This window comes from Culex quinquefasciatus, chromosome 1 (assembly GCF_015732765.1).
Source record: "Culex quinquefasciatus strain JHB chromosome 1, VPISU_Cqui_1.0_pri_paternal, whole genome shotgun sequence".
Classification (NCBI taxonomy): domain Eukaryota; kingdom Metazoa; phylum Arthropoda; class Insecta; order Diptera; family Culicidae; genus Culex; species Culex quinquefasciatus.
Genome location: NC_051861.1, coordinates 82166138 through 82237062, shown reverse-complemented (window position 1 = coordinate 82237062; position 70925 = coordinate 82166138). Strand labels below are relative to the sequence as shown.

At 41.2% G+C, this 70925-nt stretch overlaps 6 protein-coding genes across 9 annotated transcripts in view; 2 read left to right on the top strand and 4 right to left on the bottom strand.

The window, feature by feature from the left end:
• Window positions 1-6657, bottom strand: part of LOC6048961 (aminopeptidase N) — a 16873-nt gene extending 10216 nt beyond the window's left edge. Inside the window, exon 1 of the mRNA XM_038266914.1 lies at window positions 6348-6657. The gene's annotated coding sequence lies outside the window, so the exon portion shown is untranslated. The remainder of the gene's footprint in view (window positions 1-6347) is intronic.
• A 9657-nt stretch (window positions 6658-16314) lies between these two features.
• LOC6048960 (protein CutA homolog) lies at window positions 16315-18007 on the top strand. Of its 3 annotated transcripts, none has more exons than XM_038249120.1 (2): window positions 16315-16516; window positions 17282-18007. In XM_038249120.1, exons 1-2 carry the CDS (start codon window positions 16395-16397, stop codon window positions 17907-17909), a joined length of 750 nt encoding a protein of 249 aa, XP_038105048.1. In that variant the 5' UTR covers window positions 16315-16394; the 3' UTR covers window positions 17910-18007. The 3 variants fall into 3 exon arrangements, with proteins under 3 accessions (XP_038105048.1, XP_001865796.1, XP_038105049.1); XM_001865761.2 differs by having other exon boundaries at window positions 16319-16516; window positions 17486-18007; XM_038249121.1 differs by having other exon boundaries at window positions 16377-16516; window positions 17316-18007.
• Window positions 18008-26368: 8361 nt separating this feature from the next.
• On the bottom strand, window positions 26369-38435 carry LOC6048959 (palmitoyltransferase ZDHHC6). The gene is made up of 5 exons (XM_038266896.1): window positions 38145-38435; window positions 37885-37964; window positions 27526-28304; window positions 26915-27105; window positions 26369-26855 (listed from the first exon to the last, which is right to left on the bottom strand). The coding sequence occupies exons 2-5, from the start codon at window positions 37946-37948 to the stop codon at window positions 26573-26575; spliced, it is 1317 nt and encodes a 438-aa protein (XP_038122824.1). The 5' UTR covers window positions 37949-37964; window positions 38145-38435; the 3' UTR covers window positions 26369-26572.
• Window positions 38436-44403: 5968 nt separating this feature from the next.
• Window positions 44404-48826, top strand: LOC6048958 (kelch-like protein 32). Of its 2 annotated transcripts, XM_038261581.1 has the most exons (5): window positions 44488-44503; window positions 44614-44998; window positions 45463-45920; window positions 46690-47321; window positions 47379-48826. In XM_038261581.1, the coding sequence occupies exons 3-5, from the start codon at window positions 45738-45740 to the stop codon at window positions 48721-48723; spliced, it is 2160 nt and encodes a 719-aa protein (XP_038117509.1). In that variant the 5' UTR covers window positions 44488-44503; window positions 44614-44998; window positions 45463-45737; the 3' UTR covers window positions 48724-48826. The 2 variants fall into 2 exon arrangements, with proteins under 2 accessions (XP_038117502.1, XP_038117509.1); XM_038261574.1 differs by having other exon boundaries at window positions 44404-44998.
• Window positions 48827-49166: 340 nt separating this feature from the next.
• LOC6046979 (trypsin-5) lies at window positions 49167-54281 on the bottom strand. The gene is made up of 3 exons (XM_038261590.1): window positions 54086-54281; window positions 49832-50419; window positions 49167-49773 (listed from the first exon to the last, which is right to left on the bottom strand). The coding sequence occupies exons 2-3, from the start codon at window positions 50367-50369 to the stop codon at window positions 49457-49459; spliced, it is 855 nt and encodes a 284-aa protein (XP_038117518.1). The 5' UTR covers window positions 50370-50419; window positions 54086-54281; the 3' UTR covers window positions 49167-49456.
• Window positions 54282-64902: 10621 nt separating this feature from the next.
• On the bottom strand, window positions 64903-66993 carry LOC6048957 (venom protease). Its single transcript, XM_001865758.2, has 3 exons — window positions 66785-66993; window positions 65879-66499; window positions 64903-65824 (listed from the first exon to the last, which is right to left on the bottom strand). The coding sequence occupies exons 1-3, from the start codon at window positions 66855-66857 to the stop codon at window positions 65496-65498; spliced, it is 1023 nt and encodes a 340-aa protein (XP_001865793.1). The 5' UTR covers window positions 66858-66993; the 3' UTR covers window positions 64903-65495.
• Between the last annotated feature and the right edge of the window lie 3932 nt (window positions 66994-70925).

The following is a 70925-nucleotide window of genomic DNA, read 5'->3' as shown; positions in this document are numbered from 1 at the left end:
TTGGAATCCCGGGAATTCCCGGGATCCCGGGAAATTTTTGAATCAGTAATAAAATCTATGTTTCATTATATTTGTTATGTTTTCAAGCTTAAAATCATTGAATTAGCTTAATAATATCAAATGGTTATAATCCTCACTTCAATCTAAACAAAGACGACAGTTTTAAAATAGCCTAAAAGAATTTTTTTGTCTTTGTGGTGTTTAGAATTTTATATCAACTACTATTTTTAATTCCAGTATGATTAATCATTTTTTTATTTGCGAATCAAATTACATAATTCTTGAGTTTTTTTTTTTTTTTTTTTTAAAGAGGTCCAATAAGCTTTTGTTTTCCATATGTTTATAGGACCTATTAAAAAAAAACTTTGGAATTCTTTCATATTTTTTTTCTTTTATATATATTTTATATGACATGACTAAAACAGCTAGAAAACAAACAACGACAATAAATAAAATGATACCAGTCAATGTAAAATTTTAGATAAGTTTTGAATTCATTGTTTTATATAAAACATATTTTACAAATTATCTTCAAGTTACTACCGCCAACCGAGGGAAAATCAGAATTACAGTCTAAATAGGTACAGGAGATTTTAGAGCAATACATTTGGAAGTACAAATTGTTTTGTTCTGTTACTGTTTCAACCGAAGTAGTCCAAAACGTCATGCAAATATTTTTTGCTTTAATAGCTGTATTTATTCGTTACATTTGTACGTATTTGCCCTAGATGCCGGTGTTTGATTATAAATAATTTGATATGAGATTTATTTTTTTTATTTAAAATCGAAATATATCCAGTTTTTCAAAAAAATAAAATAATAGAGAAAAAATGTAAAGCACTAGGCATTTTGCGGACCTGGTAATTCAAATAATAATATTTTTTCCTTAAATGCCAATTTAATGCTGAGATTTGCTGAATACAAATTTTAATTCATTTTATTGTTCTACTATTTTCACAACCAAATCTGAATTTCCAGACCAAAATATGATTTTTTTTTCAATTTCGGGAATTCCCGGGACAAATTATAGAAAATCCCGGGATTCGGGAATTCCCGGTTTAGGAAAAATCCCGGGATTTTTGTCCCGGGAATTCCCGGGATGGACGCACTACCTTTCAACAAACACTATGATTTTGGGTCGCATCATCATCTTCTATGATGAATCCTGACCAAACACCCTATCCTTCTAAAAAAATTCAGGTTCCTGGCGCTCGTGGCACAGAGTATATCAGTTGCCCTAGTAGCAACCTGCGCTAACTAACATTCCCGCCCCTTAAAATCGAGACTGACATGGCGGGCGCCGTTGGTGGCCAATGACTGTTACCTATTTGCAACAGATCTTGTATTGGCAATCATGGTGTTTTGTCTTTTCAGCGCATTCATACATGCTGTTGATAAGGGAAACACCACTTGATAGTCGAAGCCTATGATCAGTAGTGCTGAAAGGATATTACGGTTCTGTTCAGCAACGGAGAAGGACAACCATGGGTGGTCTCTCATGCTCATCTTCACACTAAAAGAACTGGTGGAAGTGCATTGGAAGTTATTTTCGTGGAACATTAGAATTTCGACTTCCACGGCTAGGGATGCAAAAAAAGTCGAAAACAACAGTTGCGATGCGGTCATTAACTCAAGCGTTTTTTGATGTTTAAATTTAAAAAAAACCTTTCATCCACTCTAACATTCATACATTTTACTGAAGACAACTACGCCAACCATATTATATACGCGGTAGGGTGTTCCCTTGATCATTTGCTGTGAGTTGTGACCTTTCCAATGAGTCCAAAACATTGAAGATCTGGCAACCCTGTCTCGAGTTCTGACCACTTAAGTGATATTTATATACATTTTTGAAGCTGGATCTCGATTAAATGTATGCAAACGATGGCCGGATCCATCATCCGACCCATCGTTGGTTAGGTAATCAAGAGACCTTTCCAACAAACTTTTAACATTGAAGATTTGGCAACCCTGTCTCGAGTTATGACCACTTAAGTGATATTTATGTACTTTTTTGAAGCCGGATCTCAATTAAATGTATGCAAACGATGTTCGGATACAACATCTGACCCATCGTTGGTTAGGTAATCGAAAACCCTTTCCAACAAGCTTACAACATTGATAATCTGGCAAACCTGTCTCGAGCTATGACCACTTGAGTTATATCTGTGTACTTATTTTTCTGGATCTAAAAAAATAGCTGAAATATGTGTCCAAACCACTCATATTACCCATTGTTGGTAAAAAGTGAGGAAGGCATCAACCACATAGATGAATTAAGTTAGTTTTTCGAGAAATTCTAACACGTAGTCTTATGGGCGGGACAAATTTGACATGCGTTTTTTTTCTCGGCTTGCTGTTTTAACATATGGGACGGACCCGATTAGAGCGGCAGTACAATGCTTTAATATATCTGTAGCACAGCTTACTCTGTAGGTTGTCCATATCACCCCAAACTTCTCTAAACAATGCAGGGTGGAGCTTTGTCCATTTAGAATGTTATTCACATTAATTCACTGTATTAAATTTTTCAGTGAAACTTTTGTTTCCCCTCAAATTAGTGCAATAAAGAACACTTCAGCACTGTTATTTTTAATGATGATAAATTTGATTTGGCTTCGTATGCTTGATGTTCAAAAGTAGCTCAAAAAGTCGTAGACAATCATGGCAATCTGTCACCAGATTGAATCTAAATCTTGACCCCATGCCAAGATTTCATCGCTGTAATTCTAACTAATCGATCCAAAGCTCCACAACAAGATTTAGCGTACGTTCAACAACGAATCGAATAAATTAAGATAAAGTGAGCTGCTACTATCAGCATCCGCGCGAGAAGTCTCGCAAAGCAGCGACGACGAAGATTAACGCTGTCGAAGAATTTAAGTAAAACAAATTACCGACCTGGCGCTTGTGTTGTTGGAAATGGAAAAAAAGCAAGCAATATAAAGTTGAACTCAGCTCGCAACTTTCCGCAGTAGCCAGTTAGTGGTTGTTGGACTTATTCGCTATAGTAACGGTGTCAAGGCTGACTTTGATTTCGTATTAAAATGAAGATTAAGGGAGGCCGGGGTGGTGGGTTAAGGGTAAACTCGTATGCCCGTGGAGTTGGCTGAGTTCAGGCGCCAAGATGGGCCTGACGTTTGCGAAAAATCTATGCTGCCATGTCAACGGCCAGTACGACAGGTTTGACCATATCGGATTTCGCGCTGTCATCGCGATAAATCCATCGCAGGAGGCCTTATTGAGTCAAGCTGTGAGAATTGGGTAGTTTTATTAATTTGAATTAAGCTCATTTAACTTGTGCTGTGTTCTATGGACGAAATTTGTTTTTAAATTTACCTTTCATATTTTTCTTGAAAGAATAAACAAAAAAAACAATCAAGCCAGACCGGTTCCCAAAGTAAACAATCGCAGACGTCGATGAAATTAAGTACATGCTAATTAAATTTCACCACGCATCGAACCGCGGCGAAGGCGCTCAATGCCGTTACTTGGTCGCGCGTTGACAATGAACTCTGCTTGCTGCGGTTGCGATCGGGGTGATCTGAGCAGGCCAGAACGTGGTGGCGATTTGCCGATTCCGCAGTACGTGGTTGGGGAACGCAAGTAGGCCGTGATCGGCCCAAAGGTAAAGTAGGACTTTTGAAGGTATCTGAAGATAAATTTCCTATATAATATTTATTTAAGAATGATGTTTTGGTGATATTAATTATTTATTAACTATTCAAAAGTTGTTTGTTTCTGTTATTCGGTCACTAAATTGAATCTTGATCCCAAACAGAAAGAATTGATTACCACAGGTAATTCATGATGTGAGCTCACATAAACTTGTGGTTAATTTATATGCCAAACATCGTGTCAACCAAAATATGCACACAGTGTTTTTGGGTTAAGTTGTATGGATATTATGGGAATTTATTGCCATATCATGGTTTTGGAAACGGGATTGTCAAAAATAATCAAATGCAATTGCGTTTATGGTTTTATAGATGAAGCGGCGAAAATGATTTTTTCACGATTTTGATTTTTGCCTTTCTCACCTCAATGAGGAAAGCCTATAAAATTTGCTATAAAATCACTCCGAAAAACAACTTCTCAATTAAACTTCCTAGACCCACTTTCACGTATACATATCGATTCAGAATAAAATTTTGAGCAAATTTCTGTTTGTGTGGTGGGATGTTGATTCAATTTTGATCATTTTAATCTGTTTAGTTAAGTAGTTCAGAAGTTATACTGAAAAAAAAAAAACAATTTGAGCGAAGTCCCGAAGATTGTAAAAGGGGGGTTTTTGTAAGAAAACTCGTCAATTTGAGAAATTTATCAAAAATACCCTTCCAACGAGCACCAACCGCCTTAAGGTGAAATAAGTAACGTTGTTAGATTATTTTTATAAATATTATCAAATGTTACATTTCCTAGATGGTGTCATTCACTCAATGACTGTCGGTGATGGTACAGAGTCTAGAAATAGTAAATTGCAATTAAAAATTAATCACAACTTGTTGAATGCTTCTACAAATAAAATGGTAAAAAAGATTTTTTGATTGATGCATTCAATCAAGAATCAAGATGTTAATATAAAATATTTGTTTAAAAAACATTGGGTGAGTGGGTCATTTACATTTACATAAAAATATAAACAAATTTACAAAAAATCAACATTTCGGTAAGCAAATTTGAAGATATCCCGGGAAATTTTTGCAGCAGTCATAAGATCTATGTTTTTATTATATTTGTTACGTTTTTCTAGTTTAAATCATAGAATTAGCTCAAAACTGTTAATGGTGATAAGCTACACTTCAATCTGAACAAGGACAGCAGTCTTTAGATTGTTTAAAACACATTAAAAAAAAGTGTTCTTTGATGTGCTTTGGAATTTAATTGAACCAGAATTTTGAATATATTTCTTTTATTTTTTTATTTATATAATATAACATTTATATAATACTATCAGCTTTTTCATTGAAAGTATCTAAAACAACAAGAAATAAAATTATACCAGACAATGTAAGACTTTGGATAACTTTAGAATTTTATGTTGTATATTTAAAAACATATTTTAAAAAATATCTTTAAGTTACTACCAACCAACTACCAACTGGGGATAATCGAAACTGCAGTCTGAATAGGTACACGAGATTTTAGAGCAATAAATTTGGAAATCGGTGTACTAATTGTTTTGATCTGTTCCTGTTGTAATCGAAATCAATCAAAATCATCAGAACATTATTCAAAAACAAATTAGCTTAAACAGCTGTCTTTATTCGTTACTTTTGTCCTAATTTGCTCCAGATGCCGTTTTATGATGAAAATTTTAATAATTTTTTAAAATATTATGCTTTTTTCAAGTTTAAAAACATAAATATTCGTGAATATAATATTTAGTCTCTTTTTAAATGAATAAAATTTAGCAGAAAATATCTAAGGCGCAAAGCATTTTGCGGCTCTGTAAACAAAAGTTCGAACAATTTTCCCTGCCAAATTAATGCTGTTATATGCCGAATACAAATTTTATTGCTTTAAAATGCTTATCGATTACTAATTTCCACAACCAAATCTGAATTTCTAGACCAAAATTTGATATGTTTTCAATTTCGGGAATTCCCGGGACAGAATATGAAAAATCCCGGGATTCTAAAATTCCCGGGATTTTCGTCCAGGAATTTCCCGGGATGGACGCTCTAGTTTAATTCTTGGACGAGCACTTACTGAATGTTTTTTTTACATCAAAGTCAATCAAAACCTCAGGGTAAATTGAATATTTCTTGAGATATCACGTTTTTAAGGTGGATTGTCTGTATTGCTCCGCAAACTTATCCATTGATTTTCTACAATAGAATATATCTGGAATATAGGTGGTTTCAAAAACACCCAAAAAGCAAAAACTGCACATTGGTTTAGTTGTTTTTTTATCGATGTCGAACGCGGTGTCACTTGGGACTTTCAAATTTGAGGGTGAACGTGTTTTAATTATTAAAAGTTTGAAAACAGACTAAATTATAAAAATCTTAGAGCATTGGGATTGATAATCCATTAAATTATACATGTATATGATTTACTTTTTGATAACATGTTATTTGAACTTTTAACACCACACACATTGCCCCTAATAAGTTAACGATCGGTCTTTTAAAAAACACTTCAGCACCGATTCAGCTGACTATCACAAAACAACCGCAATTCTATTCATACTATTGGAATTCTGACGAACTTAACCTAACCGAACACAAATATTGCACCGTTAGCGATATAATTATTTGTTCACGTAAAAATCTGCACCAAAAACTATCGAAAATCTCCAAATTACTGTGTGTTTATATTAGTTCCTCATTTTATTTACCCACCTTGCTTCGGAACCAATTTCCGTCAACAACTCCAACACCGCTACTCAATTTTGCCGTACGCCGCCCGTGTAAACCATACAAAATTAAGCAATTTCACGATAACGACACACGCTGACCGGAACCAAGAGAAAAATAATTAAAAGTGCCGTCCACTACCGAAGCCTGCTCGCGCCGAAAAGCCACCGGCAGGAAGGAAACAAACTGCTTAAATACTAAAAAGCACAACACAAACACACACACACGACACGATTTTTGTTTTGGGGTGGCACGCGCAGCAGGCCACGAACCGAGCACGAACGCACGGTAAACAACACTGTCGCGGCCGACTGCGACAGGTGAGAAATTTATACACCACGAGCCGAGCCGAACCTCTTTCTCTCACTTACCTGGCCCCGTTTGCGAGAGTTGGGCTCGTGCCTTTCTCTCTGAGAGGAAAGTAATGCCGGTTAGGTGGTAAACATTGGCTTGAGGTAAGTGTTTTTGATTGGTTGTTTGGTTTACCTAAGGTTAATATTCAAATAATTTTGGATTGAAACTTTGTGTATAATTCGTACCATTCTAATCATCCTATTTAACCAAATTCTACCCGAAAAAGATTAAAGAAAAGCTATCATTGTAGCATTACAAAGATAAACAAAATGGAATGGTTCAAAATTGCTATCATAAGAATTGTTTTGAGGAACAGCTCAATCAAAAGCGTTTTCAACTGAAATCGAGCGATTAATAGTTCAATAGGAAGTGAGCAAGCAACTTTTGCACAGTTTTACAAAATAAGTTGATTGAATAGTGAAAATCAGCAAGTTGGATGGAGTTAAGAGCCAACGCTCAACCTGCCAAACATATGGTAATTCTCCTAAATTATGTTTGTTTGATTGTTTTCGATTCCTCAGAAGGGATCATTTCTAATGACAATGAAAAATAAAGACTGCAGATTTATTGTAATAGTCTGTTAGAATCGGGTTTTTTTGGAAAAACTAAATTTTAGTATATTTCAAAAAAAAAAACTACTTCAAAAATCAAACCATCAACATCAACGACTCCAGGGTCTTTTGTGGTCTCTATTGCAAGTTTCTGCTCGAACCAAGGAGTCCGCAGGCTTGAATGGGGAGAGAACCCAAACCTCTTTCTACTCCAAGGAACCTTCCACCCCAGTGTTTGAACTGACGACCTTTGGATTGCGAGTCCAACCGCCGCCAGCGATTCCACCGGAGTAGGATGCTTATAAATGCTATTAAAATTGATATGAGAAAAAGCCTGTTCTATTTTGAAGTCATGTCGAGGAATTTCAGGTGCTCACTTCTTAAGAGGCAGTATTTGTAAATATTGCTCGGTTTGTTCTAGAGGTCGTATCGAGGTGTTCCGATTTGGATGAAACTTTCAGCGTTTGTTTTTCTATACATGAGACTCATGCCAAATATGAGTTTTCTACGACAAAGGGAAGGTGGGTAAAATGGGCTTTGAAGTTTGAGGTCGAAAAAACATAAAAAAATCTCAAAATTGCTCGCATTTCCGTAAAACTTCTTCTATTCCAACTCTCTTAGATGCATTCGAAAGGTCTTTTGAAGCACTTCAAAATGTGCCATAGACATCCAGGATTAGTTTGATTTTTTCTCATAGCTTTTGCAAATTACTGTTAAAAATGGATTTTTTTAAACCCTAATTTTTTTTTGCAACAGTCTCCAACATCCATACTCCCATAAGTCAAAAGATAGGTAATTTCATGGACTATAAGCCTACGGTATTAACTATTTGGCCAATCGCCGTTTTTCTCATAGTTTTTCGATTTTTCTATAACAAACATTTTAAAACGTTAGTTTTTGCCCTGTAGGCTGCCCTAGCACCACTTTTTGGTCTCAATTTTGGCATATTCAGAATCCTCAGACAATTTCACGTAAGTTAGAAGTATTGGAGTTGTAAATTTGATTTTGAAAAATAACTAAACAAAACATTAAAAAAAAATAGTTTTGGTTTATTCTGTGATCAATACGTCAAATTCTGTATCAAGTAGGCGAATATTTGTAATCCGACAAAATGTTAAAAAATATTTTAATTCATTCTAAATGGTTTTTTTTTTTCAATGAAATTTACAACTCCAATACTTCTAACTTACGTGAAATTGTCCGAGGATTCCTAATATGACAAAATTGAGACCAAAAAGTGCCGCTATAACGGGCTACAGGGCAAAAACTAACGTTGTTAAATGTTTGTTATAGAAAAATCGAAAAACTATAAATATAAAATTACCTATCTTTTGACCTATGGAAGTATGGGTGTTCGAAGCTGTTGCAAAAAGATATTAAGGTTTTAAAAAATCCATTTTTAACAGTACTTTGCAGAAGCTATGGACCTCAAACTTCAATGCCCGTTTTACCCAACTTCTCTTTGTCGTAGAGGGATGAGCCCTTTGGCATGAGTTCATCTCATGTATAGACAAACAAACGCTGAAAGTTTCATCCAAATCGGAGCACCTCGATACGACCTGTTACACATTGGTGAAAAACTGATAGATTATGGTGTTAGAAACAATGCTTTCTTAGACAAGAAAAAATAATAAAATACTTTCTCGCACCCCCACTCGATTTACTGGAATGTTGTTTGCGTGTTTAAATCACTGCAATTTAAATTGCTTGCAAGTTCTGTCATACTTTTCTCGGTTAAAGCAAAGCATTATGTTCAATTTTCGATTTTCTATGATTTTTTTTTGAAAATTGGCCGATCTGTAAACTGTTCCGAATTTGAGGGACGACCTTTTATATTTACTTTCATTAAGCCGTGGATTTGCAGACATGCATAAATTATGCAGGTCAAAAATGTTTCATGTGTTAAAATCGAAACATTGAAAAAGTCAAAAATTTTGGGCATGAGATTTAAGCGGCCGTAATGAATTAGGACAGCTGTTTCAGCCATATTTATGCACAATATTCAGATATTTTTGATTGTTTCGGATAGAAAAGCCACATAACAACACAAAATACTTTAAAACTGCTGTCCCTGTTCAGACTGTTGTCCCAATTCGTCCCAGTTGACGGTATGCTTTTTATTCTAAGACTTTAAGCCACATAACAAATATTGGAAAAATTTTTGCTTCCTTTACACAGAAAAAAAAAATGATGGTAATATTCATCATTAAATGGTGACAGATTTTGCGTCAAAAAAAAAAAAAAAATGAAAAAAATTAATCATTTTTTTTTGCCACAAAATCTGTCACCATTTCATGATGAATATTACCATCATTTTTTTCTGTGTAGAGCAGCGATTCTCAAGCTTCTTCTAGGCTGATACCCCCTGCCATGTAAATCAAGTAGGCCCGGTACCTCCGTTGAGGGTCACTAGTTTAGAGGAAATTTTGTGAACCCAAAATTTTTAAGTATAAACCTTACAATATGAAACAGTTTTTGTAACCGTCATCAGGGGTCAAGTCTGAGGGTGGGATTGGGCTATAAAAAAAGGTTAAATTTGTATGTCTCAATTTCACCCCCAGACCCAACGTCACCTCTGATGACGGTATTAAGAGCGAGTCCACGAACAGGACATACCCCTTTGTATGGGACGTCGTTTGGATCTCACCAATCTGCCTGAAATTTTCAGGGGTTGTTTGTACATATAAAACTAGCATCTGGCAAAAATATGAGCACTCTAGGTCAACGGAAAGTGGGGCAAATCGGGACACAAAGTTTGAAGGTTCAAAAACGTCAAACATCAAAAAAACATATTAAATAGACACTTTTACTTTTAGTGATTTTTTTGGTTGTAAATTTTTGCTTGGGGGACCCCTTAGATCCCATTTTCTGATGATAATTTTATCATATTCGTGTTTCTGAGACAATTTCACTATAGAAACATGCATAAAAATGTCTATTTTCATCCATTTTAACCCTTTAAAAAATAAAAGTTAAAAAAAATTAGATGCTGCTTTTTTTTGGTGTCATCTAGTATCCTTGGAAACGAACTTGAATTTCAATAAATGTGAATCGAAAATTTTTTTAACTTTTATTTTTAAAGGGTTAAATGGATTAAAATAGACATTTTTATGCATGTTTCTATTGTGAAATTGTCTCAGGAACACGAATATGATAAAATTATCATCAGAAAATGGGATCTAAGGGGTCCCCGAGCAAAAATTTACAACCAAAAAATTCACTAAAAGTAAAAGTGTCTATTTAATATGTTAAACTGCCTTACCCAAAGCGTTCTTAGTCTCAGATGGTAGTCCCAGATGTCCCCTACAAGCTGCAGGTCAAACCGAGTTGATATCTGGATGGAACACTTTTTTATTTGAGTTTGAAAATTGTACTATTTTTTCACTAAAATGCCAATTACTCCCTTTAGATTCAACCAATTGGGATGTTCTACCCTGCATTTTGTTGCATTTTTTAAGCCCTTTCAGATGCATTTTGAATTTTGAAATTAAATTGAATTTTGCCCAAGTTACAGCCTTTTTACGATTTTTGACGTTTTTGAACCTTCAAACATTGTGTCCCGATTTGCCCCACTTCCCGTTGACCTAGAGTGCTCATATTTTGGCCAGATGCTAGTTTTATATGTACAAACAACCCCTGAAAATTTCAGGCAGATTGGTGAGGTCGATGCGAGATGGGTATGCTTTGCTCGACTCGCTCTTAATTTTCGTCTGCAAATTTACTAGGGATTCACACCTAATTTTTTTTTCTCCTATAAAACGTAAGGGTAATTTGCAATTGCATCCATTTTCAACTAATTTAAAATATGTATAAAAAAATGGTTTTATATTGATCATAGAATTCTCTAAACCCCTGTTTACCGTTGAAGATCCGTAAATGTCTTCTAATATAGTCAGTCTTTGGGACTTTGAATGAAACTTTTGAATCCATTTTGCGTCATTGGTTCGTCACTAAAAATCTGCATATTTTTTGGCTGCTTCCCAAAACAAAAATCGTCCCGTTTCACCTTTTACATGTAAATCAAACTATTTATCACGTGGTCATGGTTATCATTTTAGAAGCGAATTTTAGAGTCCAACATCAAAGTGCTGATGGGTGCCTAAAAAGTTGAAAATTCAGGCAACCCAAATTTGTCATTCAAACACAACCGAAGACACACTGAAAGAAGAGCATATATTACCCATTCAGGGACCCATTCATGCTTTTCGATCAGTACAGATCCTTACCTACTAACAAACAAACAACAATCTGCTTGCCAGCCGAGGCGAGACGCGACGCACCCATTGATCATTTCTTTCATCATCTCGTGGGCCCAACCAGATGCTGCAACTTCACGATCGGGTATGCTAATTTGTTTGATTCTATGCTGTCAACTCACGGAAAGATTTCGGTGAGATAAAGCAAACTATATTTTAGAATTTTGTAATTTTATGTAAAGTGTAAAAGGCATGTTTATTCTATTTACAGTTTTAAAGAAAAATGAAAAATCTGTATTTTCATTTACAGAACATACATTTTCAGTGCACTTTTCGGGATTTTTTTTTTCTTGCAAAATATCGTGCTCGATTCCCGTTATGCTTACACACGCCCATCACCACTCTCCGGCGTTAACCGGTGTCAACCAGCTGACGCGAATCAATTCTGAAAACGATGGCTCTGAGCCTCGTCGCTTTGATTGGGGTTTTTTATTCTGCGTTGGATTTTTTATTTCGAGCGAACAAAAAGAAAGCACGAAAGACACCACCCACGCAAACGAACCTTGTGACTTGAGAACGCAAATTTTGGAACGTGTTTCGGAGTCTTCTTGACAGTCATTTTCAGTTCAAATAATTTTGAATGACAATCAAAACAATAGTTAAAATAAGATTAGTTTAAAAAAACATTTTCGGGAAAAATAACTGATGGAAATGAGGATTTGGTAAGAGACTTCAACGCACGATCAAGAAACGAACCGCGTTTATTTCGCACAGCACGAACTTTTCTTTTAATTTTGCTCGTTCTCCTCAATCAACCAAATTTAAGCAGACTCAATAACCTTGAGCTTTAGTTCAATTGAACCGATTGGAAGAAAGTATAAATTAATTGCCGTTTAGTTCGAACCAATTGTTCTGGGCAAGTCAGCTTGCAACAAGATCGTGGGAAATCGGCACGCGCCACCGCTCTCTAAGTAAGTCACTTAATTTAATTAGGTGGCGTTAATTGGCTACAAAAAGGGTTTCGCACGAGATGTCTATGCAGTTGCAGTTTGCCCGGATACGTTTAGTGGATTTACCAGAATCACTGCAGCACTATGTGAGTGTAAATTGAGATTTAAAGATAGCATCAGCCAGATGCTTAAGCTAAACGCTTTTGTGATTTGATTTGAGTTAGCAGCACTGCACTAACGTGACAGGCATTCGTCAGTGGAATGATAGTTTTTCCTTGAGATTTTCGTTTTTGCTCCTAATAATTCATTCAATTGTGAAATGTGATAGCTTATGGAAACGGAACCGGCTGGAACGGTTCTGACGTGGAAGTGTTACATTGTTTTCGAGGTGGAAAAATACTAAAAAGATTTATTTTATTATAGCATGAATTTGTAGATTGACTAAACCTAATTATTGTGTCTGTTATTTTCTGAATCATCCGTTTTTAGTTGAGTTTTTCAGTTTGTGTTGGATTGAATTTTTTTTTGAATTCTTATTAAAACCTTGGTAGAAAATACCACTCAACGCACTCGGACTCGGATCTTCAACTCGCTAGACCACGTCATACTTCAAGCAATCGAGCCAATTACTTTTTCCAGGGATTTGTATTGTATGGATGTCTAGATGATTCTTGAATTTTGCAGAACTCGATTTGATCAAAACTGTAATTTCTGTGACCGAAAACATCGTTCCAACTTTTTTTTTGTAGCGATTGCTTCTGTGGTTTTTAACTTTTTTTTTATTAAATCGAGTTTTGCAAAATACTAGAACTATCTAGACCTTTCCCACATTTTTGGGGGCTGGGTGTTGAAAGGCTTAAAACAAAACAGCTGGAAAATGTGAAAATCATAATGACAAATTTATTGTAAAATTATTTTCTCACTTATTATTTTTTCCGTATATGATGAAGTTAAAACAGATAATTACATTAAAAATGGTAATGGTTAACCTTTATAAAAATAAATTAAATATAGAAACTGTTTAAAAAACAAATAGTTTTATTTTCATTTTAGCATAAACATCATTAGAATATTGAAAAAAAAGTTTCAATAAAATGAAAAGTTCAACTTTTCAACATTAAATTGAAACATTTTTTTAAATTTGGGCGATTGGATTGAGAAGTGTTTAACTCACAGTTCAACTAGATAGTTTTGTTTAAGTTGAGCTAAATTGTTAATTAACCCGGGCATGGTCTTCGGGTCTATAGGACCCAGTAGCACTATAAAAGTGATTGTAACTTTTGACCAAAACCACCTAGAGATCTGAAATTTTGTGACTTTGTGTAACTTATTAAGACACACATTCTGGCCAAAAATGAACTTCCGGTGGCCACCGGAAGTGCCCGCCAAAAAAAAACTGACACCAATGGTATTCCGGGTCTATAGGACCAGAATTGGCTGCCAAAATTCGAGATTGTAACCGATTTTGGATGTCTTGACCTCGAATGAAAGGCTAGGATGTCTACTTTCTGAATCCGACCGGCAGAACCAGTTTTGGACACCGTGGCCACCGGGAACCTGCTATAACCAAAGTCCTTTTGAGGCCCTACTTGAGGAACTGTATCTCGAAACGATTGCACAGCTTCCGGTTGCATTCGACAGATAATAACCTGAATTTTAAGCCCCTGAAAAAATAATTGGTCCATAGTGGCCACCGGTTCCGGTAACCCGGACTTCCGGAAAACTTGATTTTTGCAGTTTTTGACATAAAACCGTCACACGGACCAGTCATTTGAAACGGATTATTTTGCAAATCATTGCAGAAGGATACTACATACTACCCCTGATTGTTTGGTATCGGTTCTGGCCAACTGTGGCCAATCCGGAACCGGTTCCAGGGGTACCCTAAACGGTTCCAATAATAGTCACGCTAGAAATCCGTCATGTTGCATATCAAACTTCATGAAATTGATAGTTATGATCATCTGAGGTCATGCCGATGTCCTCTGACCCAACCTGGTCACTCCGGAACCGGTTAACGGTGGCCACTGAGGGACACTATCGGAATATGCAATGAACCCTATCATCCGACGTATCAAACTTCATGAAATTGAAAGTTATGACCATCTGAGGTCATGCTGATGTCCTCTGACCCAACCTGGTCACTCCGGAACCGGTTACCGGTGGCCACTGAGGGACACTATCGGAATATGCAATGAACCCTATCATCCGACGTATCAAACTTCATGAAATTGAAAGTTATGACCATCTGAGGTCATGCCGATGTCTCCTGACCCAACCTGGTCACTCCGGAACCGGTTACCGGTGGCCACTGAGGGACACTATCGAAATATGCAATGAACCCTATCATCCGACGTATCAAACTTCATGAAATTGAAAGTTATGACCATCTGAGGTCATGCCGATGTCTCCTGACCCAACCTGGTCACTCCGGAACCGGCTACCGGTGGCCACTGAGGGACACTATCGGAATATGTAATGAACTCTATCATCCTACAAATCAAACTTCATGAAATTGCAAGTTATGACCATCTGAGATCATGCCGACGTCATGACCTTGGCATGACCTCAGATGGTCATAACTTTCTATTTCATGAAGTTTGATACGTCGGATGATAGGGTTCATTGCATATTCCGATAGTTTCCCTCAGTGGCCACCGGTAACCGGTTTCGGAGTGACCAGGTTGGGTCAGAGGACATCGGCATGACCTCAGATGTTCATAACTTTCTATTTCATGAAATTTGATACGTCGGATGATAGGGTTCATTGCATATTCCGATAGTGTCCCTCAGTGGTCACCGGTAACCGGTTCCGGAGTGAACAAGTTGGGTCAGAGGACATCGGCATGACCTCAGATGTTCATAACTTTCAATTTCATGAAGTTTGATACGTCGGATGATAGGGTTCATTGCATATTCCGATAGTGTCTCTCAGTGGCCACCGGTAACCGATTCCGGAGTCACCAGGGTGGGTCAGAAGACATCGGCATGACCTCAGATGATCATAACTTTCAATTTCATGAAGTTTGATATGCAACATGACAGATTTCTAGCGTGACTATTATTGGAACCGTTTAGGGTACCCCTGGAACCGGTTCCGGATTGGCCACAGTTGGCCAGAACCGATACCAAACAGTCAGGGGTTGTATGTGGTATCCTTCTGCAATGATTTGCAAAATAATCCGTTTCAAATGACTGGTCCATGTGACGGTTTTATGTCAATAACTGCAAAAATCAAGTTTTCCGGAAGTTCCGGGTTACCGGAACCGGTGGCTACTATGGACCAATTATTTTATCTGGGGCTTAAAATTCAGGTTATTATCTGTCGAATGCAACCGGAAGCAACCTTCTATGTGCAATCGTTTCGGAGATACAGTTCCTCAAAGTAGGGGCCTCAAAAAGGACTTTTTTTGGTTATAGCAGGTTCCCGGTGGCCACGGTGTCCAAAACTGGTTCTGCCGGTCGGATTCAGAAAGTAGACATCCTAGCCTTTCATTCGAGGTCAAGACATCCAAAATCGGTTACAATCTCGAATTTTGGCAGCCGAAAACAATTCTGGGTCCTATAGACCCGGAATACCATTCGTGTATGTAGAAAACGAAGACCATGGCCAGGTTAATTCGTTTCTACAAAGTTATTTGTCATATTTGGCACACAGTGTTACTCACACAAAGACGCATGCTCTATCGCGTATTCTCTCAACTAGCTTGTGCTCTTCTTATCGACCGTATACATTAGAGTAAGTGGTGATAGTTTTGACTATTTTTTTTTTGCTAAATTGTTTCAAACTCATTCCTATATTTGAGGTTTCTAATTTTTTGAAATTTGCGTATGCTTTTTAAGACAAATAAAGCTTAAATTACCCTAAGTTCCAACTCTCACACAACCACAAACAGCTGACCCAAAGTGAATCCAATAAGCAAAAATAAACTCATCGCGCTGTCAGCAAGAACCGGCCGGCTGGTTTGCGAACCCGCGTGAATGTCCGCAGTGCCGCCGCCAACGTTGGCCATAATTTGCATCGTGACCATACTATCAGCAGTGCTCGTTGCCGTTCTTATCAAGAATCGCTCCAGCGACGTCGCCATCGTCATTGACGAAAGGTGAGTAAGTCAAGCTTGGAGCAGCACTTTTTCCCCCTCTATATTTTATTCCTTTCTCTCTGCGGGTGAACTTTGAGACAGAACCACAACAAAAACAGAAATAACACGGATGGAAAAAAAAATCTATAAGAAAAAGTGAAACTACTTTGAATCATTAGGGTACATTTTGAAAACCATTCAAATTCAACAAAAGGAATTTGGATTTCATCAAGTCTTATTAAAACGCTAGCAATTTTAATATTTTAGCTGTTTTTCTGAACTCAAATTTCAACATTGAATGTTATTTAAAAATCTCCTTTACATAAAATGCTGCCACTTTTTTACAATGATAATTTACAGTACATAAATTTTGGCATGTTTAAAAAGCTGTACAATCCAAATATTACACAGTCCAACAAGATTTTGTCTCTGAGACGAGTATATGTGTTCCTAGTAGAATTTTGCCTGCTGAATCCGAATCCGGGCCCAGAATTGCTCCAAATGGTCCCAATTTTGAGATACACCCGTTTGAAATGTTAGTTTAGGCCAAAATTAGCTACTTTGTTGACTATTTTACAAAAGAACTATTGAATAAACAACTAAACCAATACATGTATCTTAAAGTTCACGTTTTCCCCTTTCTGAAACACCCCTGGTTTTTAAAATGTGATTGTTTCTACGCATATTTATAGCCATTTCAAAATTATATTTTCAGTTGGTTCTCATTCAAGTTTTTCCAACTTGCATGCCAGTCATGTTTTCAATTTCGTCAACACGTGTTTACAGATTTCTCTCTGTGCGGCATCCCCTTTTCTTGCAGCAAATCCAACAAAAAAAAGTCAACAATCTCAAGCAGCTGTCGCGTGAGCTTCTCTCCGGTTCTAGTGTCTCATCCTCAGACAGTAGTCAGAACGGTTGTAATATGCTGATCGCACGCACCGGAGGTCTTTCACGGGTGCTAACCTCTAGCTTTCTCTTACCTCCGACCAGGAGTTCCGTTCCGGTGACCCTGCAACAGAACGAGGTAACAGCCAGTATGTCCACGACGTCTGCCGATCAAGCCGAGGTCGGCCCGTACGAGCCCGGCCAGCACTCGATCGCGTACGTAACGACACCGGACGAAAACTCGGCCAAGGCACTCGCCCGGAAGCTGGTGGAGCGCAAGTTGGCGGCCTGCGTGAACATCATCCCCGGACTGACCTCGGTGTACGAGTGGGAGGGCAAGCTGAACGAGGACCACGAAACGCTGCTGATGATCAAGACGCGGACGAGCCGCGTAGACGAGCTGGCCAAGTTTGTGCGGGAGAACCACCCGTACAGTGTGGCCGAGGTCATCTCGGTGCCGATCGAAAACGGCAATCCACCCTATCTGGAGTGGCTGAGCCGGAGTGTGCCGGAGGGGAAGAAGACTTGAGGGGCGCAGTGAGTTTGGGCTTTGATACGATTGTTTTGGTTTATTAAAAGGTTTTATAAATAAACGTGTTTTTTTGGTTCGGTTTGGTATTATCGTAACCGGTAGTTTGCATTCAGGGAAATCGAGAGCCTTATCGAAAGAGTTTGATTGGAATACTGGGAAACGATAAGATTGACCTTCTCAATATCACCGGCAGAGAATAAATTGTTGGTTTTGTAGTGCGACGGAAGCTTGTTCGAATACTCTGCAGTAGTTCTAGTGCGATTCAAGTATTTTTTGTAATGCTTGATTACACAGCTCAACAACGTTTCAAATGACTAAAATAAATTAGTGATCAATACCCGAGCAAGATCCAATTTCGAGTATAAATGCAATAAAATCGTTTTAAGAAACCATGCACCTCCATGGATTCTTTGTAAGATAAGTAGATTTAATGGAAGCGCTTTGTTTTTCAAAATTATTCCACAACAATTATATAAAAACAACAGCTAGTGGGTTTAAGCCAGAATTGGACATACATTTTTGTTGTGATTGAAACATACGAAGAAAGTTAAATCTGAATATTTTAGGTTTACTTAAACAAATCAGAAAGTAGATTCAGTGATCCTCGAAGCGTTAATGTTGGTGCACGGAATCTTTGTTTTATTAGTTGAGACCATATTTTGACTAAATACCGTGTTAACCCATCAGAGACAGAGACACTCACATAATGAGCTCAACAATATGCTTAAGCGGATTTTTTCTTTGATTTGCGGTAATAGTTTCTAAGTTTCAATCTGTTTAGTTTTCACCTGTTTTTACCAATATTGTCGAATATTTTAACATGATTCTAATAGAGCCGTCATTTTAGAATTCATTAAATTCAATTTGTATCGCAATATTTGGTTCCATTTTTGCTATTTGACCCAAGAAGGTGGATATAACTGGAAAAGTTCAAGTTTTTTTTTTATTGTCAGGAGTTCAGGCTGACACTAAAATTAGCTGTTATAAATAATAACACAAAAACAATAACAGCTAGATTTGCTCGAAAAACAACTAATTCTGTTACCAATAATTATTACAAGAAAATCCGATAGCAGAGAAAAAAAAAAGTTCCCGATAGCACAATTTGGTATTGGTGAGATATGTTTTTGCAATGGTGTTTAAATAACGATTTTTTTTATTGTTTGTTAATTATTAGCTTGTTCTAAAAAAATAATATTTGTTTGGTTACAATTAAATATTACATATTTTCGAATGCTGAATAAAACCAGAAAACATTGGCAGACGGCTAACAAACTTCAACATTTGAAAAAAATGTAAAAATTAACAGAAGCCAGACAAACTATCCAAGTGATCAAATAACTATCCAAGTGAAAGTACCCTAAGTTCTAGCAATTTAAAAAAATAATTATTAATTTCGATATGAACACTTTGAAAGTTTTCGAACGAATTATTGATTTCCTTCAAAAATAATAACTAAAAAATGTACTCTGAATTTTGAATTTCATTTAAAGTTTTAGTATCATGACCACATATAATGGTCTTAAAATAATGTCCTTGATCAAATTTGTCAAAATTTTCCCATGGTTCTGGCCATATAAAGCTAAATGTAAAAAATTATATTTGAGTTATGGAAATTGGTCACAATTTTCCCATAGTTAAGGTTAAATTCAACAAGAAAAATAAAATGGTTACGATTGCTGATTATTTTATCCAAGTTCGAATATCCTATAAATAACCCGATCAATGATTGAATGATTTTCCATGGGCTTTAACCCTCTACAACCCAACCCCGCCTTTAGACGGGGTTCGATTTAAAAAATCGCCAAAAATCCATATTTCAACCAATTTTTGATCTTTCAAAAGCATTGGAAAGAAAAACTCTTAAAATTTTATAAAATTTATGGGTTGGAAGTTTTACTTGTTTTATGTGACTTTGCCAATGTTTTTAAAAGTGTATTTTTCTTTTAGGGTTCAACTTTGCCTGTGTCTTTTACTAACATTTCTATATTTTAAGTAAAAAGAAGTATGCAGCAATTTTTCTAGTGTCCCAGACAATTCCTCTACGCATTTTTTACAATTTAAATGATACTGATTCTATTTTACAGCAGAAAATATGAAAAACAAGAAAAAATCGAAAAAGTTACTGTAAAAACATGTTAAAATAAGATAGGCAAAATGTAATGATAGGAGGTGGTAGAATAGGCCAAATATTACAAAAATAAACATAAACTAAACAAGATAAATGCAAATTAAAATACTAAAAATGAAGCAAGAAAAACATAAAACAAGAGAAGTAAAGTTTTTCGTAGTACAAAAGTAGCTCAAAGTGACCTACTAAACATGGGAAAAATAAAAATTTTCAAAAAAAAATTGGGCAGGCGAGGGTTAATGATTTCAAAACAACTGGACAGATGTATAATGCATTTAAAATCTCATTTTTTTTATTCAAATGTTGACACCGTGGCCTGTGATTTCAATTTTCAACTTTTTTTTGCCCCCAGGGTCGAAGGACATAAACTTCAAAAAACATTTGCAACGGCCTAAATGCAAGACAAACATTTGAAGAGGACCCGATGTTGCGTTACGTAGTTTGTGAACGACTAGAGTTAAGCCTTTTGTTGACGTTCCCTCCGAACGTCATTCATTGAAGCGCGCGTTCTCGCTCTTTCTCGACGATTCATTCATTCCGTTTCCGAGTGCGCAGCAATAAAGACGTTGTTGAATAAACGCTGTTTTGTGAAGTTAAGCAGAAGTATTTTATTTGACACAGAAATAAAACATGGTGTCAGAAGCACTCGTGGTGTTCCGGCGTCATTGAAAATCGCGGAAGTGTAGTGAGAAAAACTCATCCCAAGCGACGAAAAGATCATTTGCAACAGTAATTTTGAACAGTTTTGCAGTGAAACGTGTTTTATCCTGTTGGCAGCCATATTTTTTTTCGCTCTCGCGTTGGGTTGAGTGTTTTCCGGAAGTGAAAAGTGCAGAAAAATAGATGCAGATCAGTTCGCCCAGTTTATGGGCAAGTTCCAAGAGATGATCGGTTCTCTGAAGGATAAGCAGGCGAGCGCGCCGGCAGCAGCAGCGGCACGTGGGCCTGCGGCGAATTCGCTGGCCGGAAATTCGGCGGCGGCGTCCATTCCTCTTCCGCCCCCGCTGGAGTTGGAGGGCGATATGGAGGAGAATTACAACTTCTTCGAAGGAAACTGGAAGACCTATGCAAGTGCGATTGGCATGGACGGTTGGCCCGATACGCAGAACAAGCAAAAAGCCAGCATTCTGCTTTCGGTGGTGGGAAAAGACGCTCTGAAAAATATTTTAACTTTGAGCTGACCGCGGCCGAGCGAGCCGATCCAGCATTAGTGTTGACGGCAATCAAAGCAAAAGTGGTTCGTGAACGGAACAAGTTTGTGGACTGGTTCGATTTTTCTCGCTCAGTCAAGAACCAACGGAGAGCATTGACAACTACCTGTGTCGACTCAAATCGCTCGCGAAAGTGTGCAAGTTCAATGCGTTGGAGGACGAAATGGTGAAATACAAGTTGGCCACCTCGATCCGTTGGATGAAGCTCAGGTCGAAGTTGATCACCACCAAGAACTTGACGGAAGCAAATGCTATGGACTTGTGTCGGGCCGAAGAGATCGCCGAGCGGCATCCGGTTACTGCGGGTCAGCCGAGCGCGGAAGTGAATGTAGTGAAGAAGAGCAAAATGAAGTGCAGTTCTGCGGTGCCAAGCATGACTTCACCAAGGGTGCGTGCCCTGCGCTTGGCAAGAAGTGCAACCGGTGCGGTGGAAAGAACCACTTTGAGAAAGTGTGCAAAGCTGACCGAAGAAAGAAGCTGAAGAAGAAGAAGTTCCGAGTGAAGAAAGTGCAAGAAGAAACCAGCTCGGAGAGTGAATCGACGGAAGACAGTGGTGACGAAGAAGAGGAGTCTACTGAGAGTGAAAGTGTGTCCATCGGAAAAATCGTCGACAAGTCCGGCAGCGGCGGAAATGTCTCGGCGGAACTGGAGTTGCTCCTGGACCAAAAGTGGCGGCTGGTACAGTGTGAGCTAGACACCGGCGCCAATACCAGCCTTGTGGGACGAAATTGGTTGGAAGAGATGACCGAAAGTAGCAACGTCAACCTACAACCGTCATCGTACCGGCTGCAAGGATTCGGCGGAAGCAGCATTCCGGTGGTTGGCCAGGTGAAAATTCCGTGTCGCAGAAAAGGCCGTAAGTACAACCTTGTTTTACAAGTCGTTGATGTCCCACACGGCCCGCTCCTCTCGGCAAACGTGTGCCGTCTCCTGGGTTTCGTCAAATTCTGCAACACGGTCAACTTTGTTGCGCCTAAAACCGACCAAGAACTCCTCAACATCTACCGTGTGAAAGCCCAGGACATTGTCCACCAGCATGAGGGCGTCTTCCAAGGTATTGGCAAGTTTGCTGGTGCTGTGTCGTTGGAAGTCCGCCCAGATGTACCACCGTGCATCCAACCTCCGCGACGGATTCCGATAGCGATGAGAGGTAAGCTGAAGGACGAGTTGAAAACTTGGAGCGGGAAGGCCTGATCGTGAAGGAGACTCAGCACACCGACTGGGTCAGCAACATCGTGCTGGTGAAGAGGAAGGAGCAGAAATCCGAATCCATCCGCATCTGCCTCGACCCGATTCCGTTGAACAAAGCGCTGAAACGACCCCATCTTCAATTTACCACAATTGATGAAATCCTGCCAGAGCTGGGGAAGGCGAAAGTTTTTTCAACGGCAGATGCTCGGAAAGGGTACTGGCACGTGGTATTGACGACGAAAGCAGCCGGTTGACGACATTCTGGACACCGTTTGGTCGCTACCGGTGGATCCGCTTACCCTTCGGAATCGCTCCAGCCCCAGACATCTTCCAGATGAAGCTCCAAGGTGCGATTCAAGGACTGCGTGGCGTCGAATGTATCGCCGATGATTTGCTGATCTACGGAACTGGTGACACGTTGCTGGAAGCGCTGGAGGACCACAATCGCTGCTTGGAGAGTTTGTTGGTTCGTCTCGAGGAATGCAACGTGAAACTCAACCTGGAGAAGCTGAAGCTGGTCGAGAAGTCGGTGAAATTCTATGGACACGTGCTTACCGACAAAGGAATACATCCAGACGAGAGCAAAATCGCGGCAATCAAGAACTTCCCACAACCCACGGACCGAAAGCAACTGCAAAGATTCATCGGAATGGTGAACTACCTCAGTCGTTTCATACCCAATCTAAGCGCCAATTTTACCGTTCTACGACGACTGATTTCGGAAAAGGAGCCTTGGATCTGGTCGGAGCGTGAGGAAGAGGAGTTCAAGCGTGTCAAGCAGTTGGTTGCGGACACGCGTACCCTGCAGTACTACAACGTGAATGAGCCGATCGTAGTCGAGTGTGACGCTAGCTCTTTCGGTTTGGGCGCAGCAATCTTCCAGAGTCGAGGAGTCATCGGATACGCATCTCGTACACTCACGGCAACCGAAAAGAACTATGCGCAAATCGAGAAGGAGCTGCTCGCTATTCTTTTCGCGTGTGTCCGGTTCGATCAGCTTATTGTTGGGAATCCGAAAACGACGGTCAAAACCGACCACAAGCCGCTAGTCACCGTGTTCAAGAAGCCGTTACTCTCAGCACCCCGCCGTCTTCAACACATGTTGCTGAATCTACAGCGCTACCGTCCGTCTATCGAGTTTGTGACCGGCAAAGAGAACGTGGTGGCAGATGCGATTTCCCGAGCGCCGTTTGATGAACGCCAAGCTGACGACAGATTCGACAAGCGAGACATCTACAAGGTCTTCCGGGAGGTCGAGGAGGTGAAGCTCTCCAGTTTCCTGAAAGTCAAAGATGAGCAGTTGAACGAGATTATGGAAGAATCGGCGGCCGACGCATCAATGCAACTTATTGTGAAGTACACCCTGGAGGGATGGCCGACATCCGTGGACAAGGTGCCGGACAGCGCTAAGATGTTCTTCAAGTACAGGAATGAACTCAGCACTCAGGATGGTATCGTGTACCGCAACGACAGGATTGTTGTCCCTCACTCGCTTCGACGGAAGTTGACGGAAAAGGTCCATGTCAGCCACAACGGGATAGAAGCAACCCTCAAGCTGGCACGAGCAAACCTATTCTGGCCTGGAATGAGTGCTCAAATCAAGGAAGCCGTCGCACAGTGCGGCATTTGTGCCAAATTCTGTCCGTCTCAGCAGCATCCACCGATGCAGAGTCATCCGATACCTGTGTACCCGTTCCAGCTCGTGTCCATGGACGTGTTCTTCGCGGACTACCAAGGGAAGAGTTGCAGATTTCTCGTTACCGTCGACCACTTCTCAGACTTCTTTGAGGTGGATGTGCTGAAGGATTTGACACCAAAGTCAACGATTGCTGTGTGCAAATCAAATTTCTCACGACACGGAAAACCGCAGCGAGTCGTAACGGATAACGGCACAAATTTTGTCAACCGTGAATGGCAGCAGTTCGCACGTGAGTGGAGCTTCGAGCACACGACATCCGCACCGCATCACCAACAAGCTAACGGGAAGGCGGAGGCAGCGGTCAAAATTGCGAAGCGGTTGATGAAGAAGGCGGATGAAGCTGGAAGTGACTTTTGGTATGCCTTACTACACTGGAGGAATGTACCGAACAAGGTGGGCACCAGCCCCGCTGCACGCCTGTTTTCTCGTAACACACGGTGCGGCGTTCCAACCTCTGCCAACAATCTGAAGCCAAAGTTGGTATCGGGAGTACCGGAAGCCATTGAAGAAAGGAGGCAGAAGGCGAAGCAGCATTACGACCGGAAAGCAAGAAAGTTGCCTCAGTTGGAAATAGGATCTCCGGTGCTCGTGCAGCTGAACTCGGAGACAAACAAACGTTGGACACCGGGTACTGTAAGCAGCAAGCTGAACGATCGGTCGTACGTCGTGGAGGCAAACGGTACGCAATATCGACGAGATTTGGTGAACTTGAAACCACGTAAAGAACCTCAAACGCCAGAAGCCATTCCTGTTCAAGCAACTGTTCCCAACGTCGAAATGCCACCAATCGAAAGATCCAACAGAGAGCCTTCGTTCAGATCAGCGCCTACCGAAGCTTTGCCGGATCAAGAACTGAGCAACAGTGTTCCAGATGTAGGAGTACCAGAAGCGACCACGAAGCCGAAAGCAGGTAGAACTCCAAGAGCAGCGAAAACCCCGAAACCATCGAGATCACCCAGCGTTCCAGCAGGAGGAGAGAAGTTCAGCCGAACCAAGAGAGATGTAAAACTACCAGCCCGTTTCAAAGATTTCTATCTTGAGTAGCTTTATTTTTTTTTATATAAAACAGAGAGGATGTTGCGTTACGTAGTTTGTGAACGACTAGAGTTAAGCCTTTTGTTGACGTTCCCTCCGAACGTCATTCATTGAAGCGCGCGTTCTCGCTCTTTCTCGACGATTCATTCATTCCGTTTCCGAGTGCGCAGCAATAAAGACGTTGTTGAATAAACGCTGTTTTGTGAAGTTAAGCAGAAGTATTTTATTTGACACAGAAATAAAACACCCGAAATAAAGCTGTTCTTTTTTTTCAAATTAGTCGGTTTGACAGTTCTGCAAGTGATATTCAACTCAAACCTCTCATTTGGAACGTCTTTTCAATACCCATCTAAATACATTTGTGATACATTATGTTTTGAAGCAGAATAGTAAATTTATTCTGTTTTTGAATTGAGGACGTAAAAAATCGAATGAAATAAGAAAAAAAAACTATAAATTCTCGTATGTCTGGTAGGTTAAGCTTGCACAGCAACCAAGGAAATTGTTGTCTTCTTATTAGAAAATTGTCAAACTTACGGACCCAATCCTGCAAGAATCTGATTGCAAAAATTGTCAAACATTGTTGTAAATAACTACGAAGACAATTTAGGGAATGAATAAAAAATTTAGGGAATGAATAATAGTAGTTTATGCAACAAGTTGCAAAAAGATGATTTTTTCAGCACGAGTCGTACATTTATCCAACGAGGTTTACCGAGTTGGATAAATACGAAGAGTGCTGAAAAAATCAAGTTTTGCAACGAGTTCCATACAACATTTTTTGAAATTCCGAAAAACACCTATTGAGTGAAATTTTAAGTTAAATTTTCATGTATTTTGTCAATAAATCGTTTAAATCAAAAAAATGTTGAAAAAAGTTACTTTTCGAAACAAGTGCTGAAAAGTTTAACTGATATGTACCGTTAAGCACTCGCTCCTAACTCCATCCAATTTGCTGCTTTTCACTATTTAAACAACTAATTTTGCAAAACTTTTGACAGAAACTTGCTTGCTTATTGAGCTATTTATCACTCGAGTTCAGTTGAAAACGCTTTAATTAGCTTTAATTGAATGTCAAAGTTCTGACCTGCCAACATTAGAGGCACGCTGGAATGAGATGCTGTTTCCCTACTTAGTGATATAATTATGAGAAAATAAAGATTTCGAAGCAAATCAAAACAAATTGAACTATGCGATCCACATTTATTTGTGTCCCTATAAAGTCAGAAAAAGTTGCAAATTACAAAATATAAGCTTTTTATTAAGAGGAAAAAAATACTTTAGATTAAAAGTCACATCTATTCGCTCGTTAGTTCCGGCTCACCCCGCTTCGTTTAGCGGAGCCGAGCCAATAAAAATGGCCACCAATAAGCACGACAGAACACTCCTCCATCTACTTGTTCTTTTTCTTCTCGCTGAAGTGCTTCTGCTGTTCGGTGTCGTCGTCATCCTCGACCAACTCGACGGCACACTGCCGCGGGAACCAGCCCCGTATCCGGCGGTGTGGCGTCTTGCTACTGGGCGCTTCTTCTTCCTTTTCCTTTTCGGGCTCATCCACTTCCGGCTGATCAGACTTTTTCTTGTGCTGCTTGTGCTTCTTCTGTGCCTTCTGAACCGTTCCGTTACGCTCGGGTTCTTCCGTTTCCTCGAGGACCTTTTCACCAAACAGCCAGTGTCTAAAAAGAAACAGAAAGATTAGTTGGGGAAATTCAAAATGGCAACCAGCGCTGCTTACTTTCGCCATCTTGTAACGCGGACCACATCGCCAACGTCTAGCTTGATGCGGGGCTCGTCCGTCAGCGGTGGACTCAGGCAGACACGGCAGCCCTGGGACCACAGGGGAACCCAGCTGCCGGAAACGGACCGGTTGATGGAGTACGTTCGCGTCCGGGCTCGCTTCTCCGACTTTTGCTTCAGCTGCTCGCGCTGTTTTGGGAACGGTATAGGATTGTGGAGTAGTTCAACCATTTTTTAATGGACGAAGTGATTTATTAACACTTTTTCTACTCCCTTTGTAAACCATTGAAAATCGTTGCAAGACCTTTTCCGGAAAAAAGACCTGGCAATAAATTTATATGGTTTGACGTTTGCGGAGGGACCAAAAAGTGGGGTTATGACACTGTTTGCGTACAACAAGACATAAATTTGCTCATATTCACTGTAAACCAAATTGGTGACATTTCGAGCAAAACCGGAAACAACTGTTTCTGAAATGTCAGTTTTAAATGGCCAGTGTCAGCATCTTGACACAGAAATTCGAAGTCAAAGATGTCACAAGAATTGTGGAAATAAAACTGACAAACGTCAACGCCATCATGCAGACTAGGCGCTGTCACGAAAACTTACCGTCAAAGTAAACTGATCGCACCCTTCGGCAATGGCCCACTCGACGCCATTACCGATGGGAGAACACGTCAAGCTTGCCACCTGCATGATGTTCTTCCACTTGCCCAGATCGTACGGATACCGGAAGGTCTCCTCCGTTCCCTCTCGCCGATGTTTGGCCTTCTCCACGATCCAGTCCTCGATTCCGGTTCGGTTGTTCACGATGGCACGAACTTGGAAGAACAGTAGCATACCGACGGCGATGATCACTCCAATGGCCAATCCGATGTTGAACACGCCCAGAATCAAGCTCCACAGTCCCAAATGGACGGTTGCCTTGGAGTACTGGCCGTAGTACACGTACCAATCCCGGTGCAGTCCGGCGTACAGCGATCCAAACAGAATGACCGTTGCGTGCAGACATCCGGCCACGGCGAACGCCAGGAAGCTGGTGAAGTACGCATGGTTGCCCCATCCGACGCAGTGGTTAATCCAAGGACAATGATGATCCATTTTGATCACGCACCTGTCGCACTTCCGGCAGTGGTGCGACCGGGGTGCTTTGAAACCCTCACAGCTAGAGCAAAACTGCAGGAACTGTTCGTCTTTTGGGTTCTTGGGCCGCCAGCGCAGCGGCAGGAACTTGGGACCGATCAGCGAGGCCATCACAAAGTTGAAGCCCGTGCTGGCCGACAGTATCAGGAAGATGGTCTGGTTGACGAAGCCCCCGAGGGACCGGTTCGGGGGCCACCACATGGCGTTCATGTAGAGTGTCATGAACGTGATGGATTTGATGATGGCTGGAAGGAATGAAAATTCGGTCATTTAATTGGGTCTTGTTAAGGTGTTAGATGATGTCTTTCACTTTTAGGGCAATGACTGTCAATGATGGTTCAGAATTCAGGGTCCACAAATATTAAATTGAAATGAAAAAAATAATCACTATATGTAAAATGCTTCTACAAACAACACAAAGAAAACCCCTTTTTGATTGATACATTTTGAATCAAGATTTGAATGTTTTTCTAAAACAAACATGGCCGCCAAATGGCCGATCGGAAATGATGCCTTCCAGAGCCTTAATGTAGCCCCACTGAAAACAGTATGGCGAAAGTGGATTTTAGCTCTAAATGAGTATCTTCTTGTCAGAGTGTAGTGTAAACAAAGTGCTGTCAAATGCATTCTATCGCTGTGACAAAAACGCAAATTCAGTTAGCTTGACCAGGCTTGCCACACGTACAGATATTTTTGGCACAGACCAAACACTCAATCAAGTATAACCTTAAAGAAAAACATTTTTATCAAAAACTAAACAAGTAAAAAGATGCAAAAAATGTTTATCTTTTTAGTGCAGTTTACAAAAACTACTCAAGTGTATTTTAACTGTAAAAATAATTAGTTTGAGTGTTTGGCCTGTGCAAAAATATCTGTACATGTCGCAACGCTGAGCTTGACATTGAGCGAAAAATTAGTTTGAATCGAGCGCTTATCAACTTTTCGTAAGAGGAAATGCAGAATCACGAAGAAAACAAAGGGTAAATGAAAGCTCCATCCATCACATAACCTCCCCATGTAATCAACTATTTCCTGGAACCATCAATCATGATGTCAACTTTCAAATGAGTGTATTTAGTCCACCATGTGACCCAATTTCCCATCATCCAGTGCGCGCTCACCCACGAATAAAATCATGGAATTTAACACGAAAAACACCAGGGGGGCGACATCTGTATCTCAACACAGGCAATTGCAGCGCAGCCATCATCAATTATCAATTTCGGCTCCACAGCCGTCAACTTCGGCACCGAAACAAAAGACCTGTCATTAACGACACCAACACAAAGCCAATTTGGGAACCAAAACAAACGTGATTTGATTTCGCTCGAGGAAGGTTAAGTGTGATTATTTCTGCTAATGAAATAGTGTTTTAACAGTTTTAACTGATTTTTCTTTGAACTTTTCAATGTCTCACAAAAAGGCTGGCGGCGAAGCAAGCTGCGATGGAAAATGTACGTTGTGTTTGATTATTGCAACCATAGAAATGGTGCATTTATTTCCTGGTGTCTTATTCGGAATGTTCGTTTTTTTTTCTAGAGCTGCAAATTGAAGACGACCCGGAAAAGTTGCTACGCAGTTACTAAGAACGGAAAGCTCACGAAGTGGACAACAAACAGGAGGAACTTTCACCGGGATCTCTCGTGCGCCGGATTGAGCTGGCCAAAGTCACACACTAGGGCAATGTGCGTTAACCACGTCGATGGTACAAGAAACGTCCACTTCGGACGAAGACGACCTGGATCGAACCGGGAACTTTGAGAAGCGCCGCCCAATCAAACCGTTTTCCGCATGACGGGTTCATTCCGCTTCGAATCCGCTTCGAAAATTGTTTCGAAATTTTCTAAACGGAATCTCCGGTTGGACTCCGTTTAGATTCCGTTTGAGCAATTTTGGCACACTAGCGACACCTACTGGTGTACGGCCGAACCTTCGTGACACTTCGCTGCATTTCGCCGAAGCGGTTTTGTTGTCATTTTTTGCGTAAAACAGCCAACACTTTTTCAGTCAAACGTCAAACAAGATCAAACACGTGCGATTTGTTTTCGAAGATTTTTTCTGCTGTGGCCAATTTCCGGCCAATAGAATCGGTATGTCCTCGGGATTTGTGTTTTTTCTGGAGATGCACATTCGGTGCTCTCGTCAATTGCCAAGGGAGACAGCACCGGACGATTGTGTCGGGAAATAATCGAGTTCCGGTTTCCGTTGGTCAGGTATGTTTTTTGTTGCTTTTTTATCATCAAAACTAACTTTGAAATTATTTTAATATAGGTGGACAATCGCGAGGTGTTCCTTGATTTCACCGTTGACAAACGGCCAAGCTCGATGCGACCGCTGAGGGTTGTGTGTACTGGAACCAGCCAGGCAGTAAGACCAGAACCTGCGGAAAATCTTTGGTCATCAACGCCTACTTAGTCCAGCTGCGCAGTGTGTGAGCAGAAGGTTGGACCCGAGGATGGACATGTCCTGCGTACTGAGGGCAACACGATGCTGGCGCTCTAGCTGGTGGGACAGGTGGTTATTCTATGTGGTATGTCGTAAACAGCAAGTTCTAACGAGGGTCGTTTCTTGTGTGTCTCCTTTGCAGAAAAGTTCGCCGCTTCAACAATAACACCCGGAGTGACGCCGTCATGTCTAAATCGCCGAACCTGCTGGACGGCAAACTGCCGGTGCTCGTACTAAACGCGCTCGCCGGTTCCGGTGCCAGCAGTGACGCAACTTATCCGTTCGAAAGCTTGGCGCATGATTCAGCGGAGAGAGAACACTCGGTGTGAATCCTCCCAAACCCTTTGTCGCGCCGAACCCTCCGATAGCGACCACCAGCACCACCTCCTCCTCCGCCGGCCTACCAGGATAGCGGTTTCGGTGGTGAAGAGTGGACCTCCTTCGCAGTCGATGACCAGCTCGTTGCTGGGGAACCTGCTGTAGAACGACAAGTGCCCTTCGAACAGCTATCAGCAAATTACTCTCAGCAGCACCCGCATTAAATGAAAGTAAGGAGCAGCAACAACAACCCGGCACGATGGCGCCCGCCGACCTGTCTTAAAAGCCTCGGCTAGTTACCTAATTTCGGCAAGATCCAGATAGGCTCCTACCGACGGCACCGCTAGTGCCGGTAGGCCACAATTATTCGTGAGTTTACGACGGGCGCAGCTTCAAATGACCTCAACCATCCACCGGCCTATCTGGAATCGGCTCTTCGGATTACGCGGACGCCCAGCAGCAAGAAGCAGCAGCGGTTGACCGCGGATATGGCACGGCGATTGTCACCAGCATCACACTAAAGCCTATGTAATTTTGCGAAAATAAAGATCATTTAAAAGGTTTGGGGCAGGGATTGGTTTTTTATGAATAATTAATAAACATAATCTCAATGTTTAAAAAATGTCCTATCTGTTTTTTTTTCTGGTTGAATTTCAATTCAACCAAAACATAAAAGAAACCCACTGCATAAAAACAAGAAGAAGAAGAAGCTGTCAAAACTAACCCGTCCATTCCGTTTCGATTCCGTTTGAATTCCGCTTGAACCGATTTGGGGCGAAAACTCAAACGGAACCGGTTGTTGCGTTTGAAACGGAATGCGGTTTAGAATCTAAAACGAACACTGTTTAGAATTCGAATCGAACTTTTTTCGCTCAAGCGGAATTCTAAACGGAATTCAAACGGAACGCTTTGAGTGGGCGCCAGCGACAGCAAACCATCGGCATCGACAAGCATCGGCCAAAGTGCATAACTAATAAAATCTCATCCGGCATGATTCGGAGTTGCTTGAAAAGCAACGTTTTTTAAGTTAATTAATGACAGTAAAATAAGAAAACTAAGCATTTAATAGCTGGGTGTTTAATAACAAAGTTACAACGAAAATAAAACAGAACTTAATGTCTTTCGAAGCTGATCAGCTTGGTCAGTTGGGGTCGGTTGCTGGGCTTGAATTTGATCATTGCAGGGACGTAGCTGCCGATCCGTGTGTGCAAATATTCGGTAACGACAACGAGCACTGCATGGTCCCGGCAACTCTGATGTTCGGATAAATCATCGAAAGTCGAAGCTAGTAGAGTCGACTGCGACACCATTTCTTTGTACAACTCTTCGATATCAGCGTTGTGTTTGTGATTTGTCAACTCCTGGAAGAAAAGTTGTTTAAAGTTAGTTATTCGAACTTAGTTAGTTAGCTTCGAACAAATTCGATCACGCTTAAAGTTGACCGCTGATAGGACGTTTGGATGACAGTTTTCGGCCGCGAGGATAGCTTCAAACCACTGAGCTTGGCGAATTTCGTCAACAGGGAACCAATGTTGCGTGATTCCTACGGGAATTTGGTGAAAATCCGTGGTACAGAACGGTACGATGCACTTCATTGTAGCTAAAACGACCGAACAATCAATCTAAACAACGAGTCGAAAAAGCAAGGAAGATTTGTTTTTGTTTTCGAGCGCAACGTGTCTGCGTATGTGTGCGTGTGTGTGTTAACACAGTGTGCGTTGTCAAATCAATCTCTGCCTCCAAGATGGCCGCCGGTTAGCATCCCCCTGAAAAACACCAACACAATTCGTGCCTCGCCCTCATTATGTTCCGTGCGCCACAATGATGCTTGCACAGCCGTTAATAACTCCACGTGTCACCACGTGGCACCATCGTCGTGGTAGACAGAGCCGTCACAACAGGACACACCTAGACCACGCAGCGGTCCCTCAGCACGGGAGCAGAATCAATTAATTAGCATAAAACGGTCGGTGGAGTGTGTATACACAATGTTCTCGACATGCAATCATTTCGCTTCGTTTTCAACCTGGTCTCAAGAGTGTGGAAATTGGTAGAAACAATTACGGGAAAGAAAGGGTTATAAAATTGCGAGGATTACAAACCACCAAGAGGAAATGAGTTTTCTTTTACGGTCACAGCCTTTTCAAGTACCAGAGAAGGAAATGTTAGTGCGGACACAGACAACAGACGTTTTGGCTGGATCACCACCTTGTGTAAAAACATGCAACGGTTTTATCGAGAATGGCAAGCCGTTTGTAGCGCTGTCGTCACAGAGGAGATTTGACAACTTTCCCGCGCTGCTATCGAGTGTAAACAACAACATTGAAAAGCACGTGGTTGGGCGTATAGAGCTTTATGACGTTTCGCGTACACACACTAGCGCACCATTTGATATTGCTGGCCGGACAAAATTTAACCTCAATCTTTTTCGTGTACGTACACGCAATACTTGCGCACGTAGATAACTCTATTCTCATTCTCATCAAAAGTTGCATGCCTCTTTTAGTCGAGAAAATTGATGTGTAGATCAAAAATAGTTTTGGAATGTAGAAAGTATTTATTCTCAGCATCGCTTCGGATAACTTTAAGTTAATTTCAGAGCAAAAAAAAAATAGTTTATTAAAAATAACTAGCATCATCGAATCAAGTTGGTGAGAATAAGAATACGGCTCCTGCAAAAACTGTGGTGCACTGCAGTTTACATTCAGGCTTATTCTTGCAAGTGGCCATAGACTACGAGATGGCGTTAGTGAATCACCCGCCATGTTTTTACACACGATTTTCAAATTATTTTGTTCTAGCTGCTACGTCTGTTGTCTGTGGTGCGGAGAAGTATTACCTGATGATTTATGGCATTCAGGCTGTTCAAGGTGCTTGTAATGCGACTTTCATTGAAATGTTAAAATTCACCAATGCAGGGTTTTCCTTCGTCGAAAAATAATGACTTAATTTGTGTTGCCCAGTTTTTAAATCACCCTGAAATCCTATAAAATACCTATAGATAAAACGATGGATTAAATCCATTTTAATACCAAAAGCCTTACTGGATCCACCTGTCGATGTTTGGTGCCTTCCTCATATTTATATTGTACTTATATTCATAATCCAGCTACAAAAAAGTGGGTAATAAACAATTATGAGCTCATAATTTTTGATAGGGGTGTCAGATCCTTTTTAAATTTGCCTCAGTGATTGATGTCTTGTTGCTTCCTATTCTACTGAAGGATGAAAAAAAGGCTTTCAATAAAAGCCATGAACATAGATTTTCTAAATATTATCCGCGCACCACCAAACCGAAGTGCGCCTCTCTTCTGTTGCGCCGTACAAAAAAAGGTCCGAAGGTTTTGATTTAAGAGCCGGATCATAATCAAACTTTTCAATTTTCAACATGAAAATGTGGGACACGAAACTGCACCGAATCGAGAAATTAAAAGTGAGAGTGTGTGCGTGCAACATGGAGTTAAACTTTTTGAAAAGCCTTGGTAAGCTTCACAGCAACTGCACAGAAAGTTTAACTCCATGTTGCGATTTGACAGCTCGATAGAAAAATTCCAAACAAAATTCGTTCAGTCTAGTGGTGGGCAAAACCGCTCATTTCTGTGAGCCGCTCATTTTCGTTCGCTCATTTAAATGAGCGGCTCTTTTGAACGGCTCATCCGCTCATTTCGCTCAAAGTCAGAAAATAGACTGGAATGAACTGAAGCATCTGCTCAAGATATTTAGATTTTTTTTCAAACGACCAATGGAGTGTCCATGAGTGTCACACTTCGTATGATTTTTGTTGATTGATATTTCAAAAATATATGTTTTCATCGCACTTATTCAGAACAGATTGGAGATCGTCCATAAAACATAGAAAATCGTCGATTTGCTTTATCATTTTTTTGGAAAGCATTTCAAATATAAACATTGATCTCTGAAATCAACAAATATTGAAAACTTTTTTTCATAGAGAGGTAAACAAACTTGAGTTTTCTTCAGAAGTGTATTTTCAACCAAATTATTGCTTTCAATTGTTAAAAGTAACGAAAGTAAGCTGAATTATCGTTTTGATAATTATTTTCCCATATTTTGTGAAACAAAAGATTTAATTTGTTGTTCAGTAACAGGCATATTTGAGGTAGCGTTTTGCTGCACTTGATAAAATAGTCTGCAGTTTTTTGTTTAATAAGAACAACTTTTATTCATGACAGCAAATGAATGATCAAAACATTCGTCAAAAAAGAAGATCTGAAAAATGCCTTAAGAAAACTATTGATCAATTACCACAAAAGAGTACCAAGTTTGTGTGATGTGCTGTGGTAAATTACATTTAAAATCATAAACGGTTCAATACATGGATTAAAACCGCAAACTAGCATACGAACTATGTTCGAATGCGTGTAACAACTTTTGAGAAATCTATCGATATTTTCATAATGAGATCATGCAACATCTGGCGACAATCAGCTGATTCAAAATCACAGGCGCCCCGACAGGCTAGCAACAAGCATAAAGTGCGCCATGATGTTGGAAGTTGGAACATGAGGCGACCGGTGAGAACCTAGTTTCCCCTCTTTTCTACACAGCACCGTCACCACCAGCGCGTGGAAGAACGAACCGAACCAGAGCGAATGAGCGAGAGCGAAATAACGAAAGAGTGAGCGAAAACGACGCCGTTCGACGACGTCGACGACGGCGCGAGCGACGCTAATCAAGCGCTCCGTTCGTTCTTTCCGTTCATTCGCTCTCGCTCATTCGCTCTCGTTCGGTTCGTTCTTCGACTCGCTCTTTGATTTGACGGTTCTTTGAAAAGAACCGGTTCACAAAATGAACCGCCGCTCATTTTTTCTGAGCGGTCGCTCATTCGTTCTTTAGCTTGAGCCGGTTCATAAGAACGGTTCGCTCAAAAAAGCCCATCTCTAGTTCAGTCTAAGCCAGTGTTTTAAATGAGTGATAGAAAAACCTATCATTTGATGATATCTGCACCAAAACAACAAAGAGTGCAGCGACCGTCACTATAGCTTGTGGGTTCTCTTTGTTTACATCGTGATTGCCAGCAAGAGCATTCACTTTCTATCACTCCATCTCTTTTCCGCTTTTACGAACACTCGCCGAAGATCCTAACGTTTTCTCCGAAAACGCGTTGGTGGCTACACTTTGTTGCAGGTGGGATGGTTGTGATTGAGAGAATGAGATAGAAAAAGAGAAGGCCACACGGGAGACTGGCAATTCTAGGTGCTGAGAATCTCGCGACGGAAAGAAGGGCAGTGAAAGTTGGGAGATGAGATTTTGAGCATGATAATTGTAGTCGCTGAGAACTGAAAGTTTGGCAACACGGTGTGTTTTTCTGGGCAACTTTAAAAAGAAAAATAGTCATCGCTTCTTTCAAATGTATCTCAAAAGAAATTTTCTCAGCTTTCCACTGCCGTTCTACGCATAATTGTCCCATGTTCAAAAAAGTGCAACTGAGAAAAACGCTTTTGAAATTGTTCGACCGATTTTTGTGTTTCTACGCATAATTGTCCCGTGGGTTCCTATCCGTCCTATGTGTCCCTAATCGCCCCAGTTAATAGTTTATCACTCTTAAATACGATCCTCTTGCTATACAATAGATAAACAAGGCATAATGCTTCGTTAAACTGATCATTCTATGAGAGAAAATACATGGTGGGACAATTATGCGTAGAAGTGTAACGATGGGACAAACAGACTTGGTATTGTATTTGATGAGTTTCCGAACAAAGTACTAGATTTTATCTGTTTTTCTAAAAGTAACGACAAACTAAACATAAAAATGTCAAAAAGTCAAAATCGTCCAAAATGACATGGGACAATTATGCGTAGAACGGCAGTCCAGTGCGTCAAAGAGCGAAATGTTTCATCGAGAAATTTCAGATATATCTATTTTTTTTAGATTTTTGTTTTGAATTCCTTCATAATTAATTGGAAACTTTTCTGATCTTTTATGTTCAGGAAACTTGTCGAATAATGTGTTGTATGTATCAGTTACTCGCCAAAATGTGCAAAATACGACAAGAAAGAACTTTGTAGAAGGTTGCAAATCGCCAAACATTCAAAAAAAATTAATCTTGACTCAGTTTTGGAATATGTGTGATTTATAAGGAAGTTAAAATAATAAAACCGTATTTAAACATAATTTTAACAAGAAAATAAAAAAAATACACATGTTTTACGCACAAATATCACCAGTATGGTCTAATTTGGCTGATGCAATCGACAGTTTAGCAGGGTTTATATTGTTTAGGGTATTATTGGATTTTTATGAAAAAATATTTTTTTTTTAACCAAACATTAACAGGTGCATGCATACAAAACATGTTTTAAAATCGAAATTTAACTGCAAATAACTTCAGGAATAATATTCTTCATGAGTACGAGCTGATTTTTTTTTTGTTTTTGTGAATAAATAATAAAGAATCAGCAATGTTATAGCAGTCTTATGAATCTCATCTTTTTTTGAAAAAGGTGTTTCAAATACCTTGATTGTTGTTCAAATAGTTTGGAGTAGATGTTTTTGTGCAATTGTTTTGTTAAAATATTGATTTTTTTTATTAAACTTTAAAGAAGGCTTGTGACGGTGTTTTGAACATATTGAATTGAAAACACACGTATTTAAGTGATACTTTTGAATGCATTTTCAACAGTAAAACATTCAAAAAAAACTTTATCTTGTTTTTATTGTCATTAAAAATATGACTTATGAGCAAGCAACAGTAATTTTGAGTCCATTTTCGATTTTAAAACATGTTTTGTATCCATACACTTGGTAATTGCTTGCTTAAGGAATCATGATATTTATTCATTAAAATTTTGATGAGTAAATGACACATAAAACACATAATTTGACAAGTTTCCTTAACATTATTAAAAAGTTTCCAATTAACAATGACAGAATTAAAAAAATGAAAATAGATATCTCTAGTTCATATTTTTGGTTAAAATTTGTAAGTTCCAAAAATATTCAGTATTTATCTTGTTTTAATGATTATTAGCCCAAAATTCACTATAAAACATTTATGCAACTATCTCCTAACAACATATATCGATATCCTTACTTACTTATTGCGGTCAGTGGTCCCCAGTGAAAAAATCTCCAAAAAACTGTCAAAATTCCGCTCGTCATTGTGCTGCTGCCGTCCCTTCACGGTTGAATGAGTCACATAAGAAATAAGGGAGAATTAGGTAACATAAATTGCACGCGTTTATTGAAGTTATAAGGTGTGTGAGAGTAACATTTTTTATCTAATCTCTAAACGCATTATCGAAACTTCAAAGACGCAATGTTTGTTTAGGAGCCGAAAGTGACTCCCGTTTTTTACCTGATGATGTTTCGAAGCAACTTTCCCCAACACAAGTCACACGACCCGTTCGCGAATCGAAATCAAGTTGCCAAGACGTGCGGAAACACTTTCTTGTAGGCGCCCCGAGCCGCCTACTTCGATTCCCTGAAGGAGTTTTCTGCACGAGAACGCCGCCTACTCTGAAAGGTTGGCTCGCGGAGTCACGCAACAAACACTACGAACTGATGTTGGGGAGGGACACGGCCGGGATAGTTGGAGTGACGAGATCAAAACAAGCGACTTGACTGCGCGACTCGTTGACATCGTTGACGGCAAACGTCTACACGGTTACTGAAAATCGCACTTTTGGGAGTTCAGAAATCGCACTTTTGACAGTTCGCTTAAACGAACTCAAAAAAGTGTGATTTCGCGAACTCGAAAAATGGTAAAAATCGCCAAAAAACGAGTTCAGTTATGCAAACTCCCAAAAGTGCGATTTTGGACTTAGCGAAATTTTTGCAAACTTTTTGAAACCTTTCATCATTCCATTTTGACATTTCTGTTAAGTTTGCTGGTAGAGATAGATCGCGGAATGGAACAGGTAAGTGAATTCCGTTCGAAAGTGGATTATTTCGTCGGCAGAGGTGGCCAAGTTCAGTCGGTTCCCCGGATGACTGGTTTAGATTCCGGATTACAGATTTATTCAAAGAATCCATCCCCTGGAAGACGGATTTGTTGACAGTGTTTGTAAGAGAATCCGTCCACCGGTGGACGGAATTCCTGCCAAAGAAGGCAAGAGGAACTGGTCCACCGGTGGATGGATTTCTGGGCAATGTTTTGCAGGAGAAATCCGTCCACCGGAGGACGGAATTCCGGCCAAAGTTAGCAAGAGGAACTGGTCCACCGGTGAACGGATTTCTGGGCAATTTTTTGCAGGAGAAATTCGTCCACCGGTGGACGGAATTCCTGCCAAAGTTGGCAAGAGGAACTGGTCCACCGGTGGACGGATTTCTGGGCAATGTTTTGCAGGAGAAATTCGTCCACCGGTGGACGGAATTCCGGCCAAAGTTAGCAAGAGGAGCTGCAGATGTTAGGCGAAGAAGGACTTCCGGAATATGTGCTTACCCGGTCGACGAAGTACTGTCCAAGGCCAACAAGCTGTGCACGGGATTCGTCGGCAACGACTGCTCAGCGCCAAACAGGACAAAAATAAACACCGTAAGAAAACATCCACAAGCTCTTCGACACGGCGTCCTTTCGTATTATTTTTATCACCATTTGCGATGGATCCTCGTTCCTACCAAGTACGCGTTCTGGACTCGACCACCCTCAAACTGGTAAAACTTATTCTTGATTAAGCTTATCTGTAATTAATCTTCGTTTTTTTAGGCCAACTCGGACATTCCCGGAATCCCGGAAAAAAACATCTGGACGCTATCGACTGACGGGAATCCTCGATCCGGATCATCTGCTAGATGCGATCACGGAAAAGACGGCCTCGACGCATTGTCTTACCGTGGAGCGCTGTGGCCAGAGGAGAACGTCGCGTGCAACAAGTTCAACTCGAAGATCATCCAGGGTGAGATCTGAAGCTGGTGGGAAGTCAGACGAGTGCGCACCGGTTCCACAAGGTCGTGTGGAGTCCGCTGGATTTTGGTACGGCCACGAACCCGAACGGGGTCATCGTCGGTGGTTGCGAAGCTGGCATCATCCAGGTTTACAGTGCTTTGAAGCTGTTGGCCGGGGAGAACGCGCTGATGGCTCGGGAGCGTCGGAGTCGGAAATCTTCATCTGGGATCTGAACATCACGGCGGCGCCGATGAGCTTAGGAACGAAGGCGCAACCGTTTGAGGATGTTCAGGGTCTCACGTGGAACCGACGGGTCCAGCATATCCTGGCCTCCATCTCCAGCTCGTGTTGTGTCATCTCCGTTCAACTGTGGGATCTCCACTACGCGACTGCCCCCACCAAAACCTTCCACATCCACCAGCGGGGTGTCCTCGGTCTGACCTGGTGCCCGAAGGATTTCGAACTGGTCGCTTCCTGCGGCAAAGACAACAAAATCCACTGCTGGAACCAAAACTCCGAAGAGCAAAACGGGGAAATCCTCTCCGAGCTCGCGACCACCAACCAGTGGAACTTTGACGTGGCCTGGTGTCCGCGCAACCCGGCGCTCATCGCCGGTTCCAGCTTTGACGGCAACGTAACCGTTTATTCGATCAACGGGGAAGCGCACGCCTAGGTGCAGTCGGTGAACAAAATAGCCGATTCGTTCCCCGGAGTGGACAGCATCGAGCACAAGCCAGTTCACCCGTTCGAAGGACAGCCGCAGCTCACCTGCAACGATCTGAAGCGACCGGCGGGAGCGTGCTTTGGGGTGAGCCGCCATCATATACTTTTACAAAAAAAGTTCAAGATGGTATGTCAGAGACATAACCGAAAGACATAGGACCAAACAATTTGAATGTGTTTTTGGATTGCTAGTGAAATCTGAAATAAGATTATTTTATTTTGTTTCATAGATTTGTTGGCAAAATTGTCATAAATGTTCTCCCAAGGTGAACCTTCCATGAGGGCACCGGCAACTCCAGGTTGTGGCCACTACGGTCGAAATGTCAATTTTCATGTTCAGTATCAAAAACCATGAATTTTGATACCCATATTGCCACAACCCGTATGGTTCTGTTAAAGACCCTCCGGGCCCCGGGTAAACCTGCTTTGAGATCACCGGTCACTCAAGGTTGTGGCAACTACTGTCGGAATGTCAATTTTCATGTACAGTATCAAAAACCATGAATTTTGATACCAATATTGCCACAACTCGTATGGTTCTGTAAAAAAACCTCCGGGCCCCGGGGGAACCTTCTTTGAGGGCACCGGCCACTCCAGGTTGTGGCCACTACGGTCGAAATGTCAATTTTCATGTTCAGTATCAAAAACCATGAATTTTGATACCCATATTGCCACAACCCGTATGGTTCTGTTAAAGACCCTCCGGGCCCCGGGTAAACCTGCTTTGAGATCACCGGTCACTCAAGGTTGTGGCAACTACTGTCGGAATGTCAATTTTCATGTACAGTATCAAAAACCATGAATTTTGATACCAATATTGCCACAACTCGTATGGTTCTGTAAAAAAACCTCCGGGCCCCGGGGAACCTTCTTTGAGGGCACCGGCCACTCCAGGTTGTGGCCACTACTGTCGAAATGGCCATTATTATGTTCAGTATCAAAAACAATGAATTTTGATACCCATATTGCCACAGCTCGTATGTTTCTGTAAATGTCCCCCCAGGCCCCGGGGGAACCTTCTTTGAGGGCACCGGCAACTCCAGGTTGTGGCCACTACTGTCGAAATGGCCATTATTATGTTCAGTTTCAAAAACCATGAATTTTGATACCCATATTGCCACAGCTCGTATGTTTCTGTAAATGTCCCCCCAGGCCCCGGGGGAACCTTCTTTGAGGGCACCGGCAACTCCAGGTTGTGGCCACTACTGTCGAAATGGCCATTATTATGTTCAGTATCAAAAACCATGAATTTTGATACCCATATTGCCACAGCTCGTATGTTTCTGTAAATGTCCCCCCAGGCCCCGGGGGAACCTTCTTTGAGGGCACCGGCCACTCCAGGTTGTGGCCACTACTGTCGAAATGGCCATTATTATGTTCAGTATCAAAAACCATGAATTTTGATACCCATATTGCCACAACTCGTATGTTTCTGTAAATGTCCCCCCAGGCCCCGAGGGAACCTTCTTTGAGGGCACCGGCCACTCCAGATTGTGGCCACTACTGTCGAAATGGCCATTATTATGTTCAGTTTCAAAAACCATGAATTTTGATACCCATATTGCCACAGCTCGTATGTTTCTGTAAATGTCCCCCCAGGCCCCGAGGGAACCTTCTTTGAGGGCACCGGCCACTCCACGTTGTGGCCACTACTGTCGAAATGGCCATTATTATGTTCAGTATCAAAAACCATGAATTTTGATACCCATATTGCCACAGCTCGTATGTTTCTGTAAATGTCCCCCAGGCCCCGGGGGAACCTTCTTTGAGGGCACCGGCAACTCCAGGTTGTGGCCACTACTGTCGAAATGGCCATTATTATGTTCAGTTTCAAAAACCATGAATTTTGATACCCATATTGCCACAGCTCGTATGTTTCTGTAAATGTCCCCCCAGGCCCCGGGGGAACCTTCTTTGAGGGCACCGGCAACTCCAGGTTGTGGCCACTACTGTCGAAATGGCCATTATTATGTTCAGTATCAAAAACCATGAATTTTGATACCCATATTGCCACAGCTCGTATGTTTCTGTAAATGTCCCCCCAGGCCCCGGGGGAACCTTCTTTGAGGGCACCGGCCACTCCAGGTTGTGGCCACTACTGTTGAAATGGCCATTATTATGTTCAGTATCAAAAACCATGAATTTTGATACCCATATTGCCACAACTCGTATGTTTCTGTAAATGTCCCCCCAGGCCCCGAGGGAACCTTCTTTGAGGGCACCGGCCACTCCAGATTGTGGCCACTACTGTCGAAATGGCCATTATTATGTTCAGTATCAAAAACCATGAATTTTGATACCCATATTGCCACAACTCGTATGTTTCTGTAAATGTCCCCCCGCCCCGAGGGAACCTGCTTCGAGGGCACCGGCCACTCCAGGTTGTGGCCACTACTGTCGAAATGGCCATTATTATGTTCAGTATCAAAAACCATGAATTTTGATACCCATATTGCCACAGCTCGTATGTTTCTGTAAATGTCCCCCCAGGCCCCGAGGGAACCTTCTTTGAGGGCACCGGCCACTCCAGATTGTGGCCACTACTGTCGAAATGGCCATTATTATGTTCAGTATCAAAAACCATGAATTTTGATACCCATATTGCCACAACTCGTATGTTTCTGTAAATGTCCCCCCCCCCCCCGCCCCGAGGGAACCTGCTTCGAGGGCACCGGCCACTCCAGGTTTTTTCCACCACTGTCGAATTGGCCATTTTTCATGAGAACCGCCGCATCATAGCGACTTCCATCGGTCCGCTTCGCTCGAATTTCCTCCTTCTGCTGCTGGTGGTTCTTCCTTCTGGTTGCTGGTCCTCTTCTTCTATTGGCCGCTGCTGCTGCTGCTGCTCCGCGCTGGCCCGACGTGCACAGTTCGAGTGCTCGTTCCAAAGTGACTTGCTTTTGCGAAATTTTCTGCTTATATAGCGGCACAGCCGGAGAACGGTACAAAAGGGGCGCGGCCTCGAATGCATACGCTCGCTCTGATTGGTCATCTGTCCGATTTGTACTGAAAAATTACTCATTTTGATTGCATGTTTTAAGTGCTTTAACTATGTTTAGTCAGACTATCTATGTAGTTAAACAATAGCTGAAGTCTTCCTCTTTCGATTGGTGGTCCAACCGTCTGGATTGATTCACAGGGAAAAAAGATATAAGCGTTCAAAATGTCCCCTTTTTTAACGCTTAAAAGTGACGCTTTGGATCGAATTTCTGAACTGGTCCCCCAATATAGTAAGTAGAGACATAGTCCTATGTCAAAAAACCTAAAATTTTCAACCCCTCACAGTTCGGCAGCAAGTTGGACACGTTCTACGGAACGAGCCGCACCGTCATCGTGAACCAGATCGTAACGGATCGCGAGCTGATCGAACGCTCGAACCATCTCGAGGAAGTACTGGCCGAGGGCACTCGCTCCGACGCCTGCGTGAGAAGGAACTTGAAGGATTGCTGGGAGACTTCTCGGCTTGACTGCACGATCTACTGCGATGCCGGGGACATTTGAAGCGACCTAAATTTTCTCGAAGCACCATTTAATGGAAAAAAGGTTATTGTTTTTATTGTTGTACTATTTTATACATTAATAAATAATTGTACCGTTTTGATTTCATTTTAGTTTATAATTAAAATTATTTCAATTCCAATCCCTCAAGAAAAACCAGAAAGCGCCCGAAAATAGGCAACATCCGTACAGATTTGATCCAGTGAAATATTTCCCCACGCTCGAACTCGGCAAATCATGAAAATCATGATTTTGCCAGTTCGACCCACTTTACCAAAAAAAGTGTTATTCGAGTTGAACTCGAAAAATCATGATAATTACCATTTTTTTGGTTTTATTTGGTAAGCGTGTAGGGAAGCCGACCATAAAGGACGAAACACGCCAGAGTGGAAGCACAGCTCGGCAAACGGGACGGTTTCTATGGAGAACCGTCATACTCATGCAACTATTTGGTCGACTTTGTCGAGTTCTGCTTTACCGATATGGTTTTGGGTTGAAGTGACAGTTGTCTGAACACGGATACGTACGAATCCAGAACGCATTTCATACGCACGAACTTCAATGTTAAGTACCTCTGCTGCTCAGATATTCAACGCCATTCCGGTTATGTCTGTGACAAAACTACTTTGATTCCTGCAGTTGCTAACTTGTTGACGATTTAATTCACAAGTCGATTCAGCAAAGCACAACGGACTGAATACGCTACCTCTTGTTTCAGCGTTCCTTCGTCTTCATTGACGTTTTCCTGCCCAAAACAAGTCCCAACAAGTCGGTGCATTCATACGCCGCAAACGACAACAAACCACCAACACCAGCGCAGCGCCTACTTCGGTTCGTCTCCATGCATGGTATTGGTGCCTGCAAACTACTCCATCCACCAACTCCAACTCGTTCATCGTCGTCGTCTACTTCGTTCGTTCAGCAACTATCTGCAGCTCTATGCAATGTGAAAACAAAGGCTTCGCCTGCTGTGCTGTTCGAACCGCAGACTCAGTCGTGGCCCGATGATCGCACAAGTCCGAAGCTGGTGCTGAACCAAAGTTCTTGAGTTTGCACACACCTGTTGGATGCTGGTGCCTGGACCAGTAACCCAAAAGTTCAAGGTACAGTTTTAATTAGCCTTCTTGGTTGGTTCTTGCTTTTTTGGAGGGTCTGGAAACGTGCGGAATGCACGGGTTCGTGATCGATGCGTTGGCTGGAAGAGTCGTTGACCTACTTTGATTGGACGAAACTCGCGTCAAAGTCGCGTGAGGTTTCGCATAGCTCTTTTGCTGACGCTGTCTGCGTGCTGTAAAGAGCAAACAATTGGTGTTCTGAATCAGGAAGCGGACTAGGTCCATGACACGGAGATGATGCACGGACATCTCTGAGTCACAGCTGCTGACACCTTAAGTGCCCACGTGTGTGAGTGTGTGTGCGCGAACCCGTTCAAGGAGAAATCGGTTTGCACGGATCTTCAACTCTCAGAGTGTGGTGTGTCGTTTCGTACACATTCAATGCTAATCGTTAACCGTAGTTGTGCCCAGCTTCGGTCGTTTAAGTCTCCCCCGCTACTTGTTTCTTGCAGCACGCGCTCCACGGACGGTAGTCGGCGCCGCTACGGTGTACCGTGTTGTCGGCCTTAACGCTACATTTGACTGCCCCCGTACGGTCGTCGTCGCCCATAACAACCGAAACCACCGTCCCAAAACACCTGGCCTGCTGCGGCCCGCGTGTTGTGGCCGCGCGGTTGCACAATGTCGATCGGCTTCAGCGCACGCTGGCGTGGGAAGTTTGCAGTTTAAGGTGGAACTTGTCCCCGGACGGATTGGACTGTGGACACGCAATTGCAATTGCTACGCAATGTCTGCCGTGGAAGTGGTTCCGATTGCGGCTGCTGCTGTCGGCGATGAGGGCAAGGAGCTGAACGATATCGTGTTCGAGTCCTTCAGTCACACTGGAACGATTCTGAAGGGCTTGAACGAGCTGCGGCTCAAGGGAGTGCTGGTGGACGTGACGCTACGAACGGAAGGAAAGGTCTTTCGGGTAAGTTCAGAACTGTCAACAGAAATAATGTGACCCTAAAGAAATCTGAAAGAGGAAAGTAAGCCGAAACGTAAACAAATCAAGACTGATGTCAGTGGCATCAGATAAAGCCAATTCATCTCAAATGTTGCCCAATTCAACGGGAATGTTCCCACAGCCACTATTCCGACAATATCAATATCTCACCCAAATGTATCAAAAACGCATCTTTTTTCCCAGACCACTGAAACGAGAGACCCGAAAACTTCGTTTTCGAAACACTTGCATAATTGTGTCTGTTTATGGCCACTTTTTGTTACCTTCGACTTCCACCACCGCCGGAGTCTCTTTGATGCACGATGCGAATGATGCTTCTCGTTACCTTTCACGTCGGGTCATGGTGATGATGATGCATACCCCTTCTGTGTACTCTTATTTAGGCTGTTTTTTATGGGTAATTACCTACAACGCACAAGAAGTGCCTCTCTTTGTTCACGTGTGCGTACACTGTTCACACCGTTTGTCGAACAACTTCTGGTTCGGAAATTATTTCAGGGAAAATTGAAAAATTGGCTTGGGTTATCATTTAATTTTGCTTAGCTTAAAATCTAAAGCAATTTTTTATTTATCAAATTATTTAATTAAAAAAAAAATTAAACCATACTTCTTCAATTATTCACTTACTAAAAAAAGCATTGCATTTTTTTGCAAAGGAAAAAAATCATTCAATATTCAATTGTATAAAAATATCAAAGCGTTTATGTTTTCCCCCAATCCGAAACCCCCGCAGGCTCACCGTGCCGTCCTGTCCGCGTGCAGCGAGTACTTCCGGGCGATGTTCTCGGATCACACGCGCGAGTCCCGTCTTAGCGAGATAAACCTCCGGAACATTTCCCCGCTCGGCATCGAACTCCTGCTGGACTACATCTACACCGCCAAGTTGTCGCTCAATTTGGCAAATATTCAGGAAGTCCTGTCGGCGGCGAGCTACATCCAGCTGGAATCGGTGGTGGAGGCTTGCCTCAATTATTTGGACCAGCAGCTCGATCTGGACAACTACATCGACGTGCTGATCATCTCCGAAATGTACTCGCTGAAACGGCTCAACCACAAGGTTTACCGATTCATCTGCCATCATTTGAACGTGATCAGCAAGTCGCAGGAGTTCTTCCGGCTGAGCGAGCGCCAAATCGAGCTGATTTTGGCCGGGGACTATCCGGTGACCTGTACGGAGATCGAAGTGCTGGGAATTCTACTGCGCTGGATTCAGGCCAACTGTGACGAGCCACCGGTTACGGACAGCGGAGGACAGGCCAACTATCGGCAGTTGATTCGGAACAACATCCGGTTTATGGACATTTCGCTGCAAGAGCTGTACAATCTGCTCTGCTCGGAGGAGTTCCAATTTCGGTGGATCGATAGGTCAGTATGGTACGAGATCAATGTTGCTTGTAACTCAAACTCAAAACTTTCTTCCAGATACGAACTGTACGACTTTATCATGAAGATCGGCGACCAGCAATGCATCAAGTACAAGATATCCCCGCTGAATAAGATTCAGAACTATCGCGGGCTGGAGCTAGCGATCATCAAGATCGGTGGATTCGACCTGTCTGGAATTACAAATGAGATTACTTACTGCTTCCCTGGCGACGGAGTAGCGCAGCACCCGCCAGCGACATCGCTCGGAAAGGTGAAGCTTGTGCGCAACCAATCGGTTGGCGAAGGTTGCAGCGGCAAGATCAAGATCAGCTACGTAGATCGCCAGGTCAAGCCGAAGCGGAAGGACGTCAAGCTGAACGGCAAGTGGCGCTACCTGACGACGATTCCGCACATCAAGCAGAGCAACTTCGGAGTGGTCGTGCTGAACAATGCGCTGTACGTGATCGGCGGCTGTTACGACATCTCACTCGAGGAGTACATCCATCCGTTCGGCTTTCGGTACTGCCCGATCAAGAACAAGTGGGAGACGATCGCACCGCTGCAGCAGGACCGGTGTCGGTTCTCACTGAACGTCGTCGGTCACAGTCTGATCGCAGTCGGTGGCAACAGCGAGATGGACGACGACGGAGATCGGTCGGTGTCGACGTGTGAGCAGTACGATCCCATTGCGGACAAGTGGGTCTATATCGAGTCCCTGCCCGAGTACCGGACCCAGCATGCCGGCGCTGCCTTCGGTGCCACTCTGTACGTTTCCGGAGGGTTAGACTTGTACGGTGCGGTCCTTGGTTCGCTCTGGAGCTACTACAGTTTCAACGAAAAGTGGGAGAAACTCCCAAACATGCTGCACCCTCGCGCGGATCACGTAATGTTCACGATCAACCGGAAGCTGTACGTGTGCGGCGGTTGGTACGAAGTCAACGGCCAGCGCGTCCTCGCCGACAGCATCGACTGCTACGACCTGTTCAGCAAGTCCCCAACCTGGCACACCGTCGCCAAGATCCCGACTCCCAAATACCACGCCGGAATTGTAGCGGTTCAAGAGAAGATCTACATCATCGGTGGGTTCTGCTCGGATGACATCTTTCGCCATACGGCGGCCAGTGTGGAGTGTTACGACGTGGCCGAGGACCGGTGGCACAACCTGCGGAAGTACCCGAAGAACATCTGGGAGCACACGTGCGCGAATTTATACATTCCCAAGTATCGGGACGATATGGAGGTGATCGATGACGGGGGGAATGATGACGAAGGCGATGGTGGTGACGAGAGCAGTAAGGACGGAAATGGGTTTGATCGGGGTGGAAGTGATGAAGAAGAGGAGGAGGAAGAGGATGATGATGACGACGACGACAGTGATAATGCTAGCAGTACTGCCATTTAAATGCGATTTATTTCTAGAGATGCTCTCTGCACTTTTAGACTTTTTAGCTGTTAAGAAGTATTTATTTATTATATTAAATAACATTTTGTTAGATAGAATCTTAGTTGAGTTTAAAACCAAACGAGAAAGGCCCTAAATAATGTGATCACTGCACACTCAACCCCCGGTGGTTGGTCACTTTTTCGATTGACACTTTTTTAGTTTGTGCCCCGTTGGTTGGTCAAAGTCAAACTAAAAAGTGACAGTTCGTCAAAACAAAGGTTTGGTAGTGTGTGTGAACTCCGTGTAAAAGTGGTGTCAAACTAAAAAGTGACCCCGTTCGTTTGACAACAGTTGGTGTCAAACCATCGGGGTTTGAATGTAGCTGCATTTGTCCCGTCTGTATCAAACTAACTACGCGAGTAGAAGGATTTTCGGACGATACGTAGAGAGACGACTTGTTTACTTGGCGGTTGTTTCGAGAAAGTGGCTCAGCCTGAGTTTGTATTAATCTTCTTTGCTTTTTCATTCTCATCAAAATACATTTTTATTAGGTTGGTAGATAACACATGTCAAAGTGACAGTATTTATTTAAGTTTCTGTGACGAGTACACCACAACAATCACTAATTTATTTCCAGTTCAGGTTTTTTATTGAATCATGTGTTGTCATTGCGGGTAAAGATCCTAATTTAGGGTCTCTATTTGCGGGTACAAGTATTATGTATACTTGGAGTATTTCTCACTTATGGCATTCATAATTGTGCTATAATCCAGTCCAGATAGTTCGCCACACGGGTGTACACCCCAGGATAGTTTTTAAGTCCACAGTCGTGGCCAATCGATACAATGCCAAGCAGGTGATATTTGCTGTCCACAAGCTTCACCAGTGGTCCTCCGGAATCACCCTTACATGCATCTGTGTAGACACCGTTGGCATCTGCTTCTCCTTGAGCGCAAAGATGGTGGCTCGTGATGGACCGTTTAACTCCTTTGTAACTTGTTTGGCAACTGTTTAAGTTTGTTGTTCTCACCGTGCCTTTTTGCAGAATGTCGGAAACGTTATGCGTACCTTGAAAATAAAATTCTGTTCATCTGAGTTCGACAAAAGATAACTATGTTGAAAATACCTGTATTCGTCCATCCCCAGCCAACGACGGTTAAATTTTCATTCGACGGCAAGTCTTCCTCGGATCCGTACAAGCAAAGTGGATCAATTTCCTTTGTTGTGTCGTACTCTTCAGCCATTTCAACAATCGCTATGTCGTTGCTACTCTTCAACGAATTGTATTTCGGATGCATAACAATTCTCGCTATTCGGTATGGTTCAGCACCTGAATCATTTGCCGAATTGGTTCCCAACAGGACATGAGTCGGTTTCCCGTTCCGTATGCAATGTGCAGCGGTTAGCAAGTGTTTCTTGGTGATCAAAGCCGCGCCGCAGCGCTTCGTTCGATCTTTGTACTTCAACAGTCCCATGAAGGGAAAATCACCGACATTGGCGTTTTCGGTGTTGCCAACCACATGAGGACCCGCTCTTGAGATTCGATGAATTGGAACCTGTATGCACAAAGCTTGTGCGGTTATGGGACAGCAAACAACTCGAGCTTGTCCGGTAGATGTACAGCGCGCCGAAGCCGATCTATCTCCCTCAGGACATTCCAGCATTTTGCGACATATTCCGTGTTTCTCACCCGACAGCTGGCAGAAATCGTTTTCTGAAAATAAAAATACAAACGATACTTAATCCACCTTTAGGTGGTTGGTGCCTTTCTCTAATTGGGTACTAAAGCCCTATGTCAATTTTTATGTACAACGGTAAAAAACACGCTTAAAAACCATTTCTGATCATTTTTTTCATTTAAATGCAATTTATTTTTGACAAGACAACATTTTTTCGATGGATCAACTATGGTCCCAACTAGCGATAACTTTCAGTCAAAAACCGCGAGGTTAATTTTTCGAAACTGATTTAAAAATCCACTTTAAACTCTTTGTGGTCGTACAAAGGGTCATTTTACTCAGAAAAATAAGCTTTATCGCTGTAAACAATAATATCAGCAATCTGAGTTTCATTTTAGGACTCAATTATATATAACATCGTCGTGTGTGTACTTTCTTGTTAAACGTCCTATCTTTTTACAACAGACTTGTCACAAAATCGCACACTAGCGATAACATTCAGCCAAAACAACAATATTTAATAATGTCGGAAAAATCATTCAACTACCTTTCTTAAATGAAAAAAATGACGGATTTTCTTGAAGAATCCAAAAACAGTACCTGCTAAACTAGTATACATTGTGATCAGACTACAAATCGAATTGACTCTTAAAATTAAGACTTCAATGCTCTCAACTTTGAAAGGTCTTTCAATTATCTAACTGACGACGAGTCGCATGATCATCATTTTAATCAAAATATCTGAGATCCGGCCCCTAAAAAGTGCATGAATCACACTTTGCTCATAAATTTTGATAGCTTTGTAAGATCTTCAATGTTTTAGGCTCATTGGAAAGGTATTTTTAAATAAATTTCTAAAAATGTATAATATGACAGTCTTGTTAGAGTAACGAGAAACGCATTGGAATTATAAAACGTCCAATCGGTAGAAGTTTATTTGAACTAATAATCAAACCAAGCTGCCGGCACACAGTGCCTACTTGATTGCGCGCAGTCTTAACTCAACACTCCTCCTAGACTGCCTTGGCCAAGCCGATCATCACAGCCAGCTTCTCCGTCCTGATCCTGGCTAGTGGCTTCGTGAGAAGATCCGCCACCATGTCCTCCGTTGGACAGTAAACGCAGCTTACCTCCCCCTTCTCGATCTGGTCCTTCGTGAAGTGGAATCGCGTGGCAATGTGCTTCGTCCTGTTGCTGAACTTTTCGGCAGACAACATCTTCAGGCAGCTTTGGTTGTCTTCCTGGATAAGGACTTGCTGCTCATCGTTCAGCTCTCGCAGAAGCACCTTCAGCCACAGCGCCTCCTGCACCGCTTCGGGAAGCGATACAAACTCGGCCTCAGCGGTTGATAGCGACACACAGCTCTGCTTCCTGCATGCCCAGTTCACCGTTCCGCCGTTGACCTTGAACACGAACCCGCTGTTGGTTTTTCTGTTCTCACGGTTCTCCGCCCAGTCGGCGTCGCAGAATCCAACGATCCCGCTGGCAGTTCCGTTCTGGCTCTGGTCCGCAAGACCGCTCGACTCGACGACCTCTCCGATGTACTTCCGTTGGCTCAGGAAGTAATCACCTTGTGCGTTCTTCTCGATCTCCATGCCGAGGTAGAACCGGATGTCCTGAGGAACACGCTCATCTCGAAGTTTTGCTGCACCAGCCAAGGCCTCGATCATCTTCGGATCTTCGCTCGCAACAACCTAGTCGTCCACGTACACAAGAACATAGCACCAACGTCCAGCTCGTGAAGCTTCTGATTCCAGAACCGCGCCGCCTGCTTCAGTCCGTACAGGCTCTTCTTCAGCTTGCACACCTTGCCTTTGGCGCCTTCGAATCCGCGTGGCTGACGCATGTAAATCTCCTCCTCAAGATCGCCGAACAGGAAAGCGGTCTTGATGTCGTACTGTTTCACGGTCATGCGTTTCTTCGCAGCAACAGCCATCAGCGCGCGAAAGGTCGTTTGTCGCACCACTGGCGCGAACACCTCGTCGTAGTCGGTCCCGTATTGTTGGCTGAATCCTTGCGCAACCAACCGTGCCTTGAACCAAGAGGCTGCTCCTCCTCAACGGCATCCGGTTCCGGCGGAACCAGTCCAGGCTGCTGAGCGGCATCAACCTTCGGAGTTGTACCGAAATCAAGGGAAATTACACAAACGCTCGTCGGGACTTGTCGTCGATAAATGAAACGTAGTAGCGACAACCGCCGAGGGACGGCAGAGATGGAGACATGGGACCAGCGATATCGGAATGAATTACCACTCTTGCTGAACGTCAGTCGAGCTTGTTTCCCCATCGGGCAAATCTGGCAATCGTCCATGCCGTCTCCGTTGATCTGCACACCGCTGGCAACACCGTTGGCCAGTTTCTTGATGCTGCTTACGTTCAGGTGACCCAGGCGCTTGTGCCAAGTCTCAAGGGTCTCAACGCGCGAGCACGCCAACGCCTTGTTCTTACGCTGGTCCACCTAGAACAGGCCAACCTCGATAACACCGGTCGCAACGACGCCGCCATCAACGTTCCGGATGATGCAGCGGTCCGCGTTGAACAGCACCGTATTGCCCTTCCGTACGATTTGTGCGATCGACAGCAACAGATCTGGGACAAAGTGCCTTGAACGTTGACAGCACCGTACACAACGCTTGCTTCCCGCGCACGGCATCCTTCTCGGGGCAGTGATTCGCAATGTGGCCAATTTTGTTGCACTTTCAGCACCGTGGGCCGCGTTCCTCCGGCTGACTTTTTCGCGATCCGTGGTTGCTACGAGAGCCGCTCGCTGTTTGGTCGTCGTCATCGAAACCGCCCACTGTTTGGGTGTTGCGTCGGTAACCACCTGGCTTGTTGACTCGCCGCTTAGCAACGACAGTTTTTTCACCTGGCAACAGCTCGTCCTCCTCCCCCGTGATCGCCATTCCGGAGTTCTTGAGCGCCATCACCATGGGCTTGAACCGGTCCAGCAGCCCCGCCAAAAGCAACGCACCTACGAACCTGTCTGGAATCGGGAATCCGATGCTCTTCAGCTGGTGGCACACCGAAATGATCTGGTTCGCGTAGATTTCCATCGTTCCGCAGCTGTCCAGATCGGTCCTGATGAGCTTATGCAGCAATCCGACCTCCCGCGTGAGTCCGCTTTCCTCGAACGCGTCGACCAAATTCTTCCGCCGTCTTCGCTTCGCGAACGTGGTAATAGTTTACCGGTTCCAGGAACTGGATGATCTTCCCTCGCGCAAGCTTGCTCTTGGCCGGGTCGACCGCTTCCACCGTTCCATCCGCCTTCCCCTTCGGTTCGACGGCATCCCACAGGTCTTCAACTTCGAGGTGGGTTTGGACCGCAAACTTCCAGTCGGCCCAGTTCTCCCGACCGACCCGCCGCTCGATCCCGTGAATCCGATCGGACATCTTTGCTAGTCTTCGCGCACGTCCGGGCTCATAACCTCTTGTTAGAGTAATGAGAAACGCTAGTGAGAAGGCTAATTTTTTCATCAAATATTGCTACCCTACAAGAACTTCAACGAATGATCAACAAACACCGTGTTTTGCACAGCTGAGAAACGCCGCACAAAAATACAACAAGCTTATCGCTGCTCTAGAAATTTTGCTCAATTTTCTGGAGGGAAACCCCACACGAGACGTTCTTGAACCGATTTCTTCATCTTTTCAAGGATTTTACATGGAAACTAGAAATTGAACCGCAATTGTTGGAAGACTTACCTCTGAAGTTATTGTTATTTATCCCAAATACACTGGTTAGACTGATCAGGTAAAACCAAGAGCTAAAATCATTTTGTTTAGAATCGATTTAGCCGCAAACGGTTCCAATTCAAACGAGATGATTACTATACAGCAAGTGCAACTGAATCACGCTGAGAGCGTCCAGATTTGCGACCGAAGCGGTAAGCGTTTTTAGCATAACTGAGCGTCAATTTGCAAATGCTATGGGCATGGCCCCAGTATGCACGCATAACGCTTGTAGTGGTGGACAAAAAAAGAGCGAGTCGCTCAAAGAGCCGGTTCACTGAAAATAGCGAACGAACCAGGGCTCACTGAAAAAGAGTCGCGATTCTTTTTGAATTCCGATCTTTTGAAAGAACCGTTCTAAGATGGCATGAGTTCTAAGTTAATTTAGAAAAAAAAAACGAAATTTTAGAATGAAAAACTTTGTTCTAAATGAAAAACTGACCCTTCTGGGCCGATGTAGATTCGAAAAGTACATTAAATTTCCCTTAAAATGACATGTTCCAAAAAAAAAAATTACAGTCAAGTAACGGAAAATGGCAGAGTTTTAATTTTTTTTTCTATGAAATATACGTTTTTTGGAATTCTGAGTACGCCATCAACAGTCTGAATAGGCAGTAGCACTTAAAGCTTTTAAATTTAAATGGATGTACACATTTCTTTTCTACGCCAAAAATCAATATTTGCTCCATTTCCTTTCATGTTTAGTTTACGATGCATTTTTTTACAAAAAGTCAGGTCTTTTTCGCATGTTAAAAAATGGAAGGGGTCGTATCGCCCCTCCGTCACGAGATATCAAAATCGGATCTCGGATTCGTGATCAGGGACAAAAGTTACCCTTCAGGATAAAGTTTCACGAAAATCGAAGAGGGGTCGGGGCAACTTGTCCCGATTTCGTGTGAGTTGGTAAAGAATTGCGCATAGGGCAGATTCACGTGTGAAACATGTGATATTGCTATGTGCTTTTCTTTCAAGGTGGCCGAAATAATTAGACCCGTGTTTTTTGCCGTAATAGGGTGCCATGTTAGGATGGTCTAAATTGTCATTTGCGTCGATTTGCGCAAAAACCACTTTTTTTCAAAAAATAATGACTCATCGTCATTTCAACTGATTTTGACTGACTTATAAACTAATGAAAGATGATTAGTTTGCCTTTCAAAAAAAATATATAATTTGAGATCCGAAAAAACAGCCAAACATTTGAAAAAGTCGTATGAAAACCTAAAATGGCGTTTTGACCGTTGGTGGACCAGAGAGCCTATGTCTGAAATATTTTTATCGGATTCTTTGGAAAATTTCAGCCAATTTGGCCATCTCGAGATATCGTGGCACCCGTAAATCAACTCGGTGTTTAGATAAAAACTAACTTAATCCACCTATGTGGTTGGAGCCTTCCTCACTTATTATATGAGGGAATTGTACAAAAATTTCATCTATTTTTTGATTCGGAATAAAAAAGTACATAAATATCACTTAAGTGGCCATACCTCGAGACAGGGTTGCCAGATCATCAATGGACTCATTGGAAAGGTCTTTTGATAACCTAACCAACAATGGGTTGGATGGTGGATCCGGACATAGTTTACATACATTGAGGTGAGATCCGGCATCCAAAAAGAACATCAATATCAATTAAGTGTACATATCTCGAGACAGGGTTGCTAGATCTTCAATGTTTTGGAGTCATTGGAAAGGTCTTCTGATAATCTAAACAACAATGGGTTGGATGGTGGATCTGAACATAGTTTACATACATTTAAGTGAGATCCGGCATCCAAAAATGTACATAAATGTCACTTAAGTGGCCATATCTTGAGACAGGGTTGCCAGATCTTCAATGTTTTGGAGTCGTTGGAAAGGTCTTCTGATAACCTAAACAACAAAGGGTTGGATGGTGGATCTGGACATAGTTTACATACATTTAAGTGATATCCGGATTTATGTGAAAACACATTTTTATACATAACTTTTGGACTACTTATCGAAACTTCAATCTGTATAAAACTCGATCTTTGGGACCCTAAACCAAGTCGAATGCAACAGGTTCGGGTCAAATCGGTTCAGCCAATGCCGAGAAACATGAGCTAGTTTGTTGGTCACATACATACATACACACACACACATACACACAGACATTTGTTCAGTTTTCGATTCTGAGTCGATATGTATACATAAAGGTGGGTCTACGACGTTTTTATACAAAGTTCATTTTTAGAGCAGGATTATAGCCTTACCTCAGTGAGGAAGGCAAAACGTTCACAAATTTTCACAGTTTGCTTAGCGCGTGGCAAATTTGTTAACTTAGAACGTCTCTTACTCAGTTTATTCATGAAATATCTTCATGAAACGTTCAGGAGTGATTCAAAGTCATCTTTTGAAAGGATTTAACACATTTTTTGAAACATGAAATTTTGTGATTTTTTACATGCATGTAATTCCTTGAAAGGATATAACAGTTATCAGGGTGGCCACTCAAGTCGGGAAATCGGGAAAGTCGGGAAAAAGTCGGGAATTCGCCAAAATCCGTCAAAAATCGGGAAAAAGTCGGGAATTTATAATTTTTTTGTCAAAAAGTCGGGAAAAGTCGGGAATTCTGAGCATACTTGATTGAAATTTATTTTTTAACTCTTGAATAATTTTGTAATATTTTGTAAAATTTTCAAATTGAATTCACTCATTTCTGCTTTCACTTACTTTAAATTTAAGGTTCTTTTCACTATTTCAATATATTTGAGTATAGAAAAGCTGTTCAGGCGTCATCCATAAAGTATGTCACGCTCTAGGGGGTCTAAGGAAGTGTGACATTGCATGTTATAAGTAGAGGAAAAGCGTGACAAATGGGGGGAGGGGGGGGGGGGGTACATTTTCGCTGATTTTAGCGTGACGTACTTTATGGATGAAGCCTAAAGGCATTCAAATTCTTAATGAATATTGAAGTCTTTGACACAGATTTTCATAATATTTTTTTTGAATCAAATGATCGCTTTAATTTTTGTTCATCAAACAAGAGGTAAAGTTAATGAAAAACTAATTTAAAAATAGAGCCTAATGGCCAGCTTAGAATTATGATTCGATTTTATTTTGTCACATAATTGGATATTTGGTAACAGATTCCAACTTGAGTTTGGCAATGGTTTTTTTGGTGAATATTTTTAATTGTTTATCTAAATTCATTTAGTAATTTAAAATATTTTTTTTCCAAATGTTGCCCTTGAACTTTTTTTTGTGAGTATGGGTAAATTACCTACCATAGATAAAGCTTGATTTTCAGTTTTTGGAAAACTTAAATATCGAATAAAATCCAAAATTGAAAAACTTTTTTACGGAAATCCAAAATTGAAAAACTTTTTTATGGAAACATAAAGAAAATATCGAAATTGCAAAAAAATAATCCAATAAATTTTTCGTTATTGCAAAATTGTTCAAAAATTTTTTCCTTCAATTATTTTGCTTCAAATAAATGGGAAAACATAAAATCATATTAAACTTAATTTTCATTGAAAAAAAAAAAAAACAGTTTAATACTGACCACAAGATAAATTAAAATTGATTAGAAAATTTAATATCAAAAATTACAAAATCAAAAAGGGAACTTGTCAAAAACATTTTTTTATGAATTCATTGACATTTTTCTAAATCCTTTGAATGAATAATAACAGCAATTATGTTTCAATCATTCTTTGATTTAAAATGATGCTGAAGTTTTGGAAAATAGGAACGCTATTTTAAGTTCAGTTATCTTTAACTTTTTTTCATTTTCAGTTGAAACGAAGTATCAAAAACTATACGTTTGCCAATTTAAAAAATAACATGGAAGTTATAAGTATTGTTGAACTTTCGATTTTTTTTCAAAGACGGATTGTTTGTGTTTCTACTCTGAATCATGATAATGAAATCCCATTTTTGAAGTTTTTTTTTTATTTATTGTTTAGTTTTTGTATTTACAAAAAATGCCTATGTTTATATAAATTCATTGTGATTTTTTTTTTCGCTGGTTAATATTGACTGTTCTTATAGAAAGTTTTTTGTTTGAAATCATTACTTAGATAAGAAATGCCTATTATTTGAGCATTCTGTAAAAGTCTGGAAAAAAGTCGGGAAAAAGTCGGGAATTTGAAAATGGAATTTGAGTGGTCACCCTGCAGTTATCCAAATTTCAAGGAAACGGTATAAGAAATTAATTTTGTGAAAAATTTAGAATTGTAAAACATTTAATAACATTCGAAATTAAAATAAAAAAATGTGCAGAAATTAAGTTTAACAAAATTTAACATTCAAGGTATTCAAATTAAAACAGTTTATTTGTGTTTCTCATGCGGTTCGCAATACTACGGAAAATTGTCAAAATGGCCTGCTAAGTTCTGCTGGCCGAGGACTACTGCACGCAGAAAAATAAGGCATGTTTGATTCCTTTGGGAACCAACCCCGGTCTTCACCAGCAGGATCGATAGATTTGAAGAAGCTAAAGAATGTCGATGCGCTACTTGCACAGCCAGGCAGTTTGCGCAAGGACGCTCAAAATACGTCTGAAAACCAGTTTGCTACCCTCCCTGTGTTCGTGAGCGACGGGAAAAGGTGCCACCCATTTTTGTGAAAACATAGTCATCGGATTCGATGCCAAAGTGGCTGACCGGGTTTATCAAATCTGGTGCTTTACGAGCTTCCATTCGCCTGTGTGCTGATGGACTCAAAATTCTGCTGCCTACCAGAAAGGATTACAACTACGTTCGGGATTTCTTGAACAACACCAAGATTGAATACTACAGCCATGATGATCCAGGTAAACGCCCCATGAAACAAGTCCTCCGTGGCCTGTACGACATGGATGTGAGTGTGCTGAAAGAAGAGCTCAAAACTCTTAAGTTGAACGTGATCGAAGTCTTCAAGATGACGAGACACACAACAAGTACATCAAGTATCGTGATCAACTGTACCTGGTTCATCTCGAGAAAGGATCGACAACGCCGTCTGAGTTAAAAGCAGTTCGGGCAGTTTTCAACATCATCGTGACTTGGGAACGTTATCGTCCAGTGCACCGTGACGCGACACAATGTTCGAACTGCTTGCAGTTTGGGCATGGTAGAAGGAAATGTTTCATCAAGAGTCGTTGTGCAACCTGCGGAGGTGAGCACAAAACTCAAGCTTGCAACACAATCAACGAGAACATCGAAGCCAAATGCTTCAATTGCGGTGTTGACCATTCGACCAAGAATCGGAGCTGCCCAAAACGTGGTGAGTTTGTAAAAATTCGGCATCAAGCGACGACGAGGCATCAACCAAATCGTCGCAAAACACCATCAGCATTCACTGACGTGGATTTTCCTGCTTTGGCGTCACCAGGAGCGGAATCTGTTCGAGTGGTTCCAAATCTGCAGCCATTGCCGTTGCATCAGCGGCAAAAAGTTGCAGAGAATACAACACTTCCACTGGAAGTCTTCCAGGCTTCAGTCAGCAACCGAGGGAAAACCAACCAGCATCAACGGATGAAGGCAGTAGTGACCTGTTTTCACCACAAGACCTTCTGAACATTTTCATCGAGATGACAACAACACTGCGTGGTTGCAAAACTCGTGCAGAACAAGTTAGAGCGCTTGGAGCATTCATCTTAGAATACAGTTCATAGTTTACTCGTTCTAATGATTTTGAATAATTCAAATAATTTATATTTTAGTTTAAAGTTGGGATTAGTTGTTAAAGTGATTGTTTTTTTTTTACCCGAATGTATTCGATTCAATGCAAAAATGTAAAGACACATTCCGCCGTGACGTTGCAACGCTTTGACTTTTCTTTTTTCAGTATTTCGGCTATAACTCAAAAATTACATTGAAAAGGTACATATGTTATTACAGTTTCGGAAAGTACATTAAATTTCCTATAAGAAACAATGTTGAAACATTATTTTAAGCAAATATTCTGTTTTTGAGAGGGGAATATGTAGCGTGACGTTGCAACGCGTGACTTTTTCTCAATCCTGATCCAATTCATGTTTCGCCATTAACTCTGCTCTGTTTAATGGCAAATTTGGAGTTCTTCTTCCATTTTTAGTGTAAAATTGGCCAACAAATCGAATGCAATCATTAGTTTTACGAAAAAATTAAACCTCGATTTTTAAAGACCACTTACATTTCGTGACGTTGCAACGCTCTGTTTTTGAAAACAGGGTTTTTCGTTGCGTTGCAACGTCACGAAATTTTAGTTTCAAAATAAATCATAGTTTTTGTTAGGCTGAACAACTGTAGGTTAAGATTTGATTATAAGACATTAATAGACAGTACAAGGACATGTGAATTGATTGGCCCGCCCATTAGACCCCCCCCCCATTATAGCTTTCACAGTAGCAGTATGATTTACTAAGTTTTCCAAAGCGTTTTCAAAATATTTTTTTTGTATTATTCCATTATCACGAAGGACACCCCCCCCCTATCCCGTCCTCTATTCATGTTACGGGACGTCCATGCATTACGTAACGGCGTAGTATCAAGGGGGAGGGGGAAGGGTTCAAGGATTTATACAAAAAAAGTGTATCGGAAATGTATTACCAGGGGGTGGAAGGGGTCTAAAAATATAAATGTTTTGTTACGTAATGCAAGAACGCTCCCTTAATGATTAGTGCGCTGACCACGAAGACGCGCTGTCTTGTTTTTGCATGCTCATTTTCATTTCTTTTGTGTCGCTGTTTGTGTGCTTGGGTGAGTGATTATTATAATTAAATAATGGCATCATTAGTGCGCTGACCACGCGGACGGGCTGTCTTGTTTTTGCATGCTTATTTTCATTTCTTTTATGTCGCTGTTTGTGTGCTTGGGTAACTGGTTATTATAACTTATTGGACATCATAAGTGCAGTGCTTCTGGGGACGCGCAGTCCTGTTTTTTCGCGATAATTTTCATCGTAAATGATCGTAAAAATTTATTCCAACTGGCATCGATCATTTTTATGAAGAGTCAAGCGTCATTTATTTACTATTTTTGAAATTTGCTCGCGTTATCTAAATTGAAAATAGTAAAAATATACTGATAAGTCCAGCCCATAGCACTACTGCTCGGCTGGCACGCGTTCGATTAAAAAAAACTTTTAAATAATTAATTAACTATCTTTCCGCAGCCGGCTGCCTAAGATTTAAAATTTTCAACCGATAAACAAAATGCTCATGGTCACATCACTGCCACTCGTGAATCCTGACCTCATACCCATCTACTAACCCCCTCAAAACTCATGTGATACTTTGTCGGAGATGCAGTCGATTGGGCGGTCTCTATCACTCAAGTATCGGATTAACATTCCCATCCACTTCCCCGTGACCCTACCACTGGTCGTGGCCGGCGCCGGTATTGATCAGCATGATAGGGGCCTTTGAGAAGTTGCGAAGCGAGGAAAGATAGCTCCCACTTATCTTCCACGGCTCGTGGATGTAACTTCTGGAGGTCCTGGTCAATAACGGAGTAGCAACTGCGGGTGGGCACCTATGCTTATGCTTAATGCAAGAACGCTCCCTTAATATTTTAATGGCTTTGGACAATTTACAAAACACGTGGAAGTTTTAGAAAGGAGGTAAGGAGCTTCAAGATTTCAGGAGAGCTGAAATTTATAAATAAAGTGCCCATATCGTTTGTTCATGGCCCCTAAGGGGTGATCTGAAAACAACGTAACTTATTTTGTCGACTTTTGTGCTGTTTAAAATAAGTTTGAGGAAATAATAAAACTGTTCATTCCTTTGTGGACCATCATTCAGTGAGGTACTCCTGGATTTTAGCTCCTGAAAAGTGCTTAAAAAGTGCAAAAATGCCTCAGGGCAAGAAAAAGAGGCGGTCCTCACCAGCAGGATCGGCAGATTTGAAGAAGCTAAAGAATGCCGAAGCGCTACCTGCAAAGCCAGGCAGTTTGAGCAAGGACGCTCAAAATTCGTCTGGAAACCAGTTCGCTACCCTCCCTGTGGACGTGAGCGAAAAGGAAGAATTTGAACGACGGGAAAAGTTGCCACCCATTTTTGTGAAAACATCGTCATCGGACTCGGTGCGAAAGTGGCTGACCGGATTTATCAAATCTGGTGCTTTACGAGCTTCCATTCGCTTGTGTGCTGATGGACTCAAAATTCTGCTACCTACCAGAAAGGATTACAACTACGTTCGGGATTTCCTGAACAACACAAAGATTGAATACTACAGCCATGACGATCCAGGTAAACGCCCCATGAAACAGGTCCTCCGAGGCCTGTACGACATGGATGTGAGTGTGCTGAAAGAAGAGCTCAAAACTCTTAAGTTAAACGTGATCGAAGTCTTCAAGATGACGAGACACAACAAGGACATCAAGTATCGTGATCAACTGTACCTGGTTCATCTCGAGAGAGGATCGACAACGCCGTCTGAGCTGAAAGCAGTTCGGGCAATTTTCAACATCATCGTGACTTGGGAACGTTATCGTCCAGTGCACCGAGACGTGACACAATGTTCGAACTGCTTGCAGTTTGGACATGGTGGAAGGAACTGTTTCATCAAGAGTCGTTGTGCAACCTGCGGAGGTGAGCACAAATCTCAAGCTTGCGAAACAATCAACGAGAACATCGAAGCGAAATGCTTCAATTGCGGCGGCGACCATTCGACCAAGAATCGAAGCTGCCCAAAACGTGCTGAGTTTGTAAAAATTCGGCAGCAAGCGACGACGAGGCACCAACCAAATCGTCGCAAAACACCACCAGCATACACGGACGTGGATTTTCCTGCTTTGGCGTCACCAGGAGCAGGATCTGCTCGAGTGGTTCCAAATCTGCAGCCATTGCCGTTGAATCAGCGGCAAAGAGTTGCAGAGCATACAACACCTCCAGGCTTCAGTCAGCAACCGAGGGAAAACCAACCAACATCAACGGGTGAAGGCAGTAGTGACCTGTTTTCACCACAAGAACTTCTGAACATTTTCATCGAGATGACAACAACTCTGCGTGGGTGCAACACTCGCCAGGAACAAGTAAGAACTCTTGGAGCATTCATCTTAAAATACAGTTCGTAGTTTACTCGTTCTAGCGATTTTGAATATTTCAATGGATTTATTTTTTGTAGTTTTAGGTTAGGATTAGCTGTTAAAGTGATTTTTTTTCTTTTTTACCCAAATGTATTCAATTCAATGCAATAATGCAAAACAATTTGAAGCAAATAAATAAATGTGATCAGTTAATAATAAAACGAAAAATACAACAAAGATGAAGAGCATTAGGCCATACCACTTATCATGTAAAAGAAATGTAATTATTATAAGAATGTTCAATAAAGACATATTTAATTTAAAAAAAAAAAAAAAATAAAACTGTTTACCTGCACAACATAACATTTTATACTGCGAACAACTAAACGTTGCATACAACTTATTTAAGTAAGGGTTCGTCCAACAACAGAGTGACAAAAGTTTGTAAAAAAAACAATCAAATCACGTGATTTTTATTGTTTAATGAATTTCACTTTAATTTGACTTACATAAGGGTGTGAGATAAAAAAATCATTGCGTTGTATTAGAATGAACCATCATGTAAATCAGTTTATCATAAAGAGGCCATCCAGTAACCACGTGATTATTTTTTTGAAAGTTTTAGATTTTTCCCCCTTGTGAACATCGGTCTATTTTGATTTGTTCAACAAGTTTCATAAAATACTTTTTTTTCGAGTTTCATACAAACTTTAGTGACGGAATTTGTGAATGACCCATGTACAATTCTTCTGTAAATATGCTCGGAACATTATATAAAAATTATATAATATTTAGTACCCTTTTATCTTCAACAACCAACTACGCATACACCTTTTTTGCCATTGGACCAATATGATTTAAATTTTCGTGACGTTGCAACGCAAACTTAAACCTGTTGTAACTTTGGATCTAGACAACCAATTAAGTCGCTCTAGGTTGCATTTGAAAGCTCTTTCCAAGTACAAAGAGCATCCGAAATATCAAAATGATTGAATGTTTAGTCTTTTGTTGACATAAACAAATGTCCCTTTTTCGTGACGTTGCAACGCAATAAAATGGTAAACTTACACTAGTTTGAAAAAATACTTAACTTAAGAAGTACAACTAAAAACCTACAAAATGCAATCAAAAGAACAATTTTTGGATTTTATTTCGCTGAAAACCAGGAGTTTTTAGAAAAATGTTTTAAAACGATGATTTTATCACGAATTGATGCATAACTAAACCAACTTGTACAAAATGATATTCAAATGATCAATTAATGAAAACCATGATTTTTGAAGCTTCAAGTAGTCTAGAATCGAGGAAAAATATCCAAATAGCTCATACACGCTTTTAAAATTTTCATCCTAAGGTGTACATTGCCGGAGAATGTGTCAAAACGATTTGAAGTAAATAAATGAATGCGAACAGTTAATAATAAAACGAAAAATATAACAAATATGAAGAGCATTTAGCCATACCACTTAGCATGTTAAAGAAATGTAATTATTATAAGAAACATGTTCTTTAAACAAACCTCGTACAGGTTGATTCTACAAAACATTTTTCTGCGTGTGGTCAAGATTGTGGGGTTTCCCCATGTTTTGTTCAAAACGCAAAACGAAAAGTACAGATGATTGACTTCTTTTTACAGCGGAGATAAGCTCTGCATGTTTAAAAAAAGAGTAAAGTGATTTTTTTTACTAGGCACAGTTTTAACGTTTGCATGAAAAAAAGCGATTGGGATTTCATAAAAATCAAAATATTTTTAAACGAGCCCAAACAACACAAAATTTCAATAATATTTGCAACAGCCTTATTTTTATTTAATCAAAGTCTGTCATACAGAAATATCAAATATTCATGATCAAATATATATGTTTATTTCTTCGGTTAGTAAATACAATTACACTTAAAAATACTTGTTAAAAATCATTTTTTCATTCTTTTTGAACTTGATGTTTCTTTAAAATCTAATGTCAAGCAAATACAAAAAACATCAATTTCAAACATGTGGTTGAATTCTTTGGATCACTTGGAATCTTCCTGCAAAATATCAAACCTGTATTGCCTTCATTTATTTTTACGGTCTGATTGATAATTGCTTAGAGGTGGTGATATAAATTTATTTAAAAAGATGTTACACTGGCGAAATATTCAGATAAGTTTGAACAAATATTAGTTCGTTCATTTCCAAGGCAAAAGAGTAAATTTAAAAGACGTTATCACCGTAACACATTGTCACAGCGAAAAAGAAAATGCTAAGTGGGATGAAAAGTATTAAATACTCTCAAAAATCAAATTGTTTCCTCTACAGCACGGCTTTGGCGTTCTCTATTGCAAGATTCCTACTCGAAACTAGCCGTTCTAAATTGTCACCGGTTTTTTCCATTTATTCATTTGGGTATCATTGGGTCATTGAAAACTACTCATCACTGGTTTTAGCTCAAATTCTAGAAATCTCATTCATAATCCAGTCTAGATAGCTCGCCACGCGGGTGTAAACTCCCGGAAAATCTTTCAGTCCGCAGTGATGTCCGCTGGAAACGATTCCAACCAGAACGTACTTGCTGCCTTCGAGCTTCACCAGTGGTCCTCCCGAATCTCCCCAGCATGCGTCAGTGTGGACCCCACGGGAGTCTGCATCTCCCTGGGCACACAGGTGGCTGCTGGTGATTCTGGTTTTCTTGATTTTCATATAACTTTCTTGACATTTGCTGTGCGATGAAGTTTGTACCGTTCCTTTCATTAGAGTATCAGCTGTGGATTTGGTCGCTGGAAAATAAAACTTTTAAGTATATTTTTAAGGTTTTTAAGGGTGGACAATACATGTGTCAGTTGTTCCCCATCCAACAATGGTCAAATTCTTGCTAGGAGGTAGGTCTTCCAAAGCCCTACACAGGCAAAGTGGAGCAATGTAGGGTTCGTCAGGATCAGCTTCTTCAGCAAGTTTAACAATTGCCAAGTCGGCCATTATGCTGAGTTGCTGTTTTTTCTTCGGTTTGTAATCCGGATGCGTGACTATGCTTGCTATCCCGTAAGGTTCAGCACCTTCATCAGTGGCTGCATTGGTTCCCAACCGGACCTGGGTAGCATTTTCTCGCCGGAAGCAATGGGCAGCGGTCAGCAAAAGCTTGTTCGTTATAAGAACTGCTCCGCAGCGCATCGTTGGATCGTTGTACATCAACAGTCCCATGAAGGGAAACTCTCCGACTTCTGCAATTTCCGCGTTACCGACAATATGAGGTTTTATCCTTGACTCGACGTGAATTGGAATCAATTCGCACATACTCTTCGCCTGCGCGATGGCATCCGGAGGACAGCACACGACACGAAAGTGCCCACTTGACTTACAAAGCGTCGAGGGCGACCGGGGATCTCTGTGGAGGCAGTCCATAATTTTGCGGCAAACTCCAGGATTTGCATTTGGCAATTGACAGGATTCACCCTCTGAAAATAGAGTCCGTTTAATAACCATTAATTATCATTCAATAAAAATGATAATGTTAGTTCAGCCAATAGAAAAAAAAACTCTAACGAGAAAAAGCAAAACTTCAATGAATGTTCAAGAAACATATCAATCTAAGTGACGTTACAAACACCTAAACCTTATCTCCGCTGAGAAGGGGAATCTATCATTTTTTTTGTTTAAGATTTGGCACAACTCGTAATTGAGAGCCGAACAGAGATCATTTTCAATGTTACCAGAATGAAAGTAAAGGGTTGTCCTCTTACCGTGAATGTTTCTATTATTTACACCGAGCACACTGGTAAGGCTGATGATTATAAGTCCAAGGAATAACATCATTACGAAGTGTTTCAAGCAAAAATCGGCTCTGTCTCTCAAGTTGTTCGCACTTATTGAAACTTTAAATTTCACCGAGCAGATGTGAAAGGCTGCGACCCGAAGCGTTGCGCGTTCTATGCAAAACTGAGTGCCAATCAGAGCAAATTGAAGAGTCTCTCTGTAATCATTCATAATGCACGGGCACAGTAAACAATTTTTTTTTAAATATTGGCCTATTCTCCGCCAACTTACACAGCAGTTGCTCTGACCCCTCTTTGATTTGCGTGAAACTTTGTCTTAATTGTGGTTCGTTTTTCAATATCTCGTGTCCGAGGGACGGTACGACCCTTATCATTTTTGAACATAAAAAAATATGTGTTTTTCAATTATTTTCCTAATCGGGCCAACCTAGCTATTGCGAGCGTTATGCTCGGCCAGAGTACGGTCAACCAAGCTAAGCTTAAAAAATACGTGTTTTTCAATGATTTGCAGCCTAAAATGGAGATGGTTTGAAAATTTTATGTCAAAGGGGCTGTGAAGTTTTGTTTCATGTTTTTATAGTCACTTTTTCAATGTATATTTTTTCTGTAATTTTTCAGAACGAGATAACAAAAATGGACGTCGGATTTGTGACCAGAAACCAACATTAACTGAGGAAATAAGTTTCACGCAAATCGACAAGGGTCCTTATACATTTTTATAGTTATGCTTCTACCAAAAAATTGCAAAAAATCAAAATATTCCGATGGGTTTTTTCGATCTATGGTCCCAAAATTCAAAATTTGTAAGAAGCTTAATTAGCTTCAAAATACAAAAAATAAAACCAATGGAGTGAAACTTCCCCAGCTGTTATGGAAAACTTCACATCAGATTGACAGAAAATTTAATTTCTCGATAATCCTGACCCAATTTCACTTTATCGAGCAATTAAAAGTGCAACATGGAGTTAAACTTTCTGTCAAGCTTCTGTGAAGTTTACTATTACAGTTGCGAAAGTTTAACTTCATGTGACCGGCTCACATCTCTTTTTTTATTACTCGATACCTATCGAATCAGAATCGACATTTGCACAAATGTCTGTAAGTCTGTGTGTATGTGTATCTGTGTGTTACCGACCACTCAATTGTCTAAGCACTGGCTGGACCGATTTATACCAGGTTCAGGGTCCCATAGTTGCAACAAAATATAAGTTAGGATGAGTATATCAAAAGTTATGTGTACATTAGAGTGGTTTGAAAGTTGCATGGGAAAATTTCAAAATGGACTTCAATCAGAACAAGCTTTTTCAGTTCCATTTGGGCCCCAAACAACCCCTTAAAATTTGGGAGCGATTGGCTTTGACCCGGCTTTCCGCAAAGCTATCCAAATTTGTATGGGAAAACCCTCTTTTTGCCTTTGCATTTTAATTTTAATAATTTTAAATAATTTTTCACTGAATTTAAAAACTAGCACCGTAGAAGTATCGAGAATTTAAAAAGAGAGATGTGAGCCGGTAACATGGAGTGAAACTTGCCCAGCTGTCATGGAAAACTTCACATCAGCTTGACAGAAAATTTAACTCCATGTTGCACTTTTAATTTCTCGATAGTCCTGAATTTCCTCAGAAGAAAGTATGGTCCTTTCAGTTTCTATCTTGCTTCTGAAAAAAGTGGCATTTCAAAATAAGTGCTGAAAATTATATTTCTTGCCAACACTGCCAGTACTTCGGTAAATATTTCCAAATCTTAATTTTTAACCTTATAAGGAAGCAACCTAGCAAAGATTTTTAAGAAAATTTTCGGATTTTTCATATCTGTTTGAGTTAAAACATAGTAATTCGGACGTTTTGTGAATGTTGCGGAACCCGGTGCGCGGCTGTTGGATGAAATGAAAACTACTTCGTCTGCGCCGGAAGGGGATTGTCTATGTTCGCGTTAGGAGCAACTTTCTGCCGGGTGCCGATAGCTACAAAACAAAACTTGTGTCATGGGAAACACGATATCTCATCGGTTCCTCAGAGATAATGCTTCCCCGAATCCGATGTAATCAACAGAATTTGATTTGAATTTGATGCGAATGTGGTAATTTTTTTAAGGGGTTACATACATGTAAATCGACAAAAAAGTCAGAGGTTGGTGTGAGCACACACTTAATTTTATTTAAAATCTGTTATCAGGGCATCAAAATATACGTTTTCATCTATTATCAGAACAAATTTGAAGACATTTGGTTGTATCATTGCCGAGATATAACTATTTGAAGTTATCAGTTTACAAAAACGGTGCCACGATATCTCCACACTGCCTTGACCAAATCGGCTCAAAATTTTGGTGAAGACTCGTTAAACCGGTCCTGTGTTCATGACGAAGGCCGATTTTCAAAAATCTTATTTAAAAAAAAGATAAAAATATTTTTGTGTTTTTCATATAAAAAATCGTCAGTTTTTGATTTTTGTATTTTTTAAAAAAGCATAATTTCAAAATCGAGCTTCGTCATGCACACGGGATATGTCTTGAGAGTCTTCACCCCAAATTTTAGCCAATTTGGTTCATCCCATCTCGAGATATCATGGCACCCGTAAATCAACTCTGTGTTTCGAGAAAACGCTCAGAAAGTTTGACAGTCCGCTTTGCGAACGGCAAAATGTTGAGCTTAAAATCGTCTCTAACTCAGTTCTTCATGAAACTTTCAGGAGTGATTGAAAATCATCTTTTTAGTGGATTCAATAAATTTTCTGTAATATGAAATTTTGAGATTTTCTACATATGTAACCCCTTAAGCATAAAAAATCGAACAATTTAAAAAAAAAAAACATGCGTCTCCTTCCAATTTTATAAGCCATCTACAAGAATATGGAAGCGCCTGATGCATAGCCATTTCCTGCACCACGGAAACAACCAATACAAATGTATAAAAGAGTTGTCAAGTTCGGGGGGTCCACAGCTAGCATTTTTTGTACGATTATAAAAAAATATATATTAGAATTAATTATTATTTATATTAAAATATATTATTGTACGATTATAAAAAAAATATATAGCATCAGTGCATATGGTGTCTTGAAGTTGCATGGGAAAATTTCAAAATGGACTTCAATCAGAACAAGCTTTTTCCAGTTCCATTTGGGCCCCCAAACAACCCTTTAAAATTTGGGAGCGATTGGCTTTGACCCGGCTTTCCGCAAAGCTATCCAAATTTGTATGGGAAAACCCTCTTTTTGCCCCGGATCATGTGCGTATAACATCAGTGCATATGGTAGACTACTATATGAATGTGTTGGGATGTCCACGGTCATCCGAGCACTCCCAGGAGTTAAGATCTACAAGTCTACCATCTTAACTCCAGTGAGCTCTTGGATGACCATGGACATCCTTACAAATTCATATAGTAGTCTACCATATGCACTGATGCTATACGCACATGATCCAGGGTCAAAATCCGACGACCTCTTGCTTGTTACGGCGGTAGACTCGTAGATCTTTGCTCCAGGGAGCCCTTGGATGACCATGGACATCCTTACACATTCATATAGTAGTCTACCATATGCACTGATGCTATACGCACATGATCCAGGGTCAAAATCCGACGACCTCTTGCTTGTTACGGCGATAGACTCGTAGATCATAACTCCAGGGAGTCCTTGGATGACCATGGACATCCCGAAGTACCCATAGACCTTTGAGATGCATAAATTTTTAGTAAACAAATAAATTAAAAAAATTATAATCGTACAAAAATGCTAGCTGTGGACCCCGAACTTGACAACTCTTTTATACATTTGTATTGGTTGTTTCCGTTGTGCTTAAAGGAAATGGCTATGCACCAGGCGCTTCCATATTTTTGTAGATGGCTTATATGATTGCGAGGTGACGCATTTTTTTTAAATTGTTCGATTTTTTATGTTAAAAAATTTACCACATTCGCGTCAGTCCGCGTGGACATAAAATCAAATTCTTTTGATTACATCGGATTCGGGGAAGCATTTCTCCTAGGAACCGATGAGATATCGTGTTTTGTTTTGTCGAGTAGTGTAGCCATCAAGTTCTGGTCCAAGATCGTCTCGACCCTTGAGGAGGCCCAGTAGAAGCTGGCCAACGTGTACAAGTGCAT

Bases quoted from the DNA above. Each gene is read 5' to 3' on its own strand.
- LOC6048959 (XM_038266896.1), bottom strand. From the start codon at position 37,948: ATGACGAGCGGAATTTTGACAGTTTTTTGGAGATTTTTTCACTGGGGA. The intron at 28,305-37,884 runs GTAAGTAAGGAT...CATTCCTTCCAG, and splicing joins GGGACCACTGACCGCAATAA to CCATCATCAAATCCATCACG. The intron at 27,106-27,525 runs GTAAGTTTTCGT...TTCCCAAAACAG, and splicing joins GCGATCAGTTTACTTTGACG to CGCGAGCAGCTGAAGCAAAA.
- LOC6046979 (XM_038261590.1), bottom strand. From the start codon at position 50,369: ATGCTGGAATGTCCTGAGGGAGATAGATCGGCTTCGGCGCGCTGTACA. The intron at 49,774-49,831 runs GTATTTTCAACA...TTTATTTTCAAG, and splicing joins CTGGGGATGGACGAATACAG to GTACGCATAACGTTTCCGAC.
- LOC6048957 (XM_001865758.2), bottom strand. From the start codon at position 66,857: ATGATGTTATTCCTTGGACTTATAATCATCAGCCTTACCAGTGTGCTC. The intron at 66,500-66,784 runs GTAAGAGGACAA...CTCTATTTTCAG, and splicing joins AAATAATAGAAACATTCACG to AGGGTGAATCCTGTCAATTG. The intron at 65,825-65,878 runs GTATTGTCCACC...TTTATTTTCCAG, and splicing joins ATGGGGAACAACTGACACAT to CGACCAAATCCACAGCTGAT.
- LOC6048958 (XM_038261574.1), top strand. From the start codon at position 45,738: ATGTCTGCCGTGGAAGTGGTTCCGATTGCGGCTGCTGCTGTCGGCGAT. The intron at 45,921-46,689 runs GTAAGTTCAGAA...AAACCCCCGCAG, and splicing joins CGGAAGGAAAGGTCTTTCGG to GCTCACCGTGCCGTCCTGTC. The intron at 47,322-47,378 runs GTCAGTATGGTA...ACTTTCTTCCAG, and splicing joins CAATTTCGGTGGATCGATAG to ATACGAACTGTACGACTTTA.
- LOC6048960 (XM_038249120.1), top strand. From the start codon at position 16,395: ATGTCCGCAGTGCCGCCGCCAACGTTGGCCATAATTTGCATCGTGACC. The intron at 16,517-17,281 runs GTGAGTAAGTCA...ACGTGTTTACAG, and splicing joins GCCATCGTCATTGACGAAAG to ATTTCTCTCTGTGCGGCATC.